The sequence below is a fragment of the Plectropomus leopardus genome, chromosome 15 (genome assembly GCF_008729295.1).
Source record: "Plectropomus leopardus isolate mb chromosome 15, YSFRI_Pleo_2.0, whole genome shotgun sequence".
Classification (NCBI taxonomy): domain Eukaryota; kingdom Metazoa; phylum Chordata; class Actinopteri; order Perciformes; family Serranidae; genus Plectropomus; species Plectropomus leopardus.
Genome location: NC_056477.1, coordinates 9,047,331 through 9,119,419, shown reverse-complemented (window position 1 = coordinate 9,119,419; position 72,089 = coordinate 9,047,331). Strand labels below are relative to the sequence as shown.

The 72,089-nt window shown below is 40.0% G+C and overlaps 2 protein-coding genes across 2 annotated transcripts; both read right to left on the bottom strand.

The window, feature by feature from the left end:
• Positions 1 to 15,441: 15,441 nt before the first annotated feature.
• Positions 15,442 to 34,648, bottom strand: wapla (WAPL cohesin release factor a). The gene is made up of 20 exons (XM_042501904.1): positions 34,388 to 34,648; positions 33,355 to 33,768; positions 32,478 to 33,192; positions 31,109 to 31,416; positions 29,988 to 30,118; positions 28,836 to 28,931; positions 28,065 to 28,226; positions 26,286 to 26,422; positions 25,214 to 25,325; positions 23,372 to 23,602; positions 22,177 to 22,288; positions 21,928 to 22,025; positions 21,539 to 21,615; positions 20,837 to 21,012; positions 19,976 to 20,091; positions 19,645 to 19,875; positions 18,652 to 18,868; positions 16,847 to 16,935; positions 16,651 to 16,746; positions 15,442 to 15,690 (listed from the first exon to the last, which is right to left on the bottom strand). Exons 2-20 carry the CDS (start codon positions 33,740 to 33,742, stop codon positions 15,625 to 15,627), a joined length of 3,558 nt encoding a protein of 1,185 aa, XP_042357838.1. The 5' UTR covers positions 33,743 to 33,768; positions 34,388 to 34,648; the 3' UTR covers positions 15,442 to 15,624.
• Positions 34,649 to 37,413: 2,765 nt separating this feature from the next.
• htra1a (HtrA serine peptidase 1a) lies at positions 37,414 to 70,390 on the bottom strand. Its single transcript, XM_042502157.1, has 9 exons — positions 69,839 to 70,390; positions 60,202 to 60,301; positions 59,263 to 59,467; positions 42,598 to 42,792; positions 42,484 to 42,516; positions 42,269 to 42,383; positions 41,560 to 41,617; positions 40,442 to 40,537; positions 37,414 to 38,099 (listed from the first exon to the last, which is right to left on the bottom strand). Exons 1-9 carry the CDS (start codon positions 70,296 to 70,298, stop codon positions 37,931 to 37,933), a joined length of 1,431 nt encoding a protein of 476 aa, XP_042358091.1. The 5' UTR covers positions 70,299 to 70,390; the 3' UTR covers positions 37,414 to 37,930.
• Positions 70,391 to 72,089: the final 1,699 nt, after the last annotated feature.

The following is a 72,089-nucleotide window of genomic DNA, read 5'->3' as shown; positions in this document are numbered from 1 at the left end:
GGATGGACTTTACTTTTCACCACTTTCCCTAAAAAATCTTGTCTCTATTTCTACTTGAGATAGTAACTTCCAATATTCCCCACAGTGACTTTTAACAACTTGTAGAAAAACATGTGTGAAATTGTTGAATTTTACTGTGAAGAGAGAACTAATGTACAGACAGGTACAGTAATGGAATAATGAGACCAGTGAGAAAAGTGAGACTTGTTCTACTTGAACACTACATGTCTTCTCAATTGCATCATGGTCTGTTAAAGTTGCAGCGGGAGGAAAAACTAGCATTTCTGCTGCTGTTATGATCATTTATATGCAGTCGGTGCTTTTGATAGATTTCTCCCTGCATGATAGTTGAATGTTGGTGCAAAGTGTTGAGTCTGAAAAGAAAATCCTGTTTAAATAACCCTAAAAACTTCTGATTATGTTGCTTTAGATGACTGAGGATCCACTTTTGTTGGCATGACAGCTGCAAACAAAATGTCTCGCATTCAAGATCAAGTTAAAACACAATATAACTGCTGGATATTGGCAGGAATTGGAAAACGCTGTCGTTCACACTGATCCAGAGCATCCAAGACATGCTCACCGGCTGACATTTATGATGAGTTTGCAGGTTCTGCAAGAACTCAGGTGTCTTCAGCTTCAAGGAATCATGAACACATTCTTACAACATGATGCCGTGCATTATAAATGAATGCTTCAACATAAGGTCATGGCTGTGGATGAAAAACATGACAGTTGCTCTCAGTGTCTCGTCATGTCTGTGCATTAAAAATGCACCTCCGCCGTTGTCCATAGCTTATGCCAGCCCATACCATCACCCCACATGGGCATTAGCAAACCATTTGGCATTAGCAAATCATTTGTCTGCATGACACCATATATGCCATCTGCCCTGTAGATTGTAAACCAAAATTCATTTGTGAGGAGAACACTTCTCCAAAGTGCCAGATGCCATCAAAGATGAGCGGTTGCCCACTCAAGTTGGTTTTGATGACAAATTGCTCTCACCCCTGTGAGGCAGACGAGCATGCAGATGAGTTTCCCTGACACATTTTCTTACAGTTTGTGCAGAAATTCTTGCAAACCAAATGTTGCATCAGTTTTTTGGGCTGCTGGTCTCAGAAAATATTGCCAGTGAAGACACTGGATCTGGAGGTACTGAACTGGTGTGGTTTGGAGACATTGGAGATGGCTTATGGTAGAGAAACGAACATTCAGTTTGTGAGCAACAGCTTTGGCGGACATTCCTGCAGTCAGCACGACAATGACACGCTCCCTTAAAACTGGCCTTTTCTTGCGACCATCCCAAGGGACACCTGTGTGGTAATGATGATGTTTAATCAGCATCATCTCACTATGCCACACCTGTCAGTGGGATGGATTATTGTGGAATATGAAGAATACTCACTAACATAGATCTAAATAAATTTAGGACCAATATTTGAGAGATTAAGTCCTATGTGTTAAAAAATGGAGACCTTTAGTTCATGTATAGATAGATAGATAGATAGATAGATAGATAGGTAGACGGATAATACTACCATAGCTTAAAAATATAATTAATTAGCATCAAAGCATAAATCTATATAACACTAATTTTATAAATTGAGAAGATTCGTAATTTTGTCTCTTGGTGAACATCTCAAATTAAAATCTTTAATCTTTGATTTGTAGCCCTGAGTGCAGTCAGTCATGTTTACAAATTTGAATTACAGCTGCCCAAGGTCTTAAAATAAATATGAGACATTCTTATTTATAATGGATCTGTGCTTTAATTGTAATGGCAGGGGAGCTATCTCCAGCAAACACTGAATTTCAAATTTCCTCATAATGTGCTCCTGACCATGCAGCGGAGAATGGAATATGAGTTACCTGAAGATACAAAATGTAACAATGCTGAACTGAGGAGAATAACATACCTAGAGGGTGTTTATCATCTCTTCACTCCATTCAGGCTCTAGTGAGCACACAAATCTTTTACTTGTATTCAAGTTTTTGATGTGTTGTACAATGTGCACAACAGTAAATTTGTGCAAATTAAAAAACACTGCATCCTCTCCCCAGACTACTTATTATACATGTGAAAGACATCTGGATTTTAACCATGAATGCACAGAGACAAAAGTTGGCTGTGCAACTTGAAATGGAGTGATAAGGAGTGGTGTTAGAAATATGCACATACTGTACAAATCTGAATAAGTTCTAGTGTTGTCATGAAGCTAGAAGTTGTAATCAGTAAGGCTTGAAGCAAAATACCACACTTGGGAGGTAGCGGCCTGAAAGTTTGCCTCGCTCTTAACTGTTAACACTCTCACAGGGAATTAACTGCTTGTGTGCAAGTGTCATCAGCTTAGAGGGGAATCCAAAATCCAAAACAGGGTCCTGAAAGAAAAAAAGTTTCTCTGAGTAAAGCTCTCTGCAGGTTAGTTCAGTTTAGAGTGTTAAGAAAATCCAAAGCAATCCAGCAGTGAATCCATTCAGGCAAAATAAAATGCAAAACATATTCCACTTAGCGACAGAGGCGACAAAATACTCCCAGATCGATGCTTTCCTTTGTTAAAAGCATAACCACAAACTTTTCCTCACCCCCAGGGGCTAAACTGTTTTTATTTTATTTCTTAACAAAAAGCTTCACAGTTCCTTTCTTCCTTATTTTTCCTTTTGTTCCTCTACCTTTATAGCCGAAAAGATCCATCTCAGGAGTATCGTTGTTCTCCACCAACAAGGAATAGGTTTATCTATATTTCAACTTTCCATAAAATAACAAGTTTCACATAAACGTCAGCAGCTATTCCTTCAGTCTCACGTTGTAGTTACCATCACTCCATCTTCAGACATCCGTGCAGGTTTTCTTCAAAGCAGAAACTTTATTTTAATCTACTTTTTTGCTTTATCTTCTCTTTACAAAATAAATATTTATTGCACAATGAAATGGCTATAGTGTAATGGCACCATTTGCGTTTAACTTTAACTTGGTTAACTATGTATAATCCTTGCTTTCATTGTACAGTTTTGACTGCCACCACAGCCCAGTCTCCAGAATCAGATGTTAGCATTGTGCGTTTCTGCAAACCACAGATATGTTACAATGGTATATTTTATATGCATCCTAACATTTTTACATGTTTTTCTGATTACATTTTTATATATATATATATAAGTTGACTTCTGGAGGGGATGATGGATTGTGTGCGACCTCGGTGAGACACCTGCCAAACTGCAGAGTGCTGTTTGAGACCTTCAGCCATGATGATGCCACCAAAAAGGAGTATTTTAAGCCAAAACACGATCTTTTTTAGCCAAAACATTTTTTTCCCATAACAAAGTGGGGGTTTTTTGTGCCAAAACATAAGCAACATTATCTACCACATTGCTGAAACATAAATTAATGTAAAATTTTGAACACATGTACTACATAAAAATGTACAAATGTAACATTTCTGTGGTTTGCAGAAACGTGATGCTCAATTTACAGCACGGAGGGAGTGGTCAGCTATTGCACAACCAAAACAAGAAGAGGATAGCACTTCTGTTGTCCTCAGTAGTTATCATTAGCTATCCTAAGTTACTAAAAATTATCAGTGTTGAGACTGTGTCCTTGCCATAGCAGCTGTGGTTTGGTTCCAGTCTCTAATCCTTTGCTGCATGTCATCCCTTCTCTTTCTCCCCATTTCACACTTAAGCTGACCTATTAAATAAAGGAAAATGAATGGCCATAAAAAAATCCTAAGAAAAGTACCTCTTCTGCAGTATCTATCCCCTTCTGGATTGGCGGACTATTTGGGTGTAAGGGTAATAAAAACCAAAGTAACTGTGGAAAAAGAATCGCTGTATGTTGTGTGCTGCTCGTTGTTCCTGAGCTCAGAGGGAAACAGAACGACATACGGTTGTCTTTTGACAGCAGAACCAACAATAATATTATTTGGAAATGCTGGGCTGCGGGTGGTTCTGTTACTCCCATGTGGTCAAAAAAATCAGTTAAACGCAGGTTTGAAGGTTTGAATGTGACTTGTGACTTGTAGGTGTCAACATTTTGGACAGCAAGCTGCAGGCTTGGACCTAAATGCAGACTACAGACGATGCAGCTTGATGGATTTAAAGATTTATTTTAAAAATGCTTATAGTGCTAAAATGAGGCAAGCAGGCAGAGAAAAACAAGGTAACAAAACTCTCAGCCAAGAATGACAAAGAACACAGGAAGTGGGCAGGTGTAAGCAGAGACACACTAATTGGGGAAGTGAGAACAGTTGAGCTGACTGCAGGATTAGGGAGAGACAGGTGAAACTGATCAGGGTGGGGCAGACAATCAAAAGTGGTGGGCAGACACAAGGACAGGAAGTGAAGTGATCTTAAACGAGAGATGTAAATTGACAAAATAAGACAGGAAACACGAAGCATGACTGAAGAATAGAATTAAACAAATGAAGAATGATCATTATATAAGAATCTGCAGGATTCAGATAATGAATGATTGTCAATATGGCATTTCTAATTTCATAAAATATGTTTTCAAATTTTAGATGAGCGTGACACAACTTAATCACTTATTGACAATATAAGGAATTTGTCATTACAGAAAAATGTGCATGACTGTGAAACATCCTTGCCTTATATGACAACTGAGCAACTCCATCTGCTGATGAAGGTTATGAGACGCCGATAAAAGCTCCAGAGGAACTCTATTAACTGGACCTTGAGATAAAACATTTTTCTCAAAAAACTTTTATTAAGCTCAAAAATTAACTCGCCAACTCAACGCATCTGCAGGGGTTTTAAACACATGTATGAACAGTAGCCTGCCTGTGAATTATTTGTACATATATAAACAGTTAAAAACAACAAATGTTTAATAACACATTTAAGGATTTGTTTTTGTATAGCTCTGTATATTATTAATATTTTGTGTATTCTCGTTGTTATTTCTGGGTTTTTTATGAGACGTGCAATAAAGTTTTGCACTTTTAACTATGTCGATTGGGTAGTCATCTAATCATTTTTGCTTTCTTTCTTGTATGTTACATTTTGTATTTTTATAAAGCACTTCGTGACCTATGTCTGTGAAAAGTACTTTATAAAAAAAGTGTTCTTACTTAATCATTAACCCTTTGAAACCTGGGCAAACTGGCTTGATTTATTTCAAAAACATGGTAAGAAGGAAATGAGAAATGACAGAAGAAGTGACCTCAAAATTAGTAAGAAACTAAATTACCTGATTGTTTTAAAGGGAAAAGATAAAAATAAAAGAAGGGAAAAAATTGGAAAAAGAGTTTTAAAAAATTATAATAATTCTGTAAAATAATTATTTTAAATATGCAGTTTTGTTAATTCTATAGTTTTCCCCTATTTTCTTTCTTTTTTGCCTGGATATTTTCCCCCAGCCTTTTTAAAATCTATTAATTTCTTGAAATGTGTGGAAAATTTCTTGAAAGGATGGTCATTGCCTTTTTTTCCTATGTTTTTGAAAGAAATCAAACCAGTTTGCTCAGGGTCCAAAGGTGCAAATAGCTGTTAAATACACCAGTTATATATTTCATAGAAGTTATGATGGCAAACATGAACAAACACCTTGAGGTGTCCTAATGTCTGTTTACAATGTTATTATGGTGAATTATAAACATATGGTGAAGTATTAATCCGCTGTTTTGAAATGCTGAACAGCATGGTTAAAGAAAAGCGTTGCCTAAAAAGCTTTAAAACTGATATTAACAAAAGAGTAAGTATCATAAAAAGGAAAGAAAGTCTTTAGATTTGAGCATCCTGGCTTGTGAAAATGGCTCCCTCTCATTCCCTTAACACATTTTACATTGAAAGGATTCAGCAAATCCTCCAGGAAATCTTATTCCCTCCACAGACTACAGTGCAAAGTGCTATCCTATCCCAGGAGTGGAGTGTTCACAAAATTGGCTAACAAAACAAAATGTGTAGCCCACATTTCACAGCGCATATATCAGCATTTCCCTGTCTCATGGCAGCTGCACTCACTGCTGCTGTTTTCTTGTACAAATGTGTACGTTTAACCTAACAGCACTCCAGATTTGGATGATGATGTGAAGCTCTGTTTTATTACACCTCACTCCCACAAAGCCCAGACTCCCGGGGGCTTTTAAGTCAAACCCTGCAGAGCACCGTTTAGACACCTTGCCTATGATGCTGGATGTTTTACTTGAGAAGGATCTTGGCATGTTCTTCCCAGTGTGTCTCTCTGTTCTCCCTCAGGCGCTACAGCCTTTCAGGGCACCCCGCCACAGGAAAGGATTAATATTAATTCCTCCCAAATTACCAAGAGATTCAATTATGCAAGATAATGCAAATGCGGAGTCTTTCAGTTCTGATATACTTCCTACACACACAAAAGAAAAAAAATCTGCCAGTTGGAGCAGCAGTCTGACACAGCTATTTTTCTACGTGCAGCTTACATGAGACGGCTTCCTCTCTGTGTTGTTGAACTATCTGGGTGTAAGGGTAATGATATCTGGGGGATGTTGCCACTGCTAATGTATAATGCAACCAAAACTTTGACGTCAAAGAATCAAAACCCCTTTTCGCCTTGTCATCTCACAGCGCCGCATTGAAAGTTTTGCCTAACTGAACGCCAGCCTCCGGGGAAGTATCACAGGGACCATTAGATCAGAAAAAAAGGAGGTCTTCAAACTCCGTTTAGAGGCTTGTGCTGCTGATGTTTTGGTTTGCTTTTCTGAAGCCACAGGGGTCTCTGCTAGTTGGGCTGGCATGCCCTCAAATGCTTCACACTGGCAGTTAATCACTTAGATCTCCTGCAACAACAACAACAAAAAAAAGGCTGGGCCAAGTGAGAAAGAAATATATAAGAGGAAAGACCATGACAGGGGAAGGTGGGGGGGAGACAGACAGCCAGATAGAGAATGAGAGAGAGAGAGAGAGAGAGAGAGTAGGGGGGAGGAAATGTTGCAGAAAAATAGGTAATGAAAGTAATGCAGTGAGACGTAGCTACTGCAAACAAGTAGCTTTTCCTCTTAATTTGTACGTTTTATCAATATTGTACTTTCAACACACAAGTGACTTTTAGTGGCTTTTGCAGCGTCCTCAGCAAAAAGGCAATCGACAAGACATTCGCCAACAATTAACACTTCATTAGTTAAAAGTATTGTGGTGAAAATTTACAGCCAAGTCATTATTAATTACATATTTCCAAGTATACTACACACACTTCTCTTCATTTGAATCCCTGTCTTAACCTATGACTCAGCTAAGTTAACGACATATTTGAGGTCACTAGGACATATTTATGTCTATTGTAACTGGTGCGTGAAAGTGGATCATCAGTGTCTGTTACATCACTGTCTGTCAAACATTGAATTTTGAGTTTAAAAGTACACAGCAGTACAGGGATTTGCAGTTGCTGTTCATCAATAGTACCATGTAAGTGAAAGTGAGAGCAAACCCCAAATTCACTCTCATGATGGAATGAACTTCCCCTTTTGCCTCCCTCTATTTGAGTTCTTTCGAAGTTGTGTCCACGATTTTCAAAGCTTCCCCTTTGATGCTCAATGCTTCACCGACCTGGTCACAACCTTTTTATAAAGTCCTGGCCTCACCTGCATGCTGTGCCCCGAAACAGAAACTACATGCAGAGGGCAGAGTCTCTGCAGATTAATAGTAGTTTTAGGCATACCAAAGTAATACTTTGAGTCTTTCAGATATTTAATGACCTTGGGTTCTGAAAATCTAATTTAAGACATTTTAAGGATCTGCAGGAACTTAAATTTAAAAAGACAGAAGGTGAAGGCCAGTACTGCATAATTGCAAAGACTTCTATCAAACACAAATCAACTGAATGGAAATGGAAGTGACAACACTGTTACGACACACACAGCACGAACACTGAATAACACACATACAGTAAAAATTGATGAAAACGTCAATATGCTTACAGTCATGTTGCTGTGTTGTCAGGTGTGTTTTACCTTTTGAGACATGGAGTAACATCACTTTTCTTGTGCTGCTTTCAGATGCCTTTCACTAGTATTTAACCATTTGAATCCTGAGCAACTTCTGTCAAAAACATGGCAAAAAAGAGGCAATTAGCAACTTGGTATGAAATATTCCACAAAGTACAAGAAATTTGTAGATTTAGAAAAATGTTTTTTTTTTTTAAATATTTGCCAGGGACAAGTTTTGCTGCACCACTCTGGTGAGAGCAAGAGGAAAGTCATGAGGACAACTACTCAACCTGTGAAAATGGTTGTGTAATGTTTTTTTTGTGATTTTGTTGGAGTTGTGTCAAGTCTGACAAATATTTGGTCTTTACTTCTGTCATCTCTGCTTGCACTTGCACTATGGTATATATAGTGTTTTTGGAGCCTGATACGTAGGGACTAAAGGTCAGATATCTCGGTCTCTGCTGCATCGATTTTACAACTCCTTTTAAAAAACACGTCTCCTGTGAGTCCCTTGACTTTACAGAAGTGCAATACTATCTTACTGGAGTGCCCCTTTAAAAAACGATAGCCCCAGCAGACAGAAATAATCTTCCACTGAAGAGAGCCTGGAACTGTGCTGTACCCTATTATCTACCATCTACTGTGAAAATAAAAGTGTGTCAGTAGTTAAGCATAGCAGGATAAATTATAAGTACATGTGGGCACCGTGGAGGGTTAGGGATCTACAGTACTGCAAAGATAATGATCTCTATATCTAAGATAAGATATACTGAAACCACCTGATTCCAAACTGAGCGGCCGGGAACCTTTGTTGCATGTCATCAACCTCTTTCTCTCACCATATTTCCTATACACTGTAAACTCTGATGCGTTGATTTTCCTTTAAAAAATTTAGGAAACCGATTGCCTAGAAAAATGTATGTAAATATAACTATTTGTCTTGATTCATTTTTACTTTATTTCTAATTGTTAAGTTAGTCAGTTTTGTGAAATTGTTGCAACTTAAAGCTGACAAGCTTAATTAAATCAATCTTTCTGAGTTTTACTTAAGTAAAAAATATTCTGCCGGTGGCAAACCAGTCAATCCCATTTGTATTTTCTTAAACATGTTATGAAAATAGACCTCACAGATGTTCGAACTTCATCACTGGCAAAATCAGTTTTATCATGAACAAGTTAAGTCAGACTAACTTCATTTACTGGAGTTGCAAACACTTATAAAGAACAAGGTCATTTCACTTGTAATTTTTAAGTTGCAACAACTTCACAAAATTAAGTAAATACAGCAAACTTTGACTAGACTCAACAATTAGGTAATTAAGACAAATTGTTATATTTACTTTCCTTTTTTAAGTTTTCCAGATTATTTAAGTAAGATCAACTTGTCAGATTTTACAGTGTAAGCATCCAGCCAAACATTTTGCATGCTTGGTTGGCTCTGATTTTGCAGCATGGAACAGTGATGTTGCTCACAGCAGGAGAAATCTCATTAATTGCAATTAATTTATTCCCTCTGTTAGACAACTTTCTCTCCTCCTACCCCCTCGATCTTATGATCTCAGGACCGACACACAGCACAGATGCTGTGAATGAGCAAGTGTCCCCGCGCTCCTCATAACATTCTCACAACCCAACCCACACACTTATCCTACTTTCACACAGGAAACAGCCATGCATTCAGCTCCAAAAAAAAAAGAAAAGAAAACTCAAAACACTAAAGAAAATCAGAGGTAGCTTATTATTTGGCTGCTGATTTGTGAATGTGTATTTGGATGGTGTTTGGGTTTCTTGTGGGAATATATGCAGTATATATGAGAGATTTCTCCAATGCATTCAAATGAAACATTTTCCTTTGCAGTTGACTTCAAGAAACGCCACTCAGGACTAACTGAAAGAGCTAGCAATGACTTCTGTCTCAAATGAGCCCCTCAAAACACACACACACACACACACACACACACACACACACACACACACACACACACACACAGAGACACACACACACTCTGCTCCCAGCCCTAATGCATACACACAGATAGACAGACATATACAAAAACAGCAACCCAGCCGACCCCACACAACACTCATCAGCCTCCACCCTGCCGCCACAGACAGAAAGATGGCAGACGGAGCCTGGAGGTGGAGAATAGCAAAAGGCAGAGGCAGTGTGGGGTAACGATACTACCACTCTGCTCTGCTCCTCATCTGGCTCGCCCGTGGACAAAGCCTATCCGTTAGAGTGCAGGTCACGCACAGCCAGGAATACAGATTGGCTGCTGAGGCTTTCTGTCCTGCCACTCAATGATTTAAAGGGTGAGATTAAATAAGAGGAGCTACTTGCACGTGCATGAGCAGAAATGGATATGCCCTGGCTTTGTTAGAGTGTATTTGTGGCAGCGTCTGTACACATTTGACGTGGCGAAAGTATTAAGCTTCTGTTGTGCCTCTGTTTGCTGCTTTTATTGTGCAGTGTTTGCAGGCCTGTGTGTGTTTTATCATACGCCTGAATGACTGTGTGTATACCTGCTAATGTGTACGTGTGTGTGTGAGTAAACAAGACATCAACGCAAACATCCATTTAGGCTGCAGAGCACAGTGGTGCTGTGGCAGCAGAATAGGGAAGCACTGCTGGACAAACTGTCTGAATAAACCCCCTCGTAGTGAAAGCGAAATAATCCAAGAGCGGTACACAAATCAGTACATCCGTCAGCCGCTCGACAGTGTGGTCAAGTGCAAAGTTCTTCATTCAGTTGACAGTGTGATGCTCAGGGTTGGCTCTAGGTTCCCCTGCAGTTTCAAGATAATGCGCTCAGTTCAGCCTCACTGTTTACTCCCTGACTTAATCTGTCTTGACGTACAAATTGAAGAGCAGGAGTTGGAGGGAAAAGAGTTGTTCTTGGTTTTAACAGCAGTAGTGGAAAGTAACAAAGTACAATTACTCAAGAACTGTTGTTAAGTACCCATCAGATCTACTTAATGCTACTTTATACTTCACTTCTTGACTGCATTTTAGAGGTACATATTGCACTTCTTACTCTATGACATTTGACAGATATTTTATTCATTAAAAAAATGCTAGTTGTAATGTCAAAATGTCCTTAGCTATTTTCTTTTTTTTTACATAAACACTTTTATCTAGCTTTTCAAAAATAAAAAGCTAAATAGACTGATTTCTCGCAGTTTGTGGAACATTTCTTACAGAGTTTCTCATTTCCTTTTCCCCATGTTTCTGAAAGAATCTGCACCAGTTTGCTCAGGATTCAAAGGTACCCTGTTCTACTTGGTCAATTACAGTTGTCTACGGTCTGTTATTTACCGTTCGGGTACTCTAGATGGCCATAATCACAAAATATACCCCAACCAGGTAACGCAAGACCTACATTACCTGTACATCAAGGGTCCTATAATTAGGGTCCTAATTTAGCGGACATGCTGCAGTGCTACATTGTTAATGGACACTGTCTTTAGCTCTCACATGACCGACTGCAGTCACAATATTGTCCTGAGTTGTCTTGTGAGGCGAGTCGTTACCATGGGAACATTTCCCATCCATCTGACATGATGTGAACGCAGCTTTAGAGCAACAGGCAGACTTGGGGAAGCACTGAAGGACTAACACAAGGTTGGTTTTGGCCTTTTTATGACATTTGTGAACAATATGCAAAAAAAAAGTATAACAACTGCCATCGTTTAATTACATTTACTGAAATTTCTGTATTTTTTCTGAAGTATATTTTTGCAATGTGGTATTGCTATTTTAACATTACTAACAGATTTGAAATTCTGAATAGGTCCTCTGGTACTTTTTTTTTTTTTTTTTTTAAATCTTCTAAATGCTTCTAAAAGAAGTATCCCTGAAGAATAACATCTGTTAAATACACATTAGATATGCTGTTATATGAATAAAACCTCTCTGAAAGCAGAGCCTCAAAAAGCCAGATTGAAAGATTTTTGAAAAATGTTCACCCACATAACTGTCATCAAAAGCACTCAGAGTTCTGCAGATTAAACAGATGAATGCTTCTGCACGTTCCTGTCTGACTTTCATGTGTTTGTACACAGCCGGTAAAATGTTTCCGCCGCGTGACAACTTGATTTGAATTTACTAAATAAAGGGTGCGGATGGTCAGCAAAGTAACTATTGAGCCTCTTCATAAATGTTTCACCACTCTGCACGCTAACGTGCATGCGACTGCACCAGTGAGTGGAGGGCGTTTATCTCTCCAAAGACAGCAGAGTTCTTACAGCTTGAAGGGAGATCAGTAGGCAACACCACTGATGAGAAGATACTTGTGTGTGTGTGTGTGTTAGTACACAAAAATATGCGTGGGTGTGTGCACTTCACTTCAGCTGTTCAGGCACTGTGGTCAGAGGCTGAGTGCTCACACCACCTAGTGGCACCCAGGCTTTGCATCATTCTGACTTCAGAGGAAACAGCAGGAAGATAAAAAGACAAAAAATATTTACACCTGTAGACTAATAAAACTGCCCATTCACAGAAAACGCAGGCATGAGATAGAACATCAAAAAGAGTCACATGGAGTTAAAAAAAATTATTTCTTGCTTCAGTAAATTTGCAATAAACAACACCACAGAAACAAGACAACAGGTTATGAAAAAGTAAAACAGCATGTGCACCGGGGAGAGGCAAGGCTGAAAAGACAAATGAGAAGAGCTGGGGAAAAAAGCATCCAGAGATGAAAGAACGACTGCTGGGGAGGCTGCAACATTCAGCTGTACTCTCCCCCTTAGGCTGTGCTGCTTCACTGAGAGGATTTTGATTGACAGGTGGAAACCGTTAATCCCATGTTCTGCATCCTTCTCTCCCTCATCCGTCCCTCTGCCCTCCCTCGCATTGTCTCTCAGTGGAGGACATCTTATCAATCTTGTACACCTATAGGAAGCGCTGTGGTGTTTTCTCCCTCCTCTCCGCGTTTAGCCTCATCCACCTCCTTGTCACTGATCATCACAGGGGGAATGCTCTCTGTGCCTCTGACTTCCCACAACTGAAGAACAGTCATGTTTAATGTATAGAAGCAGATGAAAATGCAGAGGTGCTAGTCATCCACACAACGGCTCTTTGGAATTTAAATTTGCTTCAGTCTAATCACATATTTGCATACGACACAAGACATTAAGGCGTAATTACATGTTATTTGTGCAATGTTTACAGAAAGCCCCCCCCCCCCCCCCGTTATGACAATTCCTGACATTTCAGATTAAAAGCCTGCATTTGTCCCCCGCTTGTTGTATCACGGTTGACACAGCTGTCGCCTGCACAGAATCAGCATTGCCAGATAGTATTTCACTACATTCCCCAGGCTCCCCAAGCTATTTGTAAGTTTGACTCTCGGCTAGCGACTGCAACAAGAATCTTTTGTTTCCATTATGCAGCAGTCAGTCAGGCTGAGGGGCCGCGTCCACAAACTGTCACCGCTGAGTGCTGTTAAGTATACCGACCACGCTTTGGACTCTCACTCCATCCCAGCCAGTTTGTCAGGGATGAGAAAGAAGCGCACTGCACACACACACATACACAGCCATTCTTCAACACACACACTTTCACTTAAAGCCTTTAAGGGTTACAGGCACTGAGGCAGGCTAGAATACAAAGTTAAGCATTCAGTGGCTGCCACATGCATGAATACCAAACGGAAACTTAACATCAGACTGTTTTTATCAAATGTTTACCTCCCGCAGCCCTGAATGCATAAAACCAACAGGTCCGGAAATGAAAGAAAGCATTTCTGTTCAAACAACTCAAAGAAGAAAACACATAGGGAGTGTACTGAAAGTAGCAACTTTTTTTTTCCATTTTTGAGATACAACTATTTACATGTAACCAAAGACAATGTCCTTGAAACGGGTACAAACATTTTTTTTTGCCTCTTCCTGTGATTTTTGTTTTTCCAAATGACAACTCAGAAATATTGTATAAAATAAAAATATCAGCTTCAGGGAAAAAAAAGTAGTCTAAGCATTTTTAAATGTCCATTAACCGCTATATACAGGAGTATTTACATTCTAAAATTCCATTCTGACCAGAAATTTGCAAAGTAATTAACGGCAAACACAGTTGCAACCATGTTCACTGCAGCCCTACAAACCAGGTCATCTGCTTATACAGGTATGGCTGTCGTTCAAATCAGTGATCGTACATGTGAGCAGTACAAGACGGAGGAGCTTTGAAGATTCATGTGCATCATTACAGGTAAAAATGACACCACAAAAGAATAAATAAATGGGACCATAATGAATGTGGTCCAACGCGGACACACGATGATACAATGTGTAAAAACATGAAGCTTTGTGTGGCTGGACATACAGAAACATGAAGCCAGCAGGAAATCCCCCAGGTTGATTAACGTGGGAATAAAGTGACTTCCTATTTTATTAGATGTAGCAAATTTGATGAAATATTGCATCACGAAACCATAATTCAGCCAAATCTTTCACATACATGTAATTATGTCCAGCCACTGAGCTGTGTCACATGGGATATATTTAATGAAACATAACGTGAAATATCTAACTGGGGAAAGAGACTTTGCATTTACAAAGGAGGAGAAAGCATTAAATTAAATACATTTTTAAAAATTAACTTCATTACAAATTCAAAAAAGGAAGCACAACCATCACTTTTTGAGTAATTCATCACATCTGTTATAGCTGTGAGTTTCAATGCATACTGTAATTACATACTCTTGAATTAATTAAAATTTAAATAAGCTAAACAAAGTAAAATATGACCAAATTAATAATGGCTGAAAAGGAAATCTAAAACTCATAATAGCATGTCATTTCCAAGTGCCATTATCAGTCAAATACAGGATGTTCCATCAAATAAGGCATGTCTTGCAGTCCTGATTTCTTTAAAAAAAGCAATTCATAATTTGGGTGAGAAAAAAAATACCCTCAAGGGAAAAAAGAAGATCTAAAAACAAAAGGAAAGCCTACGTAACTCGCTAACTCGCACAGTTTTACAAAAATTAACGGGCACAATGAGAACATAAAAGATTAAAAATGACTCTCCTTCCCTTAAACATTCAAGCCAAACATTTCGGTAAATGGATGTATGCTCATTCCGCGCGAGTTTACACATAGAGACGTCATTCTAACATCCATGAGAATGATTGTTTTTCATGCTAATCAATGATTTCACCCTTGGCTTTGAAGTGGATGAGTAGAGATTAAAATGTAATGATCCATAAAATTTGATTCAGAGGTTCACACTCCAGCTGAGCGACCAGGAATCGAGACCAGGCAGCGGGACAGGAGACTCCACCTCAGTGGCCTGTTACCGTCTTCTGGGACGTTTCCGTGAGATTTCTGCTTTGAGCGCATCTTCATATGTTGACATTCCACATAGTATTTGACTCGAAGTCTCTGCCTAATTCCCAGTAACCTGAGGATGAATCTGACTCTGAATGTGGCGTTAGTAGAGGAGGAATCTGCATGTCTGTCTTCTAGCAGGGGCTTTGGTTCAGGCTGTGCTCCGGAGAGGGAGTGAAACTTGTATATATTTGTGTGTTCGCGCTCCATTATCGATAACAATTCAGAGTGATCACAGCATTGGGTGACCCGATGACGTCAGAGGAATGCGGTCTCCAGTGAATCCCTCATGGCTCCTGTTGGCCAGGGGGGCACCAGAATAGCCTGGGATCCCTTTAATGTGCAGAGTGTGAGTTCCCTGTCTGGCTGTCTGTTAACAGTGCTCCAGGTAGTCGATGACCCGCGAGATGGACTTCTGTCCTGTGGTGCCCATCGCACACTGTGTGTTGAGACAGGATGAGAAGAACAAAAACAAAGCGTGTGAGGGTGCCAACATGTTCTACTGTACTTGCGAGTTCTCGAGGCACAGGCAGCGGGGATCTTTGAGGCTGTTTGAGCTTCTGTTCACTTGAAAAGGCGATATTTATGAAACAGATGGTTCCAGTCTTCAGCTCTGACAGGATGAGTCACTTTCAAAGCTGCTGCAAAATGCACATCTGTGACTGTGCGTAACTGTTCGCTCTAATATTAATGCTTGACTTATTCTCAAATTATCCTTCATATCACCACTTGAATTGTGCTGCTTGGATACTCAAGAATCATATCTAATTGATAACAATATATTGGTCACATTCTGTATTATAATGGCACATTACTGCCACAAAAGCTTTATAAAAGCTAAGTGCCACTAGAGGCTTTGCAAGCGATTTTTAGACTGGCTAAGAAGCGATTGCGATATTTTAAATCAAACACAATCATTGAGCCTTTTCACATGTCCCTTTTTACAGCCGTTTCAGACATTATGAATTCCTCAATCTCAGTGTTACAGAAATAAAAGCTTCCATTTTCATCCAAATTGTTTTTTTCCCAGAAAGGAGCTGAATGATGGCGCAGAAAAAGAGAGCAAAAACTGCAATTATTTTTTTAAACTAAAAGGAAATGTGGAATTGCCATCCCTCAAAAATTTGATCCAGGCCACAACATTGCATGAAAATGTGCCTTTCCCTCAAGACGTCCAATTAAAAGGCTTTTTGTGACTTCAATACAATTTGCCTGGAGCTATGATTGGATAAACATTTTTAGGTGTTTACAAAAAATACCTCTGATCACAGCATGAAAATGATGGCTTATCTTTTAGGAAGGAAATCAATTTAAGTATAAAACTTTAATTTAACTGTAATGTATATGTCTTGACAGCTTCATCGTGCAACAGTGACACTGTCTTGACAGTCGTACTCACAGTGAGGTTCATGAAACTCAAGAACTTCTTCAGCATTTCTGTCATGATGGAGAAATCCCCTTTAGGTAGATGCTCTCTCACAGTAGTCACGTTTATCTGAGAGATAGAAAGGAGGTTGAGCAATGACATGGCGTGTTTTGAGTTAGAAAAGAAAAATCCTAAAATCATATTGTGTTTATGTGTGTGATATTCTCACCTGGCTGCCCTGGCAGAGGCAGCCCAGCAGCAGAGCGGTGTAGGAGGCAACAATACTATCCTCCATATGCTTGCCTGCATGCTGCAGAGCTGCAGCAAACACAGGAGAGAAAAGAGAAGATTCACTATTACAACAACATACACTGCCTCTTTTGGAGGAGAAACTCTCATGGCAAGAACTGCTGAACAGAAATGAGGGCTGGAAACATTCCTGTGAGAAGGACTTTGTCTGCAGCTGTAATTCAGTGTGCAGTTACTCAAACAGGCTGCACTGTGGCTAAAACCAAAGTCACTAAAAGTGCCAGTAGGTCCTAAATGTTTTACAGTGCTTACTAGTGGCCACATTCGATGGCGCAGCAAAAATGTAAAGAACAGGTTGACCTTCCTGATCTTGCGATTCAACCATCTGAACAACAGAGCTGTGCAGTGCAGGAGAGGTTTTGTTGTGAATTCATTATTTTGGGCAGGGCTCCAACACTATTTCAAAAACTTTCTATGATATTTTGTAGACAAATAATAAAATTTCCATGACCGTTCAATACATACATGAACAGAACTGCACACTTTGGTTAAAATGTTAATTAATTACTGCTTGCAAATTAAACTGCCTTTTCATCAACTCCTAAAGTTGGTAATGTCAGTTTGTACTTTAAATACTTCAAACGACAGGCACTGCCAATACACAATCATTTACTTGAATATCACACATGAGGGGAAACAAAACTGATTTTATCATTATTTTGATTATAAACTCATTTCTGGATGCAAGTCTGAAAAACCACCAGCGTTTGAATTTCATTCTGGCTTTCAGAGGAGCCCTATTTTTCAGCACTGAGAGGTAGGAGGGTATACTGTACACATGCACACTTACACATTAATTCAGCTGTTCACTGTTGCAATTGTTTTTAAACTGTTGTCCACTGAAAAACAATAAAGATGCTAATGCATCATAAACGCCACATGCATATAAGTTATGTCGACAGCTACAGAAATAAACTTGCGGTTATGTTGCATTACGTTGGGGTTTATCAAACATTCATTTATGTGTGTGGCGTCCTGCTATGATTAAAACATCTGCTGCTACAAACAGATTTTCGTTTTTTTTGGAACTCGACCATTAGTTAGAAGTGCTGTTGAAATATATATAGTATTTGGTTATTTATTGCACCTCTCGGGGCGCAGAGCATAGTCTGGGCACAGATGATGCAGCAGAACATCAGGCTCATTAAAAATTAAATTTAACCATTCATTCGGCTGGGTCTAAAAGTTTATAAGTTCACACACAGCAGCTGCTCCCCTCATGCATCCATCTGACCAGCTCTATATGGATCGACACATCAGTTAAGGATTACTGCAACAATGAATTCCCTTAAACACAAAAATGTTCCACTGCTTTTCCAAAAAAATTTATTTTTTCACTATAACCCTGACTTCCATAACTGGAAAACTAGAACCAGGTAATGCTGGTTAAATTTTGCTTGAAAAATGACAATCAATAGAATTTTTTTTTCCATTACTAGTGACGACTCACTTTAGCTCTGGTGGGTTAATACTCTGTTTAAAGGCTTCGTAAGACAGTGGCGTACAACAGCTTTGTGCAAGAGAAAGAAACCCAACCCCGTTGCCAGTTTTTCGTGCTGCAACCTTAATTAGTTAAGAGGCAAAAGAGGTAATGAAGTGGCTGCCACACAGTAATTGTTGCTGCAACACTGACCGCATTTATCTATATTATGATTTTAGCCAGGGCTAAAAACAGTTCCTCAAACATGCACACAGACACAACTTCAAACACACACAGACGTCTACCTTTATTTAGATCCAGCTCTTCATCCTCCTCCTCTTTCTTCTCATTCTCTTTCTTCTCAGTTTGGTTGTCGTTGGTTTCGGCTGCCACCCACTGGATCTCTCCCGACGTCTCCTGCCACTCTCCGCTTTGGTCCAGTGCCGGCTTGGGCGCCTCGCTGATGAGGTCATCAGTCTTAGCCTCAGCCAGGATGGCAGCGCGCTCCCTCTCCAGGAAGAGCTACGATTCAGAGAAAAAAAACAGATGTGAACAACAAACACAAACCTTTTTTTAACTGGAGCCAAGTAACAGCAGATTTTTAATACTTTAAAGGGAATAAAGGGATAGCAGTTAAGCGTGATAGCCAGGGTACTTCCTTTAAGGTGAGGTCAGTGAGCAGCTGGGGATGCCAAAACCTCACTTGACAGTGAAAGGTCATTTTAAAGTTAATCACTACTTTACTCTCAAAGGTTCATTTCAGGCTTTCAGAAAACTCTGTGCTAATGAGTCAGTTGGGCAAGGAGTTTGGTCGAAGATATATCAATAATAAAGCAGAATATGAATAAAATGACATTTCTATCATAAAATGCAAGTCCACAAATGAGTGTGAATCGATTTACACTGTTAAATACTTAGTATTCAGGCTGTCAAATGCCGGCAACTTTAGACTTTACTTAAAATGCACTCAAGGGTGCAGCTGATGGTTATGTGGTAGAGCAGAGGAGAAATTTGAAATGATGATACAGCAAATTGGCATCATCCATATTCATTAATGTATCAGAGTGATGTTTCAACTCTCAACTGTCTCTGAGTGAACGGGTGAAATGCTGTCTCACCTGTTCATACATCACAAAATGTGATTTGAACAGTAAAAACATTGATTTTTCCTCATGACTGCTCATCACTAACCGTTTCGGCTCACATCCTTATTTCAAAAGAAGTCATGAAAAAGGACCTTGTAGCCAAACCTAAAGACTGATAGAATATTTATTAATTAGTCCTGGCACATTTCCTACCTGCACCAGGGCAGCCAAAGCACCAGAGGCCTTGGGCTTGACAGCCCCCTCTCCCTGAGTCTCAGCTGTGCTTGGCGGTGCTGACGCTGCCTCTGTGTCTGGTTGTGTTGGGTCAGCAGGCTGCATCAGGCTGTCTTCCAGACAGGTGTCGTCGACTTTGTACTCCATGTCCACCAGACAGTGGCGGTTTCTGGAGCTATACTCCACAAGGTTAATTAGTAGACCCAGACCCTGTTATACACAACAAAATACACAAATAAGACACAGACACACATCGGAGCAAGCAGAGGTTGTTTAAAAGTAATGTGGGGTTTTGTCCTGTTTGCCTCACCAGTACTCGAACATCAAAGCGCTGCTCCTGGGGGATGTAGCGTGGAACTCGAAGGACGCAATTCAGAGCAGTGAGTGTTAGGTTTTCCTGCTCACCTGTCTTAGTGCTTCCCCACTCTGCAAATAAAAACATCATTAACAGCCACTCATACTAGGTAATTCTGCTAAGCACCTAAAGCCTGAATGATATGTTTGGAGTCTTTTTCATAACATTAACAAGAATATAGTCCAAATACTGACACCATACATAACTATATTGAAAAAATAAGTAAAATCAAGTTTAACATAAGAAAACTGCTGATTAAAGCTGTACTTGGCAACTTTTATAAAAAACATCCCAAAAAATTGGCCAAAATTGTCACTTCATTCACACAGCAATAAATGAGACAGATTATCATATTCCTCTTCCTGATCTGCTGCCTTGTAGCCGTCAAGTGCCATCGGCACTGTCTAGTTTGATCGCCGTTCATGCGCAGTGAACGACATGATTGAGAGGTGCATTACAGACTCCTTGGCTCTGAATGGATGTTTTTGGTTGTTTTCAAAGTGAACTGTGCTAAATGCCATTAGAAGCAGTAGAAAGAGGGGAGGCGTGATTTTGACAGATGATCAGTCTTAAGTACTTCTTTCAGAATATAGCAACACGTTCAGCAAATATGACAAGAATTTTATCTTACAGAAAAGTTACCAACTGTAGCTTTAATGCAATGAACTGAGCTTCATTGTTATGCATTACATCAGACAAACAATAAGCCATAACACTGAGTCATCGCCCAGCTTTTAATATCCAGAAATGCCAGATACAAGCATCAAACACAAAAAAGGCAACACAAAAGCAGAAAATAGTATTAAATGAGAATACCATTGTCATGAGTAAGGTTGAGCAGCACTCCTATGATGGCCCTCATGCAGTCCTCCACAGCCTTGCCCACGTTACTGAAGCTGCAGTGGGGCAGCGTTGCACCCGACGATGACAAAGAGCTGTTGTTTAACGCCCTGCTGTATCGCTGAATCATATCCTCACAGTACCGCAAAGCTCTGGTGAAAGCAAGAAAAACATACTGGTGAGAGAAAGTAAAGGGCAAATGGCAGAAACTAGGTATATTTTGAAGACAAAAAAATGCATGAGTGAGGGATAGAGGAGGGGGAGACGAACATAAATAGAGGAGAAGCAGGAGATTTAACTATACAAATCCCTTTATACGGCACAATGCTGAATTTTGTGTCTGTCAATATGGAAATATTAATCTAAATTTAATCCAACCTAATGGCTGCTACGCTAAAATTTATGGTAATCAGAGAGCTATTTATGTCATTCTCTATTACTGTAAGGTCTGTGCTACACTAATTTTTCCTTTGCTTCAGTAAGGTCAAGATCTTTTTATTAACAGACACGAGAGTAAAAAAAGACCAACACCACTCCTGAGGGCACGGATTAATGCGATAGGCACTACAGTGTTACGGTAAATAAAAAAGGTAAACTGCATGAACTGTGTATTAGTCAGTGCCTCAGTATGTGTCCATGTCCAGTCAATAATCGCTCCGAGCAGTTTCTGGCGCTCACCTGGCAGAGGAGACGATGAGTTGCGAGTCTTTGTAGGCAATCAAGTAACCCTGGTTTTCTGGGTTCTGCACTGTCACCTGTTGGCAGAAGATGAAAGACAAATAAAATCAATAAAGGGGAAAGTACATCGAAAGGCTTGAAAAGAAGTAAAGAAACAGAAAATGAGGGGAGACACTTGTGTTTGGCTCAGACTTTTGATCAGTGACATTTCGTGAGATAGTTGATAAGAGACAGTGTTTTTTTTTTTATACAAAGCCTTTCATAAAGGGTAACAATAAAAGTTAAGCTCCGCTTCAAAGCTCTTGGTTCTCAATTACTCTTGTCCTGAAGTGTCACTCTTGTATGACTTTGGTGAAAGAGGAAACCTAACTTGACAAAGCAGTACTTACACTTTCAAGCACTCTCAGACACCTCTCAGCCCCCCATAAAGATGCCACAAGGTTCTCCTTGTCATCCTCTTGGCTCAGGTTCTGCACACACTCTTTAACTGTGGCAACCCAAAAAACACATGACCATTACACATTCTGACTGACACATTAAAGTCAACAGTTGTGACACTTGAGCATAGAAAGCACATTTATGCACATACACACAAGTATAGAGACTTGCAAAATGTGCTATGCACCTCACACACCCACCTTTATCTACAATATGGTCCAGACCTCCCAGTAGTCGCAGTTCTTCTTTGAACCAATCCCCGGCTCTCTTGGAGGTTAGAGAGAGCAATGTCTCCATGGCAAGGTGGCCAGTCTGCAACACAAAAAACAAGTAAAGTCACAGGGAAACCTGAAATCTGCCAGCGTAATGAGGACTAGAACACGTTTTTGACAAATATTTGATGATATTGCCCTAGATGCCTGCATTACAAGTTTCATAATTATTATCGCCACTCAAACGAAATCCACTTCTTCTATCAGTTAAAGGTGAATCATAAGGAACATAAAGCAGCAAATGTGATTAGTGCCATCACTTTATCATAACAAGAGCACACAAAAGCCCCTTTACACTGCTTGTTCAAGGCAGGAACGTCCCCGCCATTGTGCGACCTTGCCAGTTTGTATAAAAGTTATGATTGAGGAATGAGGGGAAAGAGCTGTCTAGCCTCTGAGTTGGTGACTGCGGTAGTAGAAGAACCAAAATGATGTCTATGTGAAAGTAACAGCCGGCAGGATAGAATCATGGGTGATGGGTGTGACGTTTTGACGGTAGTGTTATATCTGTGACCCATCGCAGGAGATTTAAAACAGCTGACTCAATGAAGAAGAGCAACTGGAAATATCCGCAAATCGGGAAAGCAATAAGATTTGGGAGCTCTTTATCCTCCGAATTACTCGAAAGGGCTGCTGACGTGTGTGTTATATGTCACACTAGAGGGTGATGCTGTCGTGGTAGACATCACGCCCATCACACCTCTTGTAGTTCTGCAAAGTGGACACATCTAAAATCACACACTGGAGCCGATATTATTTACATCTGTGTAAAAATGTAAAGGTGGCATAAAGCAGGGACTTCGTAGTACCCTTTAGCTTGGTCTCTGTGTACAAAGGGATCTTCCACCATCAAGTAATTAATCAATTCTTTGAATAAGGTGAGGAACATGAGGAGTGAGATGCATTAAAAACAAATTAGACATTATTAATATTTTATACTAAATTGACAGATTAGGCTTTTGTTAAAACATTTCCTAATGAAGCCATTTAAGTATTTATGAAGTTTTGCTTGTTAAGAAAAGAGTCATTACAGAGAGGTGGTTACTTTTTACAAGGTACAAGGTGAAGGTCAATCCAGAGGTGAAGCTTTTTTGTATATATTTATTATGTAAGAACAACCCACCGTGATGTTTTCCAAGTCGAGGTGTTTATTGTGCACGGTCTCACACAGCTTTCTGATCTTCTCCTTGACCTTTTCAACCTCCTTTGTGGTGAGCTGATCCTGGTGGGCTGAGTAGTCCTGGTCCAGTTCCAGCAGCTTGATCATAAGCTCCAGACAGGCCCTGTCCAGATCCATGTTGAGACGATCCCGGCTCAGAATGTACATCAGGGCAGCCGTGCACAGAGCAAGGTTCTGATTGAATGATAGTGAAAGGCTTTAACAGAGGGCTGGAGGTGGTGTAGAACATACAGAGGTGAAACATGGTGGTCAACGGTTGTGAAACCCCTGGATCAGCGGGAAAAATCTGAATACCTGTCTACAATCAATACTGCATTCTCCAACTTGGGAAACTTAGTTTGAAGGGTAACAAACAGATGTGTATGCATCTGTGCAACCAGGAATATCTCACACTACAAATATTGCACACTAAGAAAAGGTTACACTTCAAGGATAACTGCAACTGTGACGAGGACCTCAAGGCTTTGACTTGAATGTAATAATTAAATAGAGATTACGACTTTTAAAAAACTGTAGGCATGTAGACTACATATTAAACATCCACTTCATTAGCAAATATTGTAGAGGCATTACTACTAAAACAAACATCACCGTCTTCAACTCAAATGCAGCATTTTTATGAAGCTGCTCTGTAACATGCACATCACACTGCCATTGCTGGGTACTTAAGGGCAGTTAATTAAAAATACCGGCAATTTAGACCAAATTGAACAGACTAACAATGAAGGTCTGTATGCCTTGTCAGAAAAAATAAACACACAGAGTGTTTATTTAAAGCAATCATTTGTGCATTTGTAAAACTGCACAACTAATAGATAACACTTAATAAAAGACAAAAAAATCCATTGACAAACATACTGAGCATTAGCTTTTGACATAACGTTATGTGAACTTGTCAATTAGATTTAATCTGTCTGTTTTCAGCAAACCCTGGGGTCCACTATTTGTGCAAGTGTGGGGTCTCCCCACACTTTTCTTGCTTTTGGGTTATAGCTAAGCTGTGACCCCATCATTGCAACACTGCAGTCACATAATGCCACCGCAGTGCTGCAGTCATCGTTTTGAGCCGATAATAAATTCATTGAAAAATGTGCTGATCTATCAACACTAATTCTTTTTTTTTACTGCCCATCACAATGATATTTTAGACCAATTTTACTATAACCACAACTGAAGAAAAAATGTTTTTCCAAAAATCTGTTACAAATTATTTTGAGATTTTAAAATGCAACATCAGAACAAAACAAACAATTAATAAAAACTTAGTTACAATCTCATAAAGTTTAATTTAAGACATTTAATACCAACTAAGATATTAATTATTTTAGATTAATGCATTCAATGCCTAATGACTTTTTAAGGATCTGCAGGAAATCTAAATCACAAGCTCTTATACTAAAATTGCAAAAACATATCAGTGTTTCCGCTGGTAACGATCTGCTGTTACTAATAATAATTACTGGATGTGTAACTTCAGTTATATTAGTGCTGCAAGGAGAAGAAGACAGTGTAAGACTGCGCCTGGGTGTGGGTGAGAGATGCAGCTAGGTTTATAAAAAATGGTGGTAAGCTGTCAATAAATTAAGAAAAAAATCCATACTGTCACAGCCCCAGCATAAGCTAGGGTTCAAACTCCTATACAACACCCTGACTCAGTCACGTTTACATCAAGGACAGAATAAATTACTCAAAAGTGATTAACATATTAACAATTGTCACTTCTTTTTTGAGTGAGATGACAAAGTGAAATTTAAGAAGCAGGTGACAAAAAAAAGATTTACTCACTGGGTGTTGTGGAGCATCACTGAGCATTTTGAAGACCTGCGCCACTTTCCCTCTGGCCCGCAGGTGCATCCTGAAACCCGGCATGGCACACCGTGTGGCCAGGCTGATTATACTGGAGAGAGAGAGACAGAAGGAAAAACAGGGAGAGAAAGGAAGGATTACAGACAATGTTGGGTCAAATAATTATCATTCTTGGGCTAACAATCTAAAATGACCCAGACAGAATGGGGAACAGCCTATTTCCAAATTGGTATCACCATTTGTGATTTCCATCGTGTTCTGATTGTATTTCCACTGTTGTCTTTTCATCTTCGTCTCTCTGCATTCTCTGGAAAGACTAAAAACAGGCTACGGGAGGCTGGACTCCATGCAGCCTTTTCTGAAGTCAAGGTTGTTCCTGAGTGGATTTCATTTTTACAACAGAATGGCTGTGTGCTTTATCAGACTAAAGAAAAACAAGAGCTTTATCTCAGCATATTACCCCAACAGATGGTGGAAATGTAAGTCAGAAGCACATAGAGAAAAGGGCAGAGGAAAGCAAAACAAAGGTAAACACACTGCCTCTCTATTGCTCATTATTTTTGTGTTAATTAAAAACTACATATAAATATTTGTTTAGATAAAATAAAAAGAATACTAGAAGTGTTCATTAATAGGTGCAAATACTGTCACTGATGGTCATTTAAATGAAAAGCAGAACAAATAAACTGTTTACATTGTCTATGGTCTCTTAAAACATTAACTTTGTATTGTCTTGCAGCTCTTTGTTAAATAATTGCCAGTGTTTTGTTCAATTAAAATCACATTTCAAAGTTTGGCTCAACTTAAGCAGCTGTTCATTTAAATCCTTTATAAATAGGATTGACTGATAGTAGACAACATGAACAAACATTAAGTGACAGGTGCTTGTACCATTCAATCAAATCAGTGAGGTACTTACTACTCAGAAAAATCAGTACCATCAACGTACCATGAGAAAAAAAAATCCATGTCGGAGTGAACTTCGAGCATCTAAGAGCTCCTCTGTAGAACAGCACGAAAAAGGCAGCCCTAAGTGTTTTATTCCACTTACCTAAGGCATCTTGTGTTGAGAGGCTGACTGCTTTTCAGCCCTGTCTCCAGGTACTCAAAATCATCTGTGAACTCTTGATTCTCTCCGAACTCCACGACGTCATTGAAGTGCTTCACATGCTGCACCACCGTGTACAGCTGGTGGAAGGGGAATGGGGTTAATTACAGCTAATTGGGAAGCAGTGCATCTGTCCAGAGTAACAATCAACTCACGCAAACACACATACACGCAAACACAGCGAGAGGTTTGCTCTCATTGTTGAAGTCCTCTCTATTGGTTCCATTACCAACAATAGCTGACTGTGCTAATACTCTTCATCAATACAGCTCAGCATGGGGAGTTGGGGCCTGATCAGCAGTTAGCTGTGTCTGTTTACCAGTTTCAACAGTCATGCTGTGTGTGCACTCAGCATGAAGCGGGAAGGAGGACTCCGGTTTAAGATAACACCAGTGTGTTGAGACAGCTTAGCCGAAGCCATTTTTACCTCAGGGGATCTGTGACTAACAGTCTGATCCGGGGCCAGAAGGGCCATCTGTAAATGACACAAGGCTGTAGGAGAGTTCAAATTAACAGCTACAGTACTCATTGCTACCTCTGATGCAAAAAGCAAAAAGCAAAAAAACAACAACAGTGAGCTTTAGGCCAGACACGATAACCAATTCTATTGTACGACAAATTGTCCCTGAAATAATTGCAATAAATGATATTATAGCCAATTTGAGACCATTTCATGTCACTGATAAAATGATAGTGTAACAGCAAAACAACGCAAGTACTACCTTTCAAAGACCAATGACCTTTTAATTCCTATAATAAGACACTGTAATTGGAAAAATAATAAAGAAAGTACTTATTATTGTAGTAACTTTGAGGGGTGTGATTCAACACAGGCCCCCTAATGCTATATTATCACGATACTTAAGTCAAGATACAATATTATTGCGATTTTAAATGTTTTGCGAAATGCTGAGTATTGCTATAACATTGCTGCATATGTGCTCAACATCCATTTTATCCAATAAAATTAAGTTTTCAGTTTGCTCATCTGCCTTCAATCATTCTTGTTGCAGAAACATGTATCTCTCAACACCACATCTCTCTACACCACAATAACTTCCAAAATCCAGCCAGCATGCTAGAGTCTGCTCCCTGGGGTGGACGGCCTGGGAGCTGGCCTGTTTGCTGATGGATCAACAGAGTGGAGGATTAGGTTGTTGGAAAATAAAACTACAAATAACGGACTTTAGGGAAACCAAGGATTGGCAAGCTCATGATTATCAGGACCGTTGGTCCTCCACTCCAAAAGAGCAGCTGCAGGCTACCGGTAAGCTTTGCTGTCTTGTCTCTGAAGTGTTATATTTTCCTTTGGACTCATGCAAGTGGGGGTGGAGAGGAAAGAATCGCTGCACCCAACTCTTGTAATGGTTGGGAAAACCCTGCTGTTTGTTCTGTTGTAATGTTGGCGCAAAATGTGGCATTGTTATGTAAAGAATCATGCATGTAAACACGACAGGCAATATTAAGGTCATGCCCATATACTACACGATAAGTCCAAAGTGTAATTATCATGACGGGCATCACATGAATGCTACTGTATAACGTGCATCAAATGTGTAAAAGTAGCTTGGCTGAGTATGAAAAACAGAGATTTAATTCACAGCAGCATGCAAACATATTGTAAAAATTGGGTATAAATAAGGATTTAGCTGCAAAGCACAGTGCATCATCTCCCTCGTCCTCAGTAGATGTGTAAAACATCTGAGTGTGCTCCAAACTCACCTCTTTGTGCTCCTTCCTGCATTTAAGCGCAGTGACAATATCCTGGTTGAGTCGTGTGGGGATGGTCTCTGACTTGATGACTTTGGGCGGCGGTGGAGGGGCTTTAAACAAGCCATCATCTTTATGGGAGTTGCTGTCCTTGCTGCTGCTCGATAAAATGGCCTGAGGAAGAAAAGAGGCGGAGAAACAGGGCTCATACCAAAGTAACAAAATCTGTTTAACGACGTGTCCACAAGATTTACCACAGCTGAACAGTCTGTTAAGCACACAAATCTTTAATAAGTGTTGTTAACAGATGTCAGACGAGGTACTGCAAAGTGAAAAACAACTTTTAAACCCCAGTTGCCTGACTCTGATTAGCTCGTCTCTGTACAAACATTTATTTCCATAGGGGGAACTCAACACAGAATATACAAATAAACCCAGGTTCACTTGTCTGGTAAAATTACTATGTTAACAGAAAGAGACTAATTAAAGCAATTAAAAGAAACTGTTGACTACTAAGAGTCAAATAAAAAATATCCTGGGTTGCGAGCAGCAGGGAATGGGGAATTCTGTAAACAAATGGTACCAGTTACTAGCATTCACTTAACATAATTCCTGTAATACTGTTGGCCTGCTTTGTACACAAAATGAATGCATACATTTCAAATGAGAATTTTAAACATTACAAATTTGCACTTTTGGCACACTGACAGTCATTTTTATTGTTCTATAAACACAATAAAGCCAAACACTAACCCACTGGCCACTGAGAAAGCGAAATCTTACCGGGGCAGTTTGAGATCGAGAAAGTGGAGGCACAGGCACCTCTTCAGGCTCAGGCTGGTTCCAGTGGCGAGCGTTGTACACAGCTTTAGCAGGAGACTGAAACCCAGTGAGATAAGTTAAGAATCGGTTAGTAAGCTAAACAGAAACAAAGCATAATGCCTGACATTAGGTTAGTGTATCATGTATATGCATTCATTTATTTACTGATATATAACTCTCATAACTGCAAAAACATTCAGACACCCAAAGCTTAAAATGCCAAAGGCATTGCCATGCATACATAAAGTCAATGCGGAAATATTTGCATATTAATCTCCATAAACCATTCTAGCACAAAGCTTAAGTTATTATTGTGAATTAACACAACTGAACACATAAATACTGCATGCTGCAATCATGATGATAGACTGAGACAACAGCAGCCTTGCTGTGCGGCACAACAGTCCCAAAGCAGCAGAAAACATTTCCTTTAAAGGACACTTTGTGCGACTCCATTATATATTGCAAAGACAATAGTTTTGTAGATGACGTAGAAACAGTAAACACAAAGAATTAGGAAGACAGACCACAAATAACCCAAAGCCACTGCAAGACATGATCTAGATTTGCAGAGCAAATGTGGGCACAAAATACAAATCAAAATGTTAGAGTTTTTCAGATATAAGTCTGATCAAGGGGTAATATAGCTCATATTGAAAGAACAGATAGGGTAGGAAACACATGTTCAACACATTTGTGTGAGACAGCTGTCACAAGTTAATCCCGTGGGCATCTCCATTCAGAGCCTCTGTAAGTCTGCAGCTGTACCTCTAGCACACATTACTGCAGTGTCACAGAATTACATGACATAAAATGGCAACCTACTGAGTTCAGATTTCAATTTAGCTTATTTCTCGCCCCTTAGCTCAGTTTTTCTCTGATGCTCTCCCCTCTAATTATCTCAGTCCATTTTTAGACAAGATGGGTAATCTGTCATGTAAAAGTCATTTAAACATCTATAACATTAAAAAAAAAATTTGCTCAAAGTCAAGCAGTGCCAGAACCAAGATCAACCCTGGCCGGGAGGAACGTTATGAGGGCAGGTGAGATGACATAACTGCTTTTGAGTAAAAGTAGGCAGAGAAAGACAATACCTCTGCCATGCTCATGTACCTTTTTGGGTCCACTGAAAATCTTTTTGAGTCCACTGCCAATGTCCTTGGATTTGTCACTTGGCTTCCCTGAGCGTCCTTTCTGCCCCTCAGCGCCGCCAGGACTGGAGTCATCAGAAAAGTCAAACGCATCTGTGGGTGAAACCAGATTGTTGATGCCGAGAAACAAGCATGAGTGAGCAAGTTTACATGCATAAGATAGTCCGATTTTTGCACTTATTCCAAAAAAGACAATATTCCTACTAAGCTGTTTCTATGCCTAATGAAAACAAATATTCCACTAATACTCTTGTTTACACCCAGCCATGCATACTCCCATTAACTTGTTCTAATATGTTGTTTACCACTTTAAAATATAAAGCAGTGGAACAGCTAGAGACGCTTGTCATTTGGCTTTTTTGCATCCATTCCTACCGGTGGCAGACTTGTTGGATTCTCTTTTTCCTTCCTTCACCTTATTAAAAAGGTCGGTGCTGCGATATTTGCACAAATGCAAAAACCTGTTAAACCAAGCCTTACATAAAGTTTAAGAGCAGGTGTGTTTTTCCTTCCAACCAGAGGTGGGATTTTCTTTTGCATGCATTTCTACCCCACAGCCTTGCAAACTGTGTGTGAGTTGGTTTACGTAGAATGTAACACACAGAGCAGACCATAAACGGACAAATATACGTTGCAAACTGCGGTTAAAACCTCAGTTGAGACCCATATTCCAAATTGGCTGTATACATGCCCAAATAATGCTCCCAAAACCCAAATAATACCACCTTTTCCCACATGTCTTAATTGGAAAATGCTAAATTTGGAAAATGGCCCAATTCAGAATATTTAAATGGAATACACATTAAATTTGGAATATTGTCATATTCAGAATTAAAGGGGAATATTGGTGTGCATGTAACCAAGCTGACTGTGTGAACTGATAACGTCTATTCTCTATTCAGTCATTATATTGCGGTTAATCCAACCTCTTCCAAATTTCGGAGAAAAAAAACAAACATGCATGCTTTAGAAACTTCTAGATTAAATTTACATCAGGCTACAATGGATAAAACTGCGCAGAGTTTCACACTTAATCAAGAGTAAACAGATGATCATATGTGTACATATTAAGGACAAGCTCACCTGTATTGCTGCTGGCCTGACTGTCCTGAGAGTCACTGGTATGAGGGCTGTCCACACTGGAGCTCAGAGCAGCTAAGGCTGCAGCCGCCTTCTTGGCCTTCTTCTCCTTGGCCTGAGAGCTCTCGTCATCACTGTCACTCTCGCTGAGGTCGTCAAAGCCAAAGTATTTGATCTTGTAGCTACTCTTGCCTGCCATGCCGGCCTCTGGACCCTCCTCGTCCCCCTGGTCCTCTTTGTCTTCAAAGCCAAAAAACTCTAGCTTGGTCTCAGTCTTGGATTTCTTGGTCTTTGTCTGGGTGGGTCTGAACCTAAGAAGATAAAGTGAGAGGATTTGTTTCTTATTTGTCTGTGTTGTTTTTTACTGAGAGTATGGGGAAGAGGGACCGGAGCGGGACGAGCAAAACCCACTGAAGCTAAACAAATCAAAAGAAAACAGGATTCAGAAATAGAGTTCCAAAGTTTTGTACAATTCAATGAAGAGAAAACCTAAAAAAGTTGGAGAGGTGTTCACAGCGATTACGCCATAATGTTACAAAAACTACAAACCACAAAAACATGATGCATAATAAAACTATAAGAGACCACCATATTTCAAACTGATCCACCTCACTAAAAAACACCATAACACATTTACAGATGAAAAACTTACATAAAATGTCATAAAACTACCATCAAGCAGCAACTTAGACCTCAGCAGCCAATAAAACCTCCAAGTACATAACGTGCCTTTAGAATAAAAGCCTTGCAGCACTGCAACTGAATTTACACTACTTAAATACCACTTCAAGTTTGACTCCCTTTTGTCACTGCAGAGACTATATGAAAATGCCCCACCCAATAACATAAGCTTAAAGTCAGAATGTTTCCTGTTAGACATCGATATTAAGGCCTATACCTATAATACAGTCGATGTGTATTTTACTCCTCAGCGGCTGAACAAATTATATTTCATAGGATTCAGTCTGAGTGGATCCAGTGACGTTGAAGACAGAGTGTTCAAAGCCACACTGTTATAAAGTCTGCGTGAAGAAGTGCACGATTAAGTGCAATCCAAAAGTGATGTTCATTATTTGTGGCTGACTCATTTTACTTTGTATGAAAGGTACGAGACGTTTGAATATTTTGATCCTGAATGACTCAGACATAATGTAACATTTAAAGTGGCTGATTAATATCACTAATTAAAAAACCTAGCTCTTATGTTGTCACACTGTAGGTAAATGTTGGGATAAGATTTATGTCCAAATCACCCATCCCCATAATTAAGAAAGCTTGAGTGATTATCATCTTTAATGAAAGGATCTTAAAGACTTCTTAATAATATAATGCACACAAAGGCTGTAAAGACACAGGAAGTGAAATGACTTGCCTGGAAGTTTTGGGTGGCGTGGCGTCTGACTTCTTCTTCATCTGGCCTGCTTCTCCGAGGTCAGCAGGGGCAGCTGGGGCAACCAGTTCATCAATGCTCCGCTCAATTGAGTCCTGGATGGTGACGTTGCACACTGACAGACAGGAAGGGTGCAGAACCGTGTAGTCCCGTACCCTGCCGCCACCCCTGCCTGTGGGCTTGGCTGCTGTTTTAGCACTGGCAGCAGTACTACTTGCACTAGCAGAAAGGACACTGTTGGGTTTATCTTGGGCACTCGCTGTTTCAGTGGGCTTGTTGCTGTTGTTTTCAGCAGGTTCAGAGGATGTTTTGTTAGGCCTGGTGGGTCGCAGGTATTTCTTGCAGTTAGAGGCCCTCAGGGTAAATGGGGAAGGGGGGATGTTGTCCACTGGTTCTGGTGGAAGCTCTGTGGGAAGCTCCCCTTCAGCATTTGTCATTTCTTCCAATGGCAGTCCATCATAAGAGGAAGGGGTCTGGAAGTCTTTGCTACCACCTGGTGCATCAGTGGACAGTTTAAGGGGGGTCACTATATTTGGAGAGGAGGAGATGGACCTCTGAGGTGCAGAGAAGTTGTGATCATCAGACGGGACTGTGTTTGAAAAAGAGGTTTTGCATGCAGCTTTTTGGTTGCTATCTGATGTAGTTTTGTACCAGGGCTGGTTATTTTTAACAACCACCTCTTCAGATGTTTGCACAGCTGTGAATGGAGAGGAGAAATACAGGTGGTTACATAAAACGGCTGACACTAAACAGATGGAGATAAATAATGAAATGACATGCAGGCTACAGACAATCAATTGTGAAGACAATCAGAGGTGTTGCTGATTATGTTGCTCTAGTTTATGCATTGATTACTTACTTGTGAATGTGGCTGTTGAGCTTGCAGAGCACTGTGTGGAAGTAACAACAGTGGCTGTCCCAGCACCCTGCACTGCAGCTGTCTTTGTCAGACCCCCCTCACTGACTTTGGACTGGGACACAGTGTGAGAGGTTTCGGTCTTAGACTCATCATCACTGTCAAACCCAAATGGGTCTTCGTCACTGTCACTGTCCTCAAGCCTTGGCCTCTTGGAAAGCTCAGAAACATCAGGCTTTATGATAGGCCTTTTGGCCCCCAATTTAGCCTTGTAGGTGGTCTCTCCCCATTTGGTGGTTAGTGTAGGTTTTTTATTAGAGAAGACCTCGTCAAATTTCGAATTGGCCTCCCCTCCCTTGCGGTTGTACGTTTTACCGAACCTGGATGTCATGTCGGTGGCTTTCTGTTACATATTCCCTGTGAACAGAAGCAAAAAACAATTTAGGCTAACACATTACTCAAGCGTCTAATTAACTGTGCAAACGTCAGGAGCCACATACCTCAGCTAATGTGAGACGGGTAAAGGTATATATAATGCTCACAATGACACTGGCATGATCGCATTCATTATATTAGCCTTAGCTCATAAATTATGTGTGAAGCTGTTGGTCGATAGCACACTAACTTCGCATGCCTAGCCTGTTAGCTCAAGCAGCAAATCTTGCAAATAGCATTAAAGGTCGTTTGTGTGCAATGCTATAAAAAGCTAGAGCGACTTGGATTAACTTTAGTAAAACTTTGACTTAATTACATTACCCAAAATCACACTGACAGGACAGTTAACTTACCTACGCTTGTTAACCCTAGCTAGGCCCAGTCCTGCTTGTAAAGTTACTATAAAGTTAGCCATTAGCCGTTAGCTTCAACACTGCTAAACTATGCTAATGCTACCCCTGTTTACATTTCACACTCGACTAAATCAAATGTGGGTAGTTTCGTGCTTTAAAATGGTTGAAGTAATTTAACATACACATCTGAATACACGGAAGTTTTAAAATCGTAGTGGGCACAAAAGAAAAGAAGCACACAGTGTTACCTTTCAACTCCGGCGACTAGCTTAACGTCCGCTTGTTTTTTAGCCAGCCGGCTAGGCCTGATCTCCAACTCGCGCACAAATCAAGCGGGTAAAGTCCGTTCAGCGCGGTGGAAACAGCACTAAAAACACATTCTGTGCCCAAAGAGCAAAGCTCGTTGTCAAAGAAGAGCATCCAAAACGCACCAGTGGCTAGTACAGTCTAAATACAGTGGATAATCCGGACTTGATGCATTTTGTAGTGCTACTGACGGCCATTAAAATATCCCCTCCCTCCTCGTTCCCTGGCAAGACCCCCATGTAGTGCGCCGCGAGAGGGGAACTGGCCAATCAGTGGCCGGAATGCTCTCGTGTGGTTTGAGAATCTGTTAGCAACCGTGACGCTGATTGGTTTAAAAGTGAAACCATAACAAAAGATAGAGGGCGCTGGAGGACCGTGTTATATGATTTAAACTTAAAAACGTGCAAGAGGAATCAAACGGTACAGAAGGTGCCATCTCTTACCATCGGCTGTATCGCACCCCGTTGTAACTCCAGAAAATTATTTCGTTTAAATGCTTTCAGGGACTGTACTTTATTTATCAGAGGTAGGGGTGGGGGGGGTGGACTGAATGTTCAAACACCTGCAGCATGCTGGAAGCAGAAAGCATATAGATCACAATCTCTGGCACTGGTCTGGGCGCAGATGGTGTCAAATGAATGAATCGTGCGTTATAAACAGTCTGGGTCTGCAAGGCGAAGTGGTCCCAACTGTATCAACACGGAAATGACCATTACTCAGCATCGACAGACATCACAATATCCTCTCCAGAACATGGAAGTCCTTATGAAGAACTGGCACAGAGTCATCTTTGTGGAAATGGCTGCTCTCAGTTTAGAAACAAAGGGATGGTAATTTCCCACGGGAGGCATACACTTAAGAAGCTGGATCGACAACAGTTTTGTTGTGCTGCGTTCAGACGCCTTTCATAAGCTATTTGAATCTTTGAAACCCGAGCAAACTGGTTTCAAAAACGTGGAGGGAAAAGGCCATGAGCAACTTCGCAAGAAATGTTCCACATGGTGCAAAAAATAGTAAAAGGTGACAGGAAGATTAACTAAAAAAATGTTTTATAAAATAGGGGAGGATTACTAGAAAATTATATATTTTTTAAAAAATAGAGAAAAATATATAAAATTGTATTTGTAATTATAATTACTTTATACCCAATTAAAGCAAGAATACAATAACATAAATGTGTGTGTATTAGTTCCATTTTCAGCACTTTTTAAGGTAAAATTTTTCTTTGTTTTTTACTTTTTTTGTGTATTTTCAGGTACATTTTTTCTAAAGTTTTTACCTTTTTTTGCGAAGTGTTGGGCCATGTTAAGTTGCTTGTTGCCTTCTCCCCATGTTTTTGAAAGAAATCAAACTAAGTTCTTAGGTTTCAGAGGGTTAAATTGTCTTTTAATAGCTGTTTTTTGTCCATTCCTTTCTCCACCTGACCCACAAAAAAAAGAATAATTCATAATGATGTCCTGTTGCAGATGAGGAAAAGTCCGTCAGTCAAATGACCAAAGGTTTTCTCAGTCACTCAGTGTCTATCATCATCATCATCATGCAACATTTGGACAAAGAGTATGAAAAACACATACCTTATTCAGTCAGTGTAAAACATACACTTTTTTTTGGCATCTGTATGAATTTGGCTCTGACAGACAAACTGTCAGTACACATTATGGCTCAGGGGTGGTGAGGTAATACAGCCATGCCCTGGATGACTGATGGATTTCAGCTCAGGTTTTGGCAGTTTTGCAGTAATTACTTCATTCAACAGGCAAACTTTACTGCTGAGTCCAATGCTACATATAGTGTAATCTCTCAGAATGTTTTGCAGTCTTGGAATAAATGAGTCAGGATCCGGCGCCGCTGCCAAGTGAAATAAAAACTAGAATTTCAACTTTGTATGGAACATCTGCCTGAAATATTTGCAACAAGGTTGGATGGGTAAATTATGAGGAGAGACTGCAACACTGATGCAGAACCATGAGATGGCAGCAACACTTACAGTCGCTTCTATGTGTTTTTGTTTTATTTGTTTCAAAATTACACCTTTGGCCTTTGAATGAATATATGTAGGCGCCCTGTATGTGATAACATTTATCCAGATCAAGTCAACATAGTTTATAATATCCAGTAGATCCTGATAATAATGTGTGATCATGATACATGCCTGTGGGCTGCCTAGCATCATGGGAAAGCATCTGTATTATAGCTTCCATGTGGTGTATGGAAATGGAAAATGGGGTGTGAAGGATAAACATTTATTAGAGAAAAGGTCTGAAATTCAAATCTGAAACTGGCTCTGCTGCATGACAAAATAAATTCCCCTGTCTTTTAAACATACTTATAAAGCTGAAGTTCCATTTTAATCTTAGACAGCAAAGCATAGCGGATCTTTCATTTGGTGGGTTACAATAAAAAAAAACAAAAGCTTCTGGTCAGTTTTTCCACCACAGATTTCACATTTACCAAAAGTTTTTGCTCCGAGGCTTTCTTGTAAATCTTGAAGTTGTTCTCAGTGTGTGTTTGTTTCTGTCGTTCTCATGAGGTCTACTCCATCATCTTCATCCAAAATGTATGTGGTAAACAAAAAATCTCTAACAAAACATTAAGTGTATTCATGCAAGCTCCACATCTGTGGCCACTGCATCGCGGGTCGGATCTCTGCTTGGCTCGCACTCCTGTCTCTGAGGTCAGCCTGCCGAGCCCCTGGCCCAACAATCACACCACACCACTATGAAGCCCATATGAAGGCAGTAAAATCAAACTCAAACCAGATCCCAATTGGTTTTTATGTCCCCTGTGTGTGTGTGTGTGTGCGAGTGCACGAGCAATGGTTAAGAAAACTCTGCACGCACATTAAGAAAATATTGTTATGTCAGCCTGGGTGCAGGCCATCTCAAAATGTGTGTGTGTGTGTGTTTAAGTGTGTGTGAAATTGAGTGAAAGAGAGACAGAAAGAAAATGAGAAATCCAGCACGGTGAGTGTCAAAACAAGAAAAGGTAAACCTTTTATTTTCTTCTCAGTATACATCACAAAATCAACAAAAACATTCTACAGTACTTTAAAAAAGGAGTTTTGAAAACAATAATTATACAAATCAGATTTGCCCAGCGAGTCTCTAAATTGCTTAAAATTGCCGTGGAAGGCCTGACTGAGCAGAAGTCCGTATTAAAAAAGACACAAAACAAGAGAAAGCAGATAAAAACAAAATGCCAGTAACCAACTTCTTATGTTTGTGAGCAAACAGTAGTAGCATTGATCAAAGCACTGAAGACTAAAGAGTGAAAACACACATGGATAACAAAGTACAGCGCTGCTTTTAGAGCATCTGTACAGATGTTCCTTTCAAGGCAAAGCCAGAATTTTCCTGGATGTGTGGGGCCACTGGCCTTTGGCCACGAGGAGAGAGGATGTATCAGTAGAGGCCCCTCTCAGATATAAGGTCCACTGGTGATAAGTCAAACCTAGCTCCAGCTCCTGTGGTGTGATTTGCAGAGGGTCAAGGGTCAATGTCCATGGGAACAACTGTGAGGATGGCATCCTCATTTCCACGGCGTACAACTACTCTCAAGGTGCCTTCCCTCTTGATAGCGGCACTGACGTCTGTTGCTGATGAGATTCTCTGGCCGTTGATCGAGATGATGACGTCGTGCTCCTTGAGTCCAGCACTGGAGGAGAGAAGAAGAATCAGAGATGATTGACTGATGGCATCAAAACCGGCAAATACATGTGCAGATAACAGCAACATATCATGTCAGTTTTGCTTTCCAGGCCTGTATGTCCTAGCTGAGTGATATGCTATTTTGACACACGTGGCAGACGTGAGGATGTCCTGTTTGTTCAAGATGACCATGTGATCACAACATCACCAGTTTAAAGTCATGGTAAAGTGATAATTCAAATGTGTTCTGAGTTTGTCACAAGATGTGTTATTAAACACCTGACAGAATTTGAATGACCAAAAAAATCGCCAAGTATTTAAAAGAAGGTCTTAAAAATCATGAAAAAATGCACAGTATTCTCTGATCTGAAACACTGGGGGCGTGTCCACTGGAGGAGCAGAGGCCACACCCAATCGCGGGACTATAGAAATGATCTACAGTCACACACTGAGGGGGCATGATGTCGCTGTCGTTGGGTTCTGTATAAAAATGCAAGGACAACATAAAGATGGGACTTCGTAGTGTACAGACAACCTCTGATTCATAGATACACTCTGAATATCGAATAGAGCGCTTTTAAAGTCCGACATATATTTTTTCTTTGTTCTTCTAATTTAAAAACATGTCAGTGAGCCAAACCATTGCACTGGGTGGCATATTCCTTCATTTCAATGAACACAGGCACTGTAATTTATTTTGAGTCAATCCCACATACAACATCCTGCTGCTGGAAATACTCAGTGGAGCGCCAAACATGTATTTTTCCAAAGTTAAAAATAGTCCCAAACAAATGCTCTATTTTCCCTTGTTTGAGTAACCTTTGCTAAAAATTACAGTGCTCAGCTGTTTAAGAAAATTGAAAAGGGAAATTTGTCATGACCCATTATTTAAAGATTTACACCTTCAGTTGGAATCAATGGGTTTGAGAGACGGACAAAAACATTATTGGTTTTGGTCTTTTCATTTGTTGGCAATGATAGAAATCTATAATAACACCAGCCTTATTCTTAAATGATTTAATGTGTTGGTTTTATAACAATTTCTTCCCCCTGCTTGCATAATGTTTTCCTATTTCAATTTTAGTAGAAAGAATTAAAACAACAGATTTATTTAACGGCCTACCGATGTAAAGGATCACAAAATACACATCACTCACACAAGTTAAAATCAAGTTGTCCTCATTGCTCGAATTTCATGCAAACAGATCAAACTTGTACTTTGGTAAGGTTTGTTTAAAGGTCCTTAAGCGCAATCTGAATTTACAAAACATCTGTTGTACGAATTTTAATTATGGAAAAACCACAATAGGAATGATAGCACAGCAAGTTAGAGCGCTAAGTGAATAAAATATGTCAGCCAAACATACAGCCATAATGAAAAAAACAAACTAGTAAACCTGAAATCACACGCAGACCGAGGCAGTAACCAGCAGTGATACCAAAAACTAACTCTCAACACAGCTGCTAAATCACAGCCACATGTGAACACAGACCACCACACCTTCACTTGCAAGTAACGGCATCCATAAACACAACTGCAGCTCCTCATTACACTCAGCTGCTCCAACACCTCTGACAGAGCAAATGGATGGTTCTCTACAGCGGGATCAGGATTTCCAAAGGCCATAAACCGATGCAAAAGAGAGTGAGAGATCAAAAGCATGAAAGTGCAGCCTAGAAAATAACACGAATTAAAAAAAAGAACCACAGAAATGTTATTATGCAAAGAGCAGGGTGATTTAAGCAATGAGTAAACTTCTGACGAGGCCCTGTAGGGGACATTGCTCTGGAATGGGATGGGTGAGCCGGCGCAGGAAAACCACAGCGTAGCTAGTAACTTCCCTGCATGAGGTTTGAAGGAAATAGCTGACCTCAGCGTCTCCCGAGCCCTACTCTGCTGGAGTTGTGGTGGTGGCTGATTGGAGTGGGCTGCGATTGTGGGAGGAGGGGGATACTTTAGAGGGCCAGGCACTCCAGGCACGCCGGAGTGAGCCATGAATTTATGTTCTACTAAGACAGTTGTGTAGGAGGCTTTTCTTTTTTTTGTGTGTTCGAGTGTGTCTCTATGCGCACACTCGACAGTTAGAGGAGAGAACTCAAATAAAGGAAGGAAATGAAATATACTGTCTATTTGCACTGTGAGAGGGGAGCAGGAGCTGCAGGGAGAGTGATGAGAGTGAATCAAGTGCACATGTGCAGCACAAAGTGCCAAAGACAATATCCAATGGCTGAGAAAGAGTCAGAGACAATTTGCATTTGCACTTCACCGAAAACCATAATGCTACAACCAAGTCAGTTTGACACTGAGCCCACTCTAATGGAGCCACATGGGCAAGATATTTTCCTTACGTTGCAGCTGGCGTCTTTGCGATGACCTCCATCACGTAAGCCCCAGAGGTGATGTCAGGGAAGTCACGGAGTCGAGTCTTCAGCTCTTTGGCCAGCCTAGAGACAGAAAAGATGATAGATTTTTTTTTTTATATTTAGCCAAAAACAAGAAATGTAGATGTTGCAATTTCCCATTGTCAAAGCATAATGATGGGAGTCATTTAAAGCAGGGAAAGGCAGTTAAATTTTGGCGTAACTGGACAAAGATCTTGAGCATACTGTAATTCAAGTGAATCGAGAGAAAACTCGACTTCTGCACCTCCTCTTTTAATCTCTCGTATGTCTTAAACTTATGTTATCTCTAAAAGAGAGAAAATAAATAACAATAAATGCAATAAAAAAACATGTCAATATGGACAAAGCATTTCAGAGATGAAGCAAAAATGTTGCTAATAGTTTGGCCCTTAGACAACTGGAGCCAAAGGCTCGTGGTTGTAGCTTCATGTTTATGTAGCCAACGTTAGCTATGGATAACGTTGGCTATAGCTAATGTTAGCCATAGCCTCTAATTACAGTCTGTTCTTTGCCTCACCCCCTGCTACAACAGACCACCTTGCCAGGAGGAGAGCTGGCAGCCCTTCTGGAGACAAACCCCAGTCAGCAATCAAAATCCAGCCAGTGCAAACCCTGGCGCCAAGGAACCAGACCGGATCAGATAACTTTCTGTTGCTGCTGTTGCACAGGTTAGATCCGGTGCTGCCACTGGCCACCAGCCCCGCTGTGACACCTGGCATCTGGGGGGTTTGCGCTGGCTGAATTCGAGCCCCTATAGTCACCGCCTGAAGGTCCATCTCCCAAGTTGCTGCCCGTTTTTGGTCTTATAAACAGAGAGAGAGAGATTGTTGCAAGGAGGGGCTGAGAGAATGAGCTGCATGCAACTGTGCAATGAAACAGGATTAAATAAATCAATGAATGAAAAACACTGGATTACTGTGTAAAAGGCTTGCATATGCCTGTGGTTGGAGGGGCTTAGGACAGAAAGGGGAGAACTGTCCAGATTTCTGTCTACTCTAGCTTTATTTCTGGAGACATACTGGTGCTATTTCACGGGCGATATACAAAAAAAGCATGCAACTTACGCTGGAGTGAGAGTCATCATCCTCACACCAATATACTTCTTCTTTGCAGCTCCTCTCCCTGGAGATGGACAACAACACAATACAGATACGATCATTTTTCATCCTCTCGCCTGCAACAGTCGGGGTTCTTAGTTTTATGAGGGGATTTGTTTTCAAGAAATAAAAATCCTCCAGGGTATTTTTTTGTATGTATGTGATGGAAATATTACTTTAGATCAGACAGCAGATCACAGATTGTCTCACATATCTTGCACGTCTTACTGGACAGGGTTTACATCCACATACTCCATCTTCAACGTGTTTCATCATCTTGTTTTTTTCAGTTATTTCATCATATACATAAATCAAATAAGAAGCCGAGCTGGCAGCTGCATATAAAATACGTATGTGCTGTTCCAAAACACTATGCCAGGTAAAGGGTGAAAAGCAATAAAATAAAAGAACAGCCTGACACATACTGGCATTTTCTACTTAGTAGTTTATTTGCAATGTCATAATCCTTTTGGGTAATGCTTGTCATAAAGCTAGAAAATGTATTCAATATATCTCAAGAGACCACACAGAGATGAAAAATAATGCATGTGCACATGGGATCTTGGTCCAGCTCTTGCAGCCAGTTTAAAAAAATTGCCTCCTACGGTTTGTCTTGGTGATTCAATAGAAGCAATAAAATGAAAACATAATAAGTTGTGTCGGCGAGAGCTCATACCTCTGGACTGCCTGTCGTACGACTCTGCCAGGAACTCTCGGATTTTGTCTGAGGGTATGGCGAAGGAGATGCCAGCCGTCACTTTCAATGTGTTGATCCCAATCACCTCGCCATCCTGAAACAGCCAACGTCAGCTTAGTGTCTGTAACAAATTATTATAACATGTTTATTGAAATGTGAAAATGGGTCTGCCACCAAAATAAAAAACAGCTTACCAGATTTACCAGAGGCCCTCCGGAGTTGCCGTACTGTGAACCAAAAAGACACATCACTTATTATTTGTGTTTATTAGAAAAACAGAACATGACTATTTATCTTCATTAACTTACATTTATGATGGCATCAGTCTGAATGTACTCCATGTCAGAGTTGCGGAGGCCCAGCTCTCTGCCCCCTCGCTGAGTTGTGCTGACGATTCCGGTTGTAACTGTGTTCTGGAGGGAAAACGGGCTGCCGATAGCGACCACAAACTCCCCTGGTCTCAGGTCTGACGAACGGCCCAGCAACAGCACAGGAAGCTTATTCTGCCAGTGAGAAGTGACAATATTGTCATATTACTAGAGGTCAAAGTGACTGAGAGAAAAAGACAGATTCATTAGACTTTGCAGAATAAACAAATGGTCATTTCCACCACTAATTAAGAACAAATGCATAAAATGGACAATTTCAAAATTCAGATTACATGAGGGAATGCAAAAAGGACTGGCATATGTACACATGTATCAGTCACTTTAATTTAATGCTATTTAATACCTTTTCAAGACAATTTTTAACCAAATTTAAGATTGATATTTGGACAAAAGATATGTATATTTTTTTCTTATTCAAGGATTGCAGGTAATAAAGGTAAGTAGTATATATACCGTCCTGAGCAGAGGCAGGTTTTATGCAGAAATTAGGTTATTTGAGTGAGTTAGGTTAATCTACAGTTTTCAAACAGCTAAGTGTAGGTACAAAGTAAAAAGACAGAATTATGTTCAGTGGTAGGTTTAAAGATTGATAACATCAGGGATGTGGAGTTTCTCGCACGAGCTTGAGTCATTTTCACAAAAAGAAATTAAAACATAGATGAACGAAATTAGATAAAATGATTGTGGCAATTAAGACCTAATAGATTCAAATTTAAGACTATCTAAAGGCAGTTTAATATTAATAAAAAATCAACTAAAGATATTTCAAGACTTTTTTATGACCTGCAGACAGTGTTTACAGAAAATGTATTATGGCAGGAGCAGGTAAATGTAATCATGCGCTGAATAAAACTGCCACATGGGTGTAGGTTTTGTTTCAACACATATGAAAGGGGTTATCTGAGGTTCCTCTGCAAGAAAATTTTGAGCATCAAAGATGTAATTTTCTGCATACTGGTTAATTTTATCTACCATTTTGTACCTGTATGCATAAATATATGGTGTAAAGGTCTTAAATTTTATCCTCTGCTACTTTCTTGTTTTCTGTACCTATGCGTATGAGCAGACTTTTAAAGGTTTTCTCAAAATCAAAATTCAGGATCAGTACATGAGTGAGGTTTAACTCTCTACTCATTTGGGCTATATTTGGCTATATTCTGCATGTGAAAAAAGCATGTTTTGTTATATTGTTAATCTGTTCCATAGGAAAATAATCTATTACTATTGTGTTTTGTTGACTGACAAACTGTCATCACAAGAGACAACGTATTCCCAACGTTTCTCACGGGTACAGCTCTAAAAGAAATTTACAAACTCAGCTTTGTTTTAACTGCAACAAGTCCACTGGGCTTTAAGGACTTCTCGAGATCACAAGTTTTATGAGTGGACAGCAGGAAAATAATTACGGCAAAACCACTAACAGTCTTCTAAACACAACCCACGCAATGCTGCATGGCAATGCGCCCACACAGAAACAATTACTGCTTTTCCACCGCAGTAAGAAGTGACATTTACGCCAAACAACTCAAAATGCTTAATAATCATGATCAAAAGCTTCTTTGTTTAACATAATGTAGCTGAGCTCATTCCTAACGGCAAGGAACAGGCCACAGCTGCTGGAAAACTGACTGATATAGAGTAAATAATGAGTACCTTACGCTCTGGTTTGCCTTGTTACATTGGGCAGTGGAAACCAGGCTACTGTAAGCAAGCCTCTGCAGACAGACATGGTATCTATTTATCCATCCGCAGTGACAGTTTTCTTCTCTGAATGAAATAATCTCTGCTGGGCAGCTTGCAGTCAAAGCCTGCACGCCACCACATCACATTGAGTCAATGAAGAGACCCAACGCCCTCACAGCAGGCGAGCACTATCTTCAAAACCAGAATTACTGCCTTGTGGTTGTATGCCTCAGCCAACCACTGAAGTTGCACTTTACAATCATGTCTGTCCAGACTTATATAATACATTTAGTGAGGAGTTTGAAGGAATTCAGTAAAAGATATTAAGGGTAATTTTTAGGGCAAAATGTGAGTAATTTCTCTAATGACATGTATGGCCCCACTTAACAATTTCCAGTGAGAAGCATGATTTTTTTTTTTTAAACAGGAGTACAAAGGGCTGCAACAACAATCAACTGAAGCTCAATATCAGCAAAACCAATGAGTTTGTAGTGGACCACCAGAATACAGGACAGAAGGTAAAAGATAACACCTCAAATAAAGATGTTGCTGCAAATGAAGCCACAACATCTAAAATGTAGATGCTTCACACATCTTCATCCCAGCAGCACTGGAGATGTGTGTTCTGCCATCTTGCAGTGTCACCATTACTGCAGTGTCAAGTTGCGGTGTCCGCAGCTACGGGCTGACAGTTACAGCAGCAAAGGCTGTCAGTTTTCTAAACGTGTGTAAATTGTTGGCACAGATAATAAACACAGATGAGTAGATATTTAAAATTGATTATCGTAAAATTAAAACCTTTACAAGCACACCTACATGTTCTACTCATGGTTAGAATTGCTGCCATCACTATGAGCAACCACGACATATTCAGCTGAGAGTCACTCACTCATTAAACTGAAACTGGACAACATGTCCACTATAATGGCCAAAAAAGTGTTTTTGTAGAACATTATGATGTCACAGTGAAGCTGACCTTTGCCCTCTTTAATATAAAATGTCATCACTTCATCATTTCATCCAGTTAGACATTTGTAAAAAAAAATTGTCATCATTAGCGTATAAATTCTTGAGTTATGGCCAAAAATGCACGGTCATATGATCGCATGGTTCAATTTCATATCAGTTCATCCCTGACTCTTTTTGTGCCTCGTGATGAAATTCCCTCAAGGTGTTACAGACTTATCACATTAAGAATGGGATGGATGAACAACTTAAAAACATAATGCCAGGGGCCACGGCTGTTGCTGGCGTAGAGGCATTTGAAAAAAAGGGCCTTTCCCGAGTGCTCCTCCTATGTATCCATTTTGTTTACTCAGAGTTATAAATAGAAACCAGAGGAGGCTGCAAGGTAACTGAGAAAGCAACATGAGTCGGCACACAGACAAAAGGTTCTATGTGGAATATGTGTACCCAGTCAAACACTCAGACAAAGTAGACAAAACACAAATCATTTTTTCTCAGTCATAAAATTTTACACCTTATTGCCAGTGCATGCATTTTGCTCGGTGTTCATAGATGTCTGCCAAAATAAAGAGAGCCTACTCCTGATTTACAGCTATACATGACAATAACTAAAAAACTTTAAATGAAATTAGGAAATTGGATTGTGGGAAAGCATTTCAGTTTCACTTTTGACTCAGTCATTGTGTGCTACACTTTACTTTAAGTTATTATTAGATGATGACAAAGATAGTGATAGCTGGTAACTGAGGGAGAGAACCTTTCCACCCTACTTTCCACCTTGCCTCACACATGCATGCAGATAAACAAATGCCAAACATACAAATGCCCGAGGCTGTGTTCCTGATTCCTGTGGACTTGTACGAACATTGTGGGGATGTTGAAAGCAAACATGGCACACACACACACACCCAGGCTGCAGAAGTGTGTACATAAACCAGGAAACATGCATTTAGTTTGTGCATACACACACAAACAGACACCTGACACAGGGGTAGCAGTTTATAATCACCCCCTGCTGCTCCTCTCCCTTCACACTCCCTGAGAAATAAGAGTATAACCAGATGGAGAGGAAGCAAGAAACACACACACACACACAGAGCTGAGAGAGAGAGCGGACGTCAGGTGGATGTGAGTCACTGCCAAGACATTCAAGACTCTGCCGGGCACTGTGATTATGATAACAGTTAGTGATACTGGTGGTGTCATGGTGACAGTTGCTATCAGGTGAAAACCTCCAAAATGTCAACTTCAAGGATTGTTCTTAGCTTGACTGCAGGTAATTATGTGTTCCTGCAGGATTTATGGTGTTTATGAAGGTCTCCCCAAAGCTCACACACACCCACACAAAGTCACAATACATTCAGAAAAATGATGCACAAAGAGTGCAAAATGCATCAGTGTGCTGACAACCAAACAGTACCTCAGTGAGAAGGCAGAGCAAACAGTGAACTCACTGATTCACAAACGTTTTGAAAGACCCTTTAGTTTACATATCACTTACCAATTGTGACTAGTCAGCAATCTGGAATGAGTTGTGGAAAATCATCCCGCCATGTGAGCCCGCCTCTCCTGACCACCCAAGTGACTCACCCTGCTATTTCAGACGAAGGTTACGAATGCACTCGTACTTCACCCAAAGACGCTATGGCCACACTTAAAGGAAGGAGGCAAGGTGAAAGAGGGGAACAACAAACACCGCAAACCACGGGAAGAGAGTCTGAGAATGTGAGATGAATGAGTCAAGCACAGTTTTGTTTGATATTGCATGCAGCACACGTTGGCAGGAGTAAGCTTATGACCCATAGAACAAAATGGTTTAAGACCCAGCAGGGCATCAGTTTGAGAATATACAGAAAAATTAACTGTAAGTACTGCAGAGTTTTTGAAAAAGTCTTCAAGGATTAGGGGCGTATCACTAAATTCTGGGTCCCAAGCAGTCTGTGTGGGCCCCCTGGCCTTCCTCTCTTGATCCATGTCTCCCTTACACATCTTGAGTTTGCTTATTTTTATTTCTTCTCCTCTCTTTTCTTTGTCTTTTTACTTTTTGGAACTCCATTTTTCACTTCTCTGGGGGACACATGATAGTTTCTTGTTATTCCAGCAGCATAAGCAGGTGGCATTTATAGAAAATTGTGGGTCAACTTAACCTTTTTTTTTGTTTACTTTTTAAGAAGGAAAGGGGCCTTAAAAACCCACCAACATGGAAGATTTAAGATTTACTTGCTCAAAACAGAACAGAAAACAGAAATACAAAAACAAAAGAGGACAAGATTGTGCAGGTGAGATTAAGAAACATCTTGGGACTCACGAGGAATCTCCCCTAAATAAGGATAATAAACAAATAAGGAAAGCCATGTAATCAAGAAAAGAAAACAAACAAGCAAACACATTCAATAAGTAAACGTTCAGTTAGCTCATCAAACATGGAACCACTTCTGTCCTGGTTCCCTCACCTAATTTTAAACTCCTCAGAGCAATTCAACCAAAAATAAATTGGTTCAGAACCAGGAAAGTTGGTCCTCAGTAGGAACAAAAAAATAGCAGTTTTTTCTTGACCTTGAGAAGTCAAGGGAGAAATCATGCAGTGGTGTCAATAATACTGTGCCCATGCTCATTTTTTTGGGGTAAAAACAAATATTTGGGAGAATAGAGCATAGGTTCATAGGTAAACAATGTAATCTACAATTTTGAGAGACAGAGAGCCTCCACTAGTTGAAAATATAAAGTTCAGTCTTTCAACCAATGTATTCAGACAGTTTGAATGTTTAAATACGTTACCCTAAAGTAACATCGTTACAATGTATGCTACAACAGGGTAACAATTACAATGTACTATGAAATACCTTGATGGTGGTTGTTTTTTGGTCTTTGCTCTCAGGTATTCATATCAGTGTTTCATTAACACACACGCACACAATGACGCCCCTGTCGAGGATAGCATCTACTCTCCGAAAATGAAAGCTGTCACAAAGGAGTTCTTGAGTGTTTAGATAGGAGAAAAAAGTGGGGCATCAGATTAAAGGAGAGAGGACTAAACAGATTTGACCGAAGAAGTAGCTGCACGGGGCACGTGATGTAAAAAATTCCAGACTTTTTCTGCATGCAGACAGGTTTTGTCACACTTTGGTTGTCAGGGACACCACTGCGAAGCAACAGTAAGACAGATAAGCAGCCGGAAATAGCAGCAGAGTTGCTATAGAGAAACGTCATTGTTTAATGTTACAGCCTGGGTCGTTTGGAGGCTCATTTAAAAGTCATTACACTAACTACCATTTTATGACCAGAGGACCAGGTGCAAACTTTAACTCCAGTCAAACGGGGATGGACTGTGGGTTAATAGTTTCTGAGGCATATAGGAACTCACAGAGAGAGGGAGGAGGTTGCAGGGCATGAACTCTCACAAACTCAAGTCTGTAAATTAAAACCCACACACCTGGCACTGCTTGGATATACAGCCAGACCACTTGAAAATACACACGTTTAGACTAGGAAGCTGCTCCGGTGGAGTTACCATGTGACCCGAACTGTATATAAACGCAACTGGAGTCACTTCACGGTCTCAAGTTCCTTTCATACAGGTGACTTCAAAGCAGGGAACATAGTTTTATAAGTTCCACCTTGCAACATTCAGAAATACACAAAGGTATGGGGTTTTCCGGCTGATGTCTGAATGTGTGCCCTCAGGGGTGTAATGCAGATATAAATGGGGCAAGATACAGCACGCTCACGCATACGTCAAGTCAAACGATCAGAAGATCATTTTGATTGGCGAGGGGGCACATACTGTGTCTTATATGGCGTGTGCATGACTCATTTATGTGCCTGTTTGTGCATGTTTGGAAGACTAGAAACAACGGTTATGTAGGCGATTGCTGCAACCATGATTTTTACACACAAAGCCACATACAACACGTGAGCTAGATCTATGCTCTGCTGAGCAATTCCTCGCACAGTGAGTAAGATCAACATGTTCAAATCACACTGGCTGAACCATATCCTTGCTGACACCAGTACGGAAACCACTATGGTTTCCATATGTTGTTGGGAAGGTTTTTTAGTCCATATAAGAGCAAACATATGTCTGCGAGTTCTGTGTGTATGTTCCACTCTGGGTAGTTTTGCATGAGAGCTCAGAGGGCGTCTCGGCTCTGGGTAGACACCACAAAAACTTTGAACTGCAACAAATCCCAATGATGAGAGGAGATGAGGTCTTCATTTGCCTCTGGACGTCTACCTAAAGTATACGAACTACAACTCATCTGCCATGACCTTGAACGGGGGAAGAGGTTTGGATAAATGGATGTTTAATTGCTTACAATGCGCATGCGGAGATAAAAGTGGCAAAAGTGAAACCTATGGCCGTAACTCTGATTCCTATAGGTTTTATATGTCTAGGGCTGTTATAGTGTGGTCTAGTCTATTCTTTATATGGCTGGAGGAGGACACTGGAATCTTTTCAAGCAACCCAGAGCGTCCCTTGATCCCAGTTTAGAAACCAGAAGAGCCCTGCCTGCATGTGTTGCACTTTCCAAAGGCCTACACCCAATTGTGGACTATGACACTTGTAATAAATTTGTTAATAGATAATAAAAGACACAACTGGCATAATTACAAGAGACCACATTTTCTTAGTTACCTCTAGATGCCTAATTTTGCCAGGTTTGAGATATATGCCTACAATGAGGCTGAAGGGAATTTTGTTTGTAGTATTAAGAGAAGTTTCAAAAATTCAAGCGCAACATCTCTTCACAGATAATCAAGAGAACACACCGAGAAGAGTTTGCATAGGGGACAATGTCTTCAGTAGAAAGTAGCTCCATTAAACAACATACACAATGAGATCTGTGGATGATTGGGCAGAGTAAACTTGTTTCTGGCTAGACTTCTTGCTGCTGAATCTGTCTAAAAATGCCACTGCTGTGAGGCAGTGTTGCACTCAAGACCACATAAACTGAGACCAAGTCATGACCAAGACCAGAGCATATCAAGACTGGGACAAAACCAAGATTTTGAGGGGTTGAAACCAAGTCGAGACCAGACAAGTGTAAGTACCAGGGCATGGCAAACGTATAGAATATGCAAACCATAGGCACTCCTCAAATTGATCTGAAAGATCCACATTCCCATGAAAACGCCCACAGATAACAAATGAAATTCCTCTTCACTCACCTCTTCCATTGCTATAGCTAGGGTGGGTGATGTGGTCCAAAAGTAATATCCCAATATTTTAGGCTATTTTTGCAATAACGATATTCTTGATATAAAAAATACTGAAAAATGGTTTAGTTATTTATATTTTCAATAACATACAATTGCAATAAAATAAGAGGAGAGAGAGTAAGACGCTGTGCTGCTGCCAGAGGAGCTGCTGACTAGGCTTACTCTGAGCAATAAATCACTAAAATGATCTGAAAAATCTTCAGATGTTCATAAAACATTCAGAATGCTCAGTCCTAAAGATGCTACAAACCTAACTCTTCCACTATGGAGCCTATAGCAATTTTTATTATCATTTATGGTTGTTTTTGCTGCCATTGTGTCAACAACTCAGAGTACTGCTATTATCACAAAATGAATTATTCGTATAATATATACTCTGTACATGTGTTGGCTGATTTGTGGTGGTTGATGAATTCTCTGTATGAAAATTTACCTTCAACAATCAATCAAATACAAACACTAAGAAGCTGAAATCAGCTTAATCATCTTTATTTAACAATCCTTTTGTTGCGCTGGCAATTTAGTAATATCCCTGCAGTTGTGGTCTTGACTGCTTTTGAGTGAATTCAGAGTCTTTTTTGTCCAATATTGAGACAAGACCAAGTAATAATAAGGGTGAATTTGAGATGAGAGCGAAAACTTAAAAAAGTGGTCTTGAGACAGAGACCAATTCTTGAGTACTACAACATTACTGTGAGGACAATAAATTAAACTCCAGTCACCTCAAGTGCAGCGGATTTCAGAGAAGGATCACAAAACCCGGCCAAAAAAACCCCCAAAATATATCTGCTTGGCTATGTGCCAGTAAGAGTAAGTTTGAAAATGTGGTCTTTCCTATTTTGCGTAAACTAACCCTTAGAGGCAAAGTCAAACAATATAATCTAGGCTACCAATCCCACTGACAATATTGATCCCCAAAATTAATTATAGCCTTGACTCTAGTTAGTCCAAAAATGAAATTATTTGATAACCACGGAATATTTCTATACACCATTGGACATCATCCGTCTATAACTATAACTACAGCCGTGGTTGATTTGAAATTTTTCTATCATGCCTCATAGGCATCTTAAGTGACGCCATTCACTGGTAACCCGAAACAGTTTTGGGGTAAAGCTACTGTCTCTTCAGCAAGCTTGGAAAACGATTACGCAGCCAGAAAGTAGGCCAAGACAAAGTGCATCAAGTCTCAGCAGGGCAAAATAGTGTGTGACTGTGCATGTATTTTCCTTGGCTCTGTTCCCATTCAACTGCATCCTTAAGCATGGGAACCATTTTAGTTAAAGGGACAAGAGATGAAGGAGAGAGTTTGGGTCAGGAGGAGAGGAGGATGTGATTCATTTCCCCTCCTTCTGTCTCTGAAGGACGACCTGCAGTGTCTTTCCACTGGCAATAGAGCGTGTCGTCCACGTCCCTGCTGTGAGTCGTCTTAAACCCGTCCATGCGCAGTCACACACGGATTTGAATAATTGATTGCAAGCTTGCATTTCTCTGTCTGTACTGTTCATCTAGGGAAATGTAGACATCTCCCACTTCCTGGGGAAACATTTACCCAATGTTGCTGATAAACAGACAGATAAATGCAGGAACACATGGCTACACAGAGGCACATTCCTTCTCTTTCCTCTCTGCGCGCACACACACACACAAACACACACACACACACACACACACACACACACACAAACACACACACATATTCCAATTATAGCCTAGTCCAACCAGCACCAGGCAAATTTCCCAGAGAGAACAGTTTGAGACAGTTAATAGAAGATGATGGGTAATGCAGGGACAAACACTGCCATTGTTTGAGGGGACCATATGGGAAACATGAGGCCAGTTTTCTTGAAGGTCTTGTTAACCTGACTTTAGCTTAAGGGTTAAAGTTCATGGCTGATTTATCTATAGTTACTTCCAACAGTGTCAGTGGGATTTAATTATTTTCGAGGCAACATATCTATTACACCGCCTCTGGCGTTAAAAATAGAAAGAGGAAGCTTTCCATTACAGCATGTCATGCAGTTCACAATGATAACGGGGAAGATTAACCACACAAGTCATTTTTAAAGCAATGAGCCCATGAGTTCAGACAGAAGCAGAAAAAAAGATGTCGATTTTGCAAGCTCAACTCTTGCTAGCAGATTTTATAAACTGAGGCTTGCTGACTATTTCACTTTCATGAGTTTGTCATTAACAAAACCTTGTGTGGATGGTTTCCAGAGAAAAACATGTTGGGGCTTCAATTACCGGTGTGTAAACTCACTTTTTATAGCAACTTCATTAAAAATGTTGTTAGCTAACAATGTGCCAACTCTTGGCCTTGGATGACACACAAATTAAACGTTATTATTGAAGGTAGAAAACAAGTTATCCAGGCTCAGTAAAGTTTGCAGCTAACAGTAGAGTGAGTGTTCTTATGTTTTTGGTTTTATCGAACAATCCAAAGTCTGTAAGGTAAGTCTGTTGCATCTCAATACCATATTTAATAGCTGCAGTGTGAACACAGCCAGGGATCAATGGGTTCACTGCATTCAGCTGCATTTGCAGTGCAAAGCACCCAAACCCAAGTTTAATGACTGCACAGGTCATGTAGTAAAAGGATCTGGAATGATATGGAAAATTCCCAGCACAGTGCATTTGTGTGCTGAAGTCATTCCAAGACAGCATATGTTGCTTCCAAGTCCGCAGGGGTCAATATGTTTAAATAAAAGTCCTTCCAAGTCGGAAAGCTTTCAAGTCAAGAGTGAAAGCAGGTAAATCTGAACGTGTCCAACTCAACGTAAGCACTTCCAAGTGAATGTGACTGTGTCCAAGTTCTGAGTGAGAGAATGAGGTTAATGAGAAGCTTTTTAAAAGCTGAAGCACAATGAGTTCTATCATTATTGTGCCGTCACCACATCACACAACGCACTCATCAACCTATTAGCTCACATAGTCCTCCAGACATATGGATCCATTTTCCAGGCCTTGACCACATTGCTGCCTCTTTCTCTGTCCCTCTTGCTTTCTGTTTTCCCCCATACTCTTTGCACAGGAACAAGTGAGTGCAGCACTTTCCCCCCTTCCCTTCCCCTCTGAAGTTCCAGCTGCTGTAGACAGACTAATGTATTCCCCAGAGCTCAGGGGTAGACCACAGCCCCGAGAACGGACTGCGTCTTGCTACCAATAAACTCTAATTTCACATAGAAAAGGGAAGAGAAAGAAGACAGAAGTGAGCGATTAGGCTGAGGGAAAACCTAACTTTAAACTTTCTCACTCATAAACTGAAACAATTGTTTATTGATCATCTGAGGCTGCTTCTGGAGTCAGCTTTTATTTTCGAGAATGCTCTGAGGAAAAGAGTGAGGAGCACAGAGCGAAGGCAGACAGGAATGAGGGAGGGCAGGGTGAAAGATTAACGAGATGTATTCAGCACCAGCCAGGATATGAATTCATAAATTCACATATGGTAATTTTACGAGAAAAATAGCCCAATCCATGCCTGAGGGCACAGATATTTCTCTGAAAACATCTAAAGGCAAGAAGAGAAACGTGTAGGCTGACTTAATGTTTGTTTATATTTTAAATCCAGCGTCTTACTATTGTAGTGATATCAGCGTCAATATCTTTTTGATACTCTATGGATTCACTGCTTGTAAAGAGATTAAGGATATCTTCCTCATTTCTTGCTTTGATGCATTCACAGTTACTTTGGGTTTAGCTGGGATCAGAGATGTAAAACTGAGACTTGACATTTGGAATTAAGACTTAACCACAAAAACAAGGACTTGATACTTGACTTGGACTTGACAGTTGTGAGACTTGCCTTCCTGAAGAGTTGCCTTGAGTCTTGAAAGCAACAATTTGTTTAATTACCCTCCATATACTTTACAGGCCTGTACATCAAAGGGAATCGGTCTCTGCTAGGGCTGCAATTAAGATTAATGTCATATTTGATTAATCATCATTTTTCACCTATTAATTTTTGGCCTATAAAACATCAGAAAACATTTGAATTGCCCAACACAATTAGAGCCCAAGATAATGATGTCACCAAATGTCTTGTGTTGTCCAACCACCAGTCCAAAGTCCAAAACTATTCAACTAACTCTAGTGTTGACAGTAGACAGTAAACAATATATTCTGAAGTTTAAGTAAGGAGTCCGCAAGAATTGTGGACTCCTTACTTAAAACATTACTTAGAAGATTAATCAATTATCAAAGTCATTTATGATATAGACTATACCCTCGGTTATGTAAAGATACTATTAATGGGCCAACAACAATCATCAAGGTCTTGTCTCTGTTGCAAGTTTCTGCAAACCATGGATACATTATGTACATATCATATCAACATTTCCAAAGAGATGTAGTTCTAATAACATGTAAATGTGCTGACTCTATAATCAGGAGGTAAAAGGCATAGTGGATGGTGTAACGCATAGGCTGGATGGCTGCCAAGCTGCAGACCACTGTTGAAGACCAACAAACAAGAAATTATTATTCTAGTGGTGATTGTGCAGGTTTTTAGGATAGAACATGATCTTTTCCCATGTTTTTTTTTTTAAATACAGAGTTGTTGAAATTTAGAGGTTTAACATACCCCCTCTATTATAATGTCCAAATGTTACATATCTGTGGTTTACAGAAACATACAATGGCAACATTTTTTTGGTGACTGTGTTGCAGCATTTTGGAGCTTTTTTATCAGGTTGCACGGTCTTCACCTACAGATAAGCTCTAGTAGTCATTAAGTATAGATGTCAAAATTCTCCATTATTCTGGGTGCTTTTAGGACTTCATCTCTATACAAGAAGACTGTATAATACAGAAAAAGCGCTAGATTCAGGGGCATATCTAATGAGTGGCCTGGAGTGACATGGGCCACCCCTGAATCTGATTGGCCACCCCAGGTGCCATCCCGTTATGATTGGCTATCTGCCTAGTCAGTTTAAACTCTTTGATTTAAAAAAAGAAAGAACTTTTTCCTGTAAGTCTTGAGTGGCAGTAATATGCCAAAGTGGTGTCTAGCCTCCCAAAAGGCCACAGAAGAGGAGGAAAATCTGTTTATGATTTGGTGTGAAGCCATGGAGCAGCGGTTTATTTTACATTTGAGGGGTGTCACTCGGTTGTGTTGTGATTAGTAGGTCTATTTATGTTTTAAACTAAACTTTAAATAGGAGTGTAAGACACTGCAATGTCAGTAATTTAAAAAGGTATGGGTAGTGGGGACAAAAATGATAAAATGAAGCTATGCTGACACGTATGCCCACAGCAGCGCCTGTACTTCATGCCACCCCTGCATAAGTCAATGCCCCACTTGGGCCACTTCAGTAAAAAAATTTGGACACGCCACTTAAGCACTTGGGTGGACCTTAAGTGAAGACTGCTTTGTCAACTGCTGTTTCCAGTCAAGAATTAAACTTTTATAAACACCTTTTAAAAGAAAATTCTTTGCCATTTTAGTATTACTCAACTTGGATTTGCCCTCAGGGACTCCAGATTTTATTTGAGACTTGCTTTGACAGCGCTCCGTTGTCTATGCCTTCAGTAAACTGTCCTCGAATGAAGGAGGAATATTTCATAGCTGGAATTTACAGTTATTAATCTTTAGGTACTAAAATTAAATACCCTGTAGCTACAGGTTTGGATGACTATACTTTTCTTTTTCAAAAGTAATCCAAAATGACAAGTTTGCTCGCCCTCCTACCCTCTCATTATAACTCACTCCTCTAATTTCAGCCTCTATTAACTCTCACTAGTCCCACACACACATACACACATACATAGCAACTTCCCCTCATTAGCAGAAATGCCAGCTCCATCTAAATCATGTGGCCTTTCCAAAAGACCACATGTCTTCTGGGGCTTCATCACTGACTCATGGCCTGGATGACCCGCTCCAACTTCACACAATGACTTACACTCTAAAACAAGGATACTCATGACAGTTAATGTGTTTTCTGCCAGTGTGAAACCCCTGGATACATCTGGCTGTCATTCGATTACAATTAACCACCTTTATTACAATCACCTGTTGTTTACCGACCAGTAAGGTCACAAAGTCATGCAGAGGAATGCAACAAATACATTTTAAACTGGAAAATACTTCTGCATGCACTGTATTAACAAGGACTTTTGCAATGATTAAGCATGCATTAACAAGAACCCCAGTAATGAGACAAAACAGCACCTCCAGTTCCATTGTCTCAAAGTCATTGGGTTTTTTGAATGGGTTTAGCCTTAATAAGCTTTGTGGTGAACACAAGCTTAAGAGACTTTCACGTTTTATTATATGATTATGCTAGTAAATATCACACTTGAAAACTTTGAAGCTTTAATTTGTCTTAAAAAAGGGGTTGCTGACAAGTGGCTGTATAAGACTATAGAGTGTCATCACTCTAACTCGCACTGAAAATGTCATTACAGCCTTGTAGCAGTAGCAACACAACAGTAGTATAGTTTTTTTTAGCCTAGCAATAGCTTTCTACTTCTGGTGATTGCATTTAGGTTTCAAAAATCTTGAAAGTGGTGGCCATTTGTGAAGATTATCTTTTTGATCAAAATGTGCAAGTATCATTATTGTTTGTTTACTACAGAGCTCATTTTCTACAATGATCCAAAATCCAATGGAAAAATCCCATAGGCTTTTTAACAAGGGAACCAAGGCAACATTAGCTTCTGGGTTGGCCTACAAAAACATGCCATTTCTGGGCATTCTTTTGTTGGCCAGGATGTTAAGATATTTTTCGTGCTTCTGCAGTATGATCTATAAGCCATTCACGAATTTGCAGCAATCTGCAAAGGCAAACAAATCCCCCGAATGAAGACCAGCCTGTCATCAAAAGACAGAACAGCTTTCATTATAAGATGAACAAAAACAAAGCGTCTGTCACTGCTCTTTTCCGCACTCCTCGCTCACATTGTCGGCCAAACAAAAACCTGAATGTTTCAACCTCTTTTCAGTATTGGAAGTCTTTGTAATACACCTTGTGCTGCTGTCATGAGCATCTATTCAGCTGCGTCACCCAGCCATGAGAGCGGCTCCATAATGCACTCTGCTCTGACTCCCAGTCAATAGGCCCTGGATCTCTGCCATGCATTCCTTCACATGACTGTTTATTGTGATTAACATGTAATATGGATGCCTCTAGTCCAGTAGACAGAGAAATAAACACAGAAAGGGACATGGAGATAACCAGAAAGGATATGTCGCAAACATATATCCTATGCTGCGAAGTGTAGAAAGATATTTAACCCTCTGAAACCTGCAGAAACATCTCTTTGCTTATGCTGCTTTCAGACGCCTTTCACAAGTATTAATCCTTTGAAACCTGAGGAAATTGTGCAATTTCTTGAAATAACGTGGGAAGAAAGGCTATGAGCAACTTGGCAAGAAATTATGCTCAAATGTCAAGAGATTAATACATTTTGAAAAAAAAGAAAAAAGAAAAGCTGGGGAAAATGTCTAGGAAAAATTTGAAAAGCTAGGGAAAATAATTCTAATATAATATAATTATAAAAATTATCATAATTACACAATTAAAAACATGTTACAGAATTTTCATATTTTTTTAGGCAATTTTTCAGGGTCTTTGTTGCCCTTTTTAGACTTTATATTTCTTTCTTTCTTGTTTCAGGCAATTTTCATGTACTTTTTATTAGTTAATTGAATGATTTCTTGCTAATTTTGAGGTCATTTTTTTCTTCCGTTGTTCATTGCCTTCTTCCCCTGTTCTGGAGAGAAATCAAACCAATTTACTTAGGTTTCACAGAGTTAACTCTTTTCCTTTAAATATCATTGCTGGCTTTAAAGTAGCCACAGGCTTGTTATTGTCCCTGCAAGTCGTTCGTGAGAAGAGAAACTTCAGAGTATTTGCAGTCTGCCAAGTCTGAACACCAACAGGATCTGGACGGACTGGCAGCCAGCTGTCTTTTAAAGACCCATTTGGCTGCACCTGCATTCTCACTTTACTTCACTCGCAATCTGAATAATCTCCTAGACTTAGAGCACTTTTATGCTAGAATTTAATCTCCCAGCCTTCAAATTTCCCAACAGTTTAATGACAAGATAGTGAGTTAAAGTTTTGATCTTGTTTTACTGATTGAGAGCGCAGAAATTTTTGAGTACCTTTGCAAGTATTCTTATTCAAACGGACTCCTAAAACCTTACATAAATGCTCATTTGTAAAACCAACATCTACTGTTCTCATCCCGGAGGCCGGACAGAAGTATGGTTTTGTATTGAAGTGCATTGGTGGTTGTGACTGGACATGAGTAAATGAAATTCTTTGGGTCAAGAGCCAAAACACAAACAGACGGAGAAACCGAAGTTTAGTGGCAAAGTGGAGGAAATGAATCTTCCTGTAAACCTGTTTCTCTGGCCTTAATTAAACTGATCACACTGAACTACCAAACATTACATCTCTGCATAGGATGCCATTATTGTTTAGATCTCTTCTGTCATGACGCACCCCTCCCTCTGTGCGGTTATATGATTGGTAGGTATAGCTCACTAGGAGTTCCTACATGAAATTGGTCACAACAAGTTCTGTGGATCATCATGAGTAACCGGGTCATGATAATATAGTTTTACATTATATTAAAGAGGAGGCAAACATCTCTACAGCTGATATCTCCAATGCTCAAACTCACACCAAAACTATCTAGACTGATAAATAAAACTACAGGCAAGAGGAAAAATATGGATTTTTGTAGTCGAAAACTCTGACTGACCGGTGCATCGATCTTGATGAGGGCGATGTCTGATTTCTCATCCACATCTTTGATTTTGGCATCATAAGAGCCGCCACTCTTTAGCTCCACTTTGACCCGGTGCTTGTTGGCCACAACGTGGGCATTGGTCACAATCTGGCCATCTTCTGACACAACAAAGCCAGAACCACTGGCTACCGCCACCTCCCGCTTGGAATAGGTCATCCTGTGGGGAGAAGAAGAGGAGGGAGGTTGAGGAAGGGATTTGTGTATTCACTTCACTCTTTCAACAGGTCTCTTCTTCTAGAAAAACAAAATGAATAGACAGCAAAACCCATGCATGATGTAACTGCAGTGTAATACTTGAAAGTTGAAAGTTGAAAGCATTTTGGGTGTCAGCGCAGATTTTGTGAGCAGGAGGTAAATATCTAAACAGCAGGCAGGTAAGTACTCAAAGGTGAGCTGCAGGGATTAAGTATACATAATAACAGTAAGAGGAGGAAACAAATATGAACTGCAGAATTAATATATTCAACACAACCTGAATGAAACCTGCTTTCAAGTCAACCTGAGGCAGCGACAGCGGAGGAGGAAAGAAAAAAGAGAGGAGACAGATCTGAGTGAGGGAAAGATGGAAACGTGAAAATCAGAGAGCCGCAGATGTTCAAAGAGCCACTTTACAAGCCACAGTGACAGACACAACAGAGACGACACAGACGAAGAATGAAGGTGTCAAAGAAGGACGAGAAGCAGAGATAAAAGAGCATAAAAGCCAGTAAGATGATGAAAAGAAAAGATGCTGAAAGACTGAAGTGGATAGTAAGGTGCTCTACCAGCTGGTGTGGTCTGGTTAAGTACACAGGTGGGCTGTAAAGTGTGTTTCAGTCTGTCCCACACACACACACACATACACACACACACACACACAAACACGCACACACACAGGTGCACAGCTCTTACTTGCGGAAAAGTTCAATGTGAACCACAGACGGAGCAATTTTCTCCACCACGTCGGCGATGAAGTTGTATTTGTGTCTTGGGCTGTCTGGGTTGTCCTGAGCTGGAAATACAACACACACACACACACACACACACGTTAGGATACGTCAAACTAGTAAAAGTAAACAAAAGATGCACTGAAATACTGCATGATGTAAGAGCTGTGTGAGAATAGAAAACCAACCAATAAAACTGCTCTTTATCATAACACAGAGAGGAAAAGAAAAGATGACAGTTCATCTGCGGTTGAGACTGTCTAGGTCCGGTCTGACACACAGGAACACACTCATTTACAAACCGTAAACCTCACAAATAAATACTTAACCTTGACCTTTACCCTTGTTTTACGCCATGATTGTATAGACAGACTCTAAATTCTTTAACCATTAACAAATCTTTTGTCAAGATCTAATTGGTCCTCAAAATACCACTCTCACAGACAAACCGTCTGACACTGTATGTGTGAGGATTGCCAACTTCACTGAATCACCCATCCCGCCATCTATACAGCGTTGGGCAAGTCAGGAAATGTTGACTGATTTACCTGGTAATTAAGGTCTACCCAGACGACAGTTTAACCAAAGCCATGATTCAAGACTCCCCAGACCTTTCCATCTGAGCTTTTCATCCCTCCATGCGTAAACTCTCATTTTGCCACGTACCTCAAACTATTTTGTCTCACAAGGACAATTTTCACTCATTACATTCTCTGAGAAGGTCAGAATTTGTGAAAAGTAAAAGGCACCCATAAGCCCTAGGATATCAGTGATTGCAGTGAAGGGTTAAAGAAAGAGAAAGAGATTTTCCGCATGAGGTGCATTTAAGCTAACACAAAAATGGAATCAGCACCGTCTTGCCGTACTGAATGCTGCTAAATTATACAGTATGAAAACATTTGTTAACCCGCAGGGGGAAAATTTTGGTGTTATATCATCACTCCAGTCAACTTAACTGTCAGATAAATTCAATCCATCCATCCATCATCCATAATCCATCCATCCATTGACGAGACTGAGAGTCTACAGCATTGCTATGTGAGTCTACACTTAGGCTGATAACATCTACCATGTTCACCTATTAGTTTGGTGTGTTTGCATAGGCAACTAACATTTGTTTATTGGCACTAAACACAAAGTACAGCTGAGGCTAGTGGGAATGCAGTTAGTTTTACTGGACCAATAACGCTTTGACCTGATGATGGTGAGGTGATTGCTATTTTTCCTGAGACATGAGTGTTGTCTTTTACTCAAAACAAACAATAAATGTAAACCTCATTGGAATAGTCAGAACACCCAAAGTCAGTCAGATACATCTTCTGGGCACCATGAACATTATGAAATGCTGTGCCAACCAGGCCCCCAGGAAATGCCAATTTTCATAGTAGCCAAACAGTGGAACTGCAACTTCCTAGTATGTCTCTTTATGTGACTGGGCCAAAAACTACTTTCTCACATTGACTTAAATTAAGAAAGAGACATCTGTTAATCAGTGGCTACATTTTGATGAGGGTCACAACACCTTTTAAATGACTGGTTTCCATATCTAAATGTAATCCATTTGGTCTGACAACATTTGGAAAGTCTAGAAGAACCACAAAATTGAATAATTTTATCCTGATTTAAGTTAACAGAGTGCTCAACCAGAGGAAGTTGACCCAGCCAGCGGAAGTCTCTTGTGCGCTTGCGCTATGGGCCCAATGATGCAGATGGATCACTGGGTAATTTTATAGGTGGCAGCTGAACGTCTCTGGCTTCATGCACCACTGAGTAGCTTAATGGGAATAAACCGGTTACTTCCTCCAATGCTTTATCCAGGTCTTTTTGAAATTCCATGGTGCCAGCCTATCTAAAATATTAAGACTTTTCACAGACTGACTGTAAATATGAGAGAAAAAGTGGATAACCAAAGTCATTAGGTTTCATCCACAGGCTGCATAAAATAATGGATGTAGAAAGTTTGACATCACCCATGGGTTTGGGGATTGCCATTTTAAAGCCTTGAGTATAGCAGCTGTCTATTTTTTGAGCAAGAAGTGACCATATTCGGATGACAGGTTGAAGCGTGGGGTGAATCTGACTTATAGACTGTGGTTATGCCTCACAGAAAGCCCGTCACCATTAGTTTTGCATAATTTCTAGCTTTGATAAAGTGTAAACACGTGAGTTATATAAAAATTCACAGTGGTGCTTATCTCTTGAGCTGATAAACTAACTACAGAGACCAAGGATGTAAACATTTGTATTTTCTGCTGTAAAGACATTTTAACATGGGTATCTATGGGGACTGATTCACTTCTGAAGCCAGCCTCAATTGGCCATTCAAGGAACTGTATTTTTTGGCACTTTGGCTTAATTTTTCAATCCCCACAGTTGCTGCTTGGTTTTATAATATGGGGAACATGATTATCTGTGCAAAAATCATTGAAAACCATCTAACAGTTGTTGAAATATTTTGGTCTATTCATAAGTGTTGGACTGACTGACCTACATCCCCAGAGCCATGTTGCTACCAAAAGAGAAGTCGGTCAAAACCAAATGGAACCACTTTTATCCAAACCTCCACATATACAGTATCTTCCCTGTTGAAACTTAAAGCTACAAATTAAACATTAAATCTGATAAATGTCACCCATGCTTTTCACCACAGTAAGACAGAGAAGTAATGGAAAGACTAGAGTCATTTTCCCCATGTTAGCTTCACACCCGGGGGTTGGTGGTCAGCTCTGATAGGATTACAGTTAGAGAGAGTCGGCCCAGTGTCCAGAACCTGTGTTGTTTCTGGAGCGTCCATACAGGCTCTCAGTCTCTTCCACTTCACTATGTTACGATGAGTGCTGCCACATGAGGAAATGTACTTCCAGCGACGTACTGCTACAACTGCAAAGCCATGTGATGATAGTAGACTTATAGGCCCAGTGGATGAATTGCTAGAGATGGGAAATCATGAATCAGAGGTTGTACACAGTTCAGTTACATTAAAGAGCCCGTCCAAGCCGTTGCTGCCTGATTTATACACTGCTGGAGATTATTTCACTGCTGAACTGAGCTTTGAGAGGCTCTACTGTTGTAGAATTAAGTTGACTTATGAGCAGCAGTCTCCTGAAATGCCAAAAAATTGCTAATTCATCCTTAAATTTGAAATCCTGACTGTCACTGATGTGTGAAGAGAGAGTGCATGTAAAGCTTTCTGATTACTGTCTAATCCACATATTACGGCTGTCTCACTGTTTCTTGGGATCAACATTTCTCCACCTACTGAATTCTTGCCAGAGGCTGACTCTGGAGGGTCTGTACTTGCATCATTTAGTACACAGATATTTGGCTTTTATAAAATTTATATACTTAAATATGTATATAACAGGGTAAGAAGGGTGATATCCAAAACAATATAAGTATTTGTCACAGCAGAAATGTTTCAAGCAAAAGTGAACAGATAAGGCTGACAAGCTTGCTGTAATAACTGTAACAATCATACTGCTCCCCCAGTTGCACTATAGTTGGCAAAGCATGCAGCTCCGTTAACTTATGCTCATGTTTCGATATTGTCAATGCTTGAAAGAGCCAATGGAGGTTACCTCTGGGTCACTATGACACTAGAAACTGCTCTGGCACTAATACAATGTACTATGAGCTGTAATTGTAAATGAGCTGAAGTATATAGCTCAACCTCAACAGCTTGTTAGCTGCATTACTGGATAGTTTACTTACAAATCTCTATCTATAATTAGCCTATACAAGTGTGCTAGGTTGTACTAGATCTTTAAGTACTTGCAAGGATCATTTCACAATTCAATAAAAATAGGACAAAATCAAACTAATAGAAATATAAAATCTGCAACATCCATGACAAGGGGGTTTTCTGCCACTGTTTCAAACATTAAAACATGATGACCTATATTGGGATGTCAGCAATCCTGTATTTTAGCAGCTTTATTTCGTCAGCTGCAGTTTGATTAATCATTTAAACATGTGAGCAAGTGCCAGTCATTTGGAAATAGTCTATTTTAAACTTGGTGAAAAAGGAACCCCTAGGTTCTAAAAATATCTATTTATATGTATGGGGAAAAACTGTCTCAAAAGTTGTAGACGTGAAGTAATGCCATTAACTCTGACAATGAGGTCTTCCATTTAGTTTTGATTTAACTGATTAAAGTTGTTTGCTAACCAACTGGTACTAGCAGATCTTGTATAGCCAAGACAACCTTTCAATCATTTGCACGGTCTGTCTAATTTTTTCTGATTAAAGGAGAGATCCATTATCATTTATAAGTGAAGAAAATGCAACCAAAACTGAGACCATACTATGATCAGGAGGTAATAAAGGGGAAAATGATTCAAGACTATAGTTGTATGTGGAAGATGATCAAATTCCAACTCTGTCATAACTTAAGTCAGTTTACATTAAGTAAATATTTCCCCCATGTGGAGGATATATTGAGGTTAGAGCTCAACTTTATTAAGCTTGAATAAAAGATCCCAATAAAGTTAAGCAACAGTTAACAGTGATCAGATGTCTAAAACATTATTCCTGGAGCCAAATCAAGCATTCATTAACAGTAAACCATTCAACCACAACATTTTAAAGAAGAAGCTTGTGTAAAGGCGCTCTCTTATTCTCGCTCTTTCAGGGACACACACACACAAAGCCCCCTACCCTCATCGCCCCATATACCCATTACCCCCTCCCCTCTCTTCACACTGACCTTCACCACACGGGTCCTTGCTCAAGATCTCAGCTTCTTTTCTTTTCAATTTTCCCATACATACAGTAGTACCCACTGTTTTATTGGCGCCTGCAGGCGGAAGCAGTTATTTTCTGATCCCCCAGACTAGAATAACTAGATGTGAATACAGTAAGGTCAGCTCCCCTTCTTCATGCATTGATACTCACACACACAGTTTCTCTACTATTGAACAACCTGAGGCCCACCAGAGCCAGGCTTATGGTAAATGAAATAGAAACCTAACTTTATTTTTGTATAGAAAGGTACCACTTCGAGAATCATGGAAATAACAGTCACTTAGCTATGTTAATGATATTATACAAGTATTTCAAGTAAGTCATTGATTTTGGCTCAACAGATGCGAATGTTTGGGCACTAAAGTGTAACAGCATGACCCATTTAGTCTTGATGAGGATCTGTTTTTCTGAAGTTAAGACGATATACTGTTGAGCTTTTTTGCTGTTTATAATATCACAATGACACACTGGCACCATTTTGTGACTCACTGTGCAACAGTATGAGTAACTCAAACTAACCTAATTTTTCCATGTCTAATTTAATTTCAGTTTATCCCATTTTAGCTCAGTGTAAACTCAAATAATTTAATGTGGGACACGTGGGACTTGCAGGCTATGGCAGAACACAATCCAATCAGAAACACACATCTGAGTAAGTTGTGGCAGTTTAAAAACCCTTTAACACCTGGGCTGACATCAGTTTTCTTGTGTTGAATTGAGATGCCTTTCACCAGCATTTAAACCTCTGAAACCCAAGAGAAATAGTTTGATTTTTTTCAGAAACACATGAAAAAAAAAACATAATGAGCAACTTGAAAAGAAATCGTCTGCAAACTGAAAACAAGTTAAAGGTGACAAGGAAGTCATCTGAAAATTAGCTGAGGGGAATTATTATATATGATCAAAATGGAGGAAAAACATCCAGAAAACTACATTTATAATTTTCTAAATTATATATTTAAATTTAATATATATATATTCTTATTTTTTAGATAATTTTCTGGTAACTTTTTACTAATTTCTTGCTGGTTTTCTGGCCATTTTTTGTTAAGTTGCTTGTTGCCCTCTTCCCATGTTTTTGAAAGAAATCAAGCAAATTTGCTAAGCTTTAAAATATAAGCAGCTGTACAGTAAGTTTAAAATCCGATCAAAACTATTTCAGGTTTTGTTGTCATGGAATTTGGAGTCTATGCAACATTTAGTCAGGTTTATCATGGTCGATCAGTGACTATAATGGCAGACAGAGCAGACAGGAGGTATGTGGGCTTCAGAAGTTGCATCAGGTTTGTTCGCCTTATCGGTGTGATTTGGAGAGGGAGGACACATAAACACATTGGGGTCAGAATAAGTTGAGATTCATAGGCGCATGAAAGGAAAGGATGTCTTTGAAAGAGGCTGCAGCAAAGATGGTCCAGCGGAAAGAGAAATGAAAAAATAATGAGCAAGAGAATTACAGGCATCACGAACAGGAAGCAAGACAGATGAGGAAAACAGACAGACGTGCAGAAACAGGAGCAGCAGAGACAGACTAATAGAACAACATTTAAAAAGGGGAAAAGAGACGCTCACAAAGATGATCTTATAATATTATGAGTGGCTGAGACAAGTCGGGGAAGAATGTGCGTAATCAGCACATGTCACTAGCTGGAGTCACAGAGTGCATTCTGCAACACCAGCTCTGGCATTACAGTTACTCAGCAGCCAAACATTGCATTGGGTTTACAGTTGGATTAAAGTCTGACAACAAGTTCAACCTTTTGATAAAGTTTTAGATTGTTTAAGCGGCCCCTGTATGCAATTCATAGTCAAAAATGGGTAATTTAGGGCATCCTGGTCAGCTCATAGATGCACAACATGTATATTGCACATCATCCTTCTCTAATCCTCAGTATTTTCCCGTCAGTCTCTACATGATCGCTCTCAATAAAGGCCTTAAAATGCCAAAAAAGTGGGTCACTTTAAACAAATACAACCCCAAGGTCACAAAAATATTTGACCTAATTTTCTTTGCCAAAACGAACAACTTGCATAATCAACGTCTTTATGGCCCAGAGACGAAATGACATCATGCAAAGTGTACTTGCATATGTTTTCATAACATGGGGCCAAGTCAAAAGGGTAGTTACTGTAAAGGCGCTCAGAGGGGGAGTTGAGTTTCTATTCAGTTTCACAGTCTTGATCACATTTTATGCTAAAGTATATTTAAAACATGAGAGATGCTTCTGCATAGAGCATTATTGGGCAACAGCTTAGTCATCTGATTTACCAAATGAAATGTGACTGGTTTTATTACAGCTATGGAAATTTTCCCTGGGTGCCTTGGAAAATCAATAGCCCTCACCACAGTCTTGCACTGCTTCAGACATGGTTAGCAGCCTGGGCATGACTTAACTATTTAAGTTGCTTACACGACTGACAAACAAATGTGGCGATGCAGTCTGCCCTACCACCGCGCCCACACGGTTTTTGATGTACATGTAAACCTTTCCCCAAAATACGGGTTGCTAATTCTGTGTTTTCCTCGGTGTCTCCTGCCTGTTTTAAACTCTCTTCAACGTAGGAGGAATTATGGCTTTGAATCAGCGCCAGGCATTCCTTCATGTGACTGTTAAGTGTGATTTATGAGTGACAACAGAAACACAGAGAGAGAAAGAAGAGAGAGGAAAGAGTTGGGGGGTTGTGGAGGAGGAAGGGGGAAAAGGTAAGTTTCCGAGCTTTGAGGTAAGTTATAGGTCTTTGAGGCAACAGGTGTTGAAGTTCTTCATTCAGAAGCTTCCAACTGCAGATGTGGTGCTCACTTCAGGTGGATGTATGTTAAACACACACACCAAAAACTGATACAATGTCTTTACCACCTGTACCAAATGTGTGCAAGTGTTGTTTTCACTCCTGGATATTTCATATGTTTAAGGATATGTCACACAAGCAGCATTAATGATGATGAATGACTCACTGATTAAATTGTACAGATTGTGCATTCTCAGCAGGGCTGTCTCATAGAGCAGCAGAAGTGGAGAATGATGTCTGTTATTATTGAGCTCCACTGGTTAGGGTGAAATACTTTTAGCATGACATTCTGATGAAGTGGGGGTCCATACTGAAACCTACGGGTGAGGGCGCCTTTTTTTATCGTTCAAAAAAAAATTAAAGGCAAAAGCTGTCCAGAATACAAAATTACAAGTACTGTATAAAAACTAGAATAGGACAAAATGTACAGTTAACATATTCTCTTAAGGTCCAAACACGCCAAACTGACATAAAAAACTAGCAGCCACGAAGCCAACTGTTGCGTTGCCCTCAAGTCCTTTGTGTTTGGGCCAAAATGTTGCATGTGAACACACTGCAAAAACTACAACTGACGGCCAACCAGTATATATGTTCTATATCTGCATAAGAGGAAGTAACTCTCCAACAAAGCATATATACCACGTGCCAGTGAACAGTTACACAAACCATCAGGCAATGCTTCTGCTAAAGAGCTCAATGGCTAATGAAAAACAATCTTACTTTATATAAAAAGTTTGTGTTGATCTCACTTCAACATGCTGAAAAAGACGTCAAGGGTCGACGAAGGCCAACGTCAAGGGATACACCGCAGCGACTAGGGCGACTGATGCTCACAGAAAGTCTAACATTGACAATAAGCCTTTGTAATGTTTGCTATTTATCATTATTGTTTGTAAGCAAAATCATTTATTTTGGGTGATTTCCCATTAGCTCTGGTTCTCTTTAGTAATAAATGCAATAAATATAAAAAATATGTTGATAAAAAATAATAATAATGATAATAATGATGATATGGAAGGAGGGGGGCACCAGGTGAAGCTTACCCAGGGCACTGACTATGTTAGATCCAGCACTGCAGACACCACAATTGTATCACATCAGTCCTGTTTAGTAACAGCCTATATCAAACTTATCAGACTTTGAACATTCCTTTCAGCTCAGCTAATGCAGACTGCCGTGGCGTGAACTGTATTGTATAAAACAATCAAACGGATTATAGCCATGTGACTGCTGGTTATGCATGCCAGAGATAAAGAGAAAAAAAGGCTCAGATCAAGCTTTACATCAGGGGAGCTCATGACTTCATCCAACCGGGCAAAAGTAGAAAACAGTTCTCTGATCGAGTCTAATTGTAATGCAGGAACAAGAGGGAAATACAGCTGAATGGTCACTCTTGTTATCCTGGACACATGGGGATTGTGTGCCACTGAGTGCAGCTCCAACATCTGTGTGAGGTTTAAACCACAGAACGTGCAGTGAGGAGTTCAGGGATCATGATGTGAAGAAAATGTACAATTTGCTGTAGCCAATGTGGAAATGCTGTGACTGACTTCCAGATTTATAACTATACCTCGGGTTCATGTTATTTGGCAAAAGAGCCTTTATGTCTGCCGCTCCATATATGTAGAATCTTCTGCTGAAGGATTTAAATTTGCACTCATTGGTTCCTTTAGGTTGTTTCAAAGCGCTGTTACAGGACTTGTCTATGTCATCTGCTAATGTCAGGGTGTATCTTAGCTGGTGTTTTCATTTTTCTTGTTCTTATGGTTCAGTTATAGCATATATTGACATACTTTTTGTCATTTCTTTAGTAAATCAATTTTGTGTTTTGAAGTTGCATTTTATGTTGTCTGTCTGTTACTTATATAGCTGCCTGTCTCGGCCAGGACACTCTTGAAAGGGTGATTTTTTTCCCAGTAAAATACAATATTACATAAAATGTGTCAAAGGGAAAACAGCCCAATGCATTATAGCTTAACTCAACAGAAATTGTCCCAAACCATCCAACTTTTTACTCAGTCTTATCAACATCCTTTGTGTTTCGGGGTCTCTTCTGACCAAAACCACGTACCTTTCCCGCAGGCTCCCCGCTGAATGAAAAGAACAGGTGGCTGCTGCAGCTTCTGCGCCCGGCGGCTGACCCTCTTCAGCTCGCAGATATTCCGGTAGGACACCCCATCGCTTCCACAAACCGGCTCGGTGGCTTTGCAGACGCAAGTCCCACTCTTGCTTCTCCTCCTCACGGTGATAGTGTACGCCACCCCGCCGGACACCGAGCACTCCAGCCCCTCTCCGCACAGCGGGTCCCCGAGCTTCCCAATGCCGCCGCAGGCTTCGCCCTCGCCAGACGCGCACACCAGGCAGCAGTGGCAGGCGTCGAGGCTCTGTCCCGCCGGGCAGTCCGCCGGCAACCGGGGACACATCGACTTGTCACACCGAGCAGGACATCCGATAACATAGCGGCTGGAGATTTGCGCATCTGCCGGCACAGACGCAAAGGCTACGATTACGCACAACAGTGACCAAAACATGACTCTAAAGAAATATAAGTTTTAAAAGTTAAATAGAAAAGTTTAAAGAGTTTCAAAAGCTCGCTCTCTGCTTGCAGTGTAATGGGATGAGAGAGCTCAGTAGTAGTGAGGGGGGGAGTCACTTCAGCTGGAGAGGCATTTAACAGAAACTCCACTGCGCAGCCAATTACGCGACTTTACGTTCGTGCTGGCGCTGCATCACAGACGCAACTCACTTTGGGGATAATCACAACAAGCCTGGTGATTGGTGCGTTTACGGGAACGGAAGAGCTGCGTTATTGACCACTGAGGACAAAGTGAAAACAGGAAAGTGTGGATGATCATGCATGGGAGTTGATGCACAATGAACTGCATTTATCTAAGAGCTTGGACACTAAACTTCAAATATAGTAACAGCATTGCAAGAAAGTAAGTTGTATGTACATATTTCTGTTGCTTCCCTCCAAGGAGGGATTGAGAAGGTCAAGGTTATCTACACTGTAAAATCTGACAAGTCAGTTTAATTCAAGTGTTGTATTTACTTCATTCACACACTTGTATATTCTTAAGCTTCTCCACATGCAAAATCCTTTTCATCATGACACGAAACTGTTCAGTTAAGGCAACAAACTTAACAACTACACAAAATTACAACTAAATACAACTAAATTTTAAGTAAACTTTACAAATAGATATGAAATAAGCCTAACTTAAAACTACATGTTAAATGTACTTACCTTAATAAAGGCATTTGGTTTCCTAGACTTTTTAAAGTAAGATCAGCTTGTGAGTTTACAGTGTAAAAGCACCTCTTAGACAACTCAGAGAAACGCTTAAGGAGGTTTCAGTTGTGCCAATGTTTGCTGATATTGGCACTGACCCTGATTTAATTATTTACAAACACATAAAAATAGAAAACTAAAAACCAAGCAGTGGAAGGAGCCACACAGCCCAGATGTTTAATATGCTTCACAGCCCTCCACACATCCTGCAGGCCTATTTCCTACATGTTTTCTTTTTTTTTTTTTTTTTTTTTTTACAACTGCCTTTATGAATTAGTCACTCCTGGCACACACACACACACAAGCCCTATGGCTAATTGGGAAAATCAGTGGTGGAAAAAAGTGGATTGTGGGATTTGCAGAGTTAATGTAGCACTTAAGCAGCCCTTATAAACAGCCAAATTTGTTGTAATTGGAAAAATGCAAGAGAACATAATTTATGAACTTATCCCAGCTCCATGATGTATATGTATGTATAAGCAGCCAGCTAGCAGAGGAATAAAGCAAGGACATCCAAATGACAGTAATTATTGCATCCCAAGTTCAAAAGCAAATCAATTAACCTAAATTTAGAAAAACATATTTAAAATTATGTTACAGAATTATTAGAATTTTTAAGCACTTTTTCCCAGGTCATTTACTTGTTTGTTTGTTTGTTTGTTTGTTTGTTTGTTTAACTTTCTTTTTTTCATTTTTTTGTGCTTTTTTAAATTTTTCAATTTTTTGATGATTTTCAGGTAATTTTCTTGTACTTTTTTTTTTTTATCATTTTCTTGCTAATTTGGGGATAATTTCTTCTTTCATTGCTCATTTCCTTCTCCCATGTTTTGGAAAGAAATCAGGTCAATTTGGTTCAGGTTGCAAAGGGTTAAAAATCAATACCAGTCTGTGCCACATACTCAATATTTCAAGTATCAAGGGGCAAAATTTTACTGTTGGCAAACAAGAAATCTCTGTTAGGGTTAGACGTCTGCAGTGAGCTGTAAAAGAATCCAGTAAACACAGGCAATGAATCAGTGTCATAAAACAC

Bases quoted from the DNA above. Each gene is read 5' to 3' on its own strand.
- wapla (XM_042501904.1), bottom strand. From the start codon at position 33,742: ATGACATCCAGGTTCGGTAAAACGTACAACCGCAAGGGAGGGGAGGCC. The intron at 31,417-32,477 runs GCAAGTCATTTC...TTATCTTCTTAG, and splicing joins ACGCCACCCAAAACTTCCAG to GTTCAGACCCACCCAGACAA. The intron at 21,616-21,927 runs GTAAGTACTGCT...TTCTGCCAACAG, and splicing joins GTCTGAGAGTGCTTGAAAGT to GTGACAGTGCAGAACCCAGA.
- htra1a (XM_042502157.1), bottom strand. From the start codon at position 70,298: ATGTTTTGGTCACTGTTGTGCGTAATCGTAGCCTTTGCGTCTGTGCCG. The intron at 42,793-59,262 runs GTCAGTCAGAGT...TCTCACTGGCAG, and splicing joins TCATCAAGATCGATGCACCG to AATAAGCTTCCTGTGCTGTT. The intron at 41,618-42,268 runs GTATGAGCTCTC...GTCCATCTCCAG, and splicing joins GTACGACAGGCAGTCCAGAG to GGAGAGGAGCTGCAAAGAAG.